Raw genomic sequence first — 62,195 nt, forward strand, 5'->3', positions numbered from 1 at the left:
AGGGGGCTGTAGATGATGGGGGAGTACACTGGGTGTGGGGGGTGTTGGGTGGTTGTAGGCTTTAGGGAGTGCAGGGGGCTGTAGATGATGGGGGAGTACACTGGGTGGGGAGTGTTTGGAAGTTGGTGGATTTACGGAGTGCGGGGGGCTGTAGATGATGGGGGGAGTACACTGGGAGTGGGGGTTGTTGGGTGGTTGGAGGCTTTAGGGAGTGCAGGGAGCTGTAGATGATGGGGGAATACACTGGGTGTGGGGGGGTTGGAATCTATTCTAATAGAATCCACCATCCACCAGCCACAGGCGCCATCTTTCGTTGGCGCCGGTGGGTGCTCGCGCCCGCCAGCCCTCAGTCTCGCCCCCGGGGGAAACAGCTGTTTCATGTTGCAAACGCTGGGAGGGAGGGGGGAGAAATAGAACTCGGTGGCACGCTCAGGGGAGGAGGGAGAGGCAAGCTGGGGCCGGGGGGCGGGACGGGGGCTGCCGGTGGGGGCAGATCACCCACCAATTTTTCCCCGTGGGTGCTTCAACCCCGGAGCATCCACAGAGTCAGCGCCTATATCATGAGCTAAAGAAACATCTTTAATAAAACTTTGCTCCACATGCTCTTGTTGTGTATGTGGTTGTCGTGGTAATAGAATCTTGTTGTTGCTATGGCAACTGAGTTAGGTTATTAGGGGATAGCCCAGCCAGTTTTGGCTGATTTAGTCAGTTCAGTGTGTGGCAATAAATGGCTGCTTTTAAGGTTTACTCCTCTCTGTGTCCCAAGTGATTTCTTCCTAAAACTGCTGCCCCCAAGGATACAATAGTTCTGTCCAGCAAGAAACCACTTATCAGCAGTTGTGCTTGTGAGATCTATAAGTCTATTGTTTTGCCTTTGTGGTCCCCACTTCTCTACTGTTTATCTGTACCCAGGATCTCTGTCTGGTTCTTTGATTGTTTCTGTTTGTTGCATAACCAATTTTGCAAGACCGATAACAAATAGGTGGTTGGGGTCTGATTGGGTAAAGAATTGTTTCGTAATGGGCTAGGATCGGTGAAAAATACCGTTTGTAGGACTTTCATTTTAAATGATTGGGTAAGGTACAGCTAAGCAGGACTCAAGTTTCACTCATTGTATAAACTGGGGTCCAAAGGGAAGTTCTTTGAAACCTCACTCCAGGACACTGTGCCTTTGTAGCGTTGTAGTGTAGCCACTCGCGACAGTGATGGAATGGTTTTTCTGTTGCTGTAGTTAATCCACCTCTCTGAGAGGTGGTAGCTAGATCGATGGAAGAATTCTTCCACCAGCCTAGCTGTAATCTACGCCAGGGGTTAGGCTGGCTTAATATGTGTCTCATGCATGTGAATTTTTCACATCTCTGAGCGATGTGATTTCAGTCGAGCTAAGTTTAAGGTGTAGACCAGGCCTCATTGGCGAACATGACAGCCTTCAAACCAAGCTGGGCATGTGGAGCAAAGAGTCCACGGTTACTAATGGGCATAGAAGACATTTGGCCTCTAGACTGAAGGTTCAAATCCAGCCAGGCTTGGAACTCCAAGCCCACACTATGTAATGGCTGTTGGTGGATCATGGCGGGGGGCGGAGGCACGGAACAGGGAGAGGGGCTCACATATAACCCTAGAGAGGCATCACCCCTCAGAGCACCTCATGTCACCATCACAGCTCTGCCAAGCAGTTGCAGCCAAGCTCTCCTCCATTGAGTACAGCGACACCTAATCCAGTGATAGCAGCCAGAGTGTGTGCAGAGAATTGCCAGTGATTCTAACCAGCTCCAGGGGGCAGAGTTAAGGTTACATGGGCATTTATCTTTGTGCTGTAGCTCCTGATTTTCCAATATTTAAGTTTGGCTGAACTCGCCATTCTGAACAGGCCCAAGCTCCCACCAGGCAGCTGTCACTGGGCATTGATTGTCAGCGAATTCCCTCCGTCTTCAGCCTGGCTTTCCCAGCTGACCTATGGCCCCTCAGAGGCCATGGACCAGTGACTGCGCAATGCCGGCTTGTCCTGAGTAGGCTGGGGTGCGTCACTGCAGAGCCTCCTGGCTTGCAGTGTGCCCTGAAGGGGCAGTAGGCTCTAAACAGTGGCAGCGTTTTCACTCGCTGTCGAGCCACAGGGCAAATTGGGGAGGTGGGAGTGCTGCAGCCTGAAGGCGCTGTCTCAGAGTCAGAGAGCTTCATAAAAAGAAAAGGAGTACTTGTGGCACCTTAGAGACTAACAAATTTATTAGAGCATAAAAAAAGCTTATGCTCTAATAAATTTGTTAGTCTCTAAGGTGCCACAAGTACTCCTTTTCTTTTTGCGAATACAGACTAACACGGCTGCTACTCTGAAACCAGAGAGCTTCATGACTTGCCGTGGGGAAAAGCTACACCTGGAGCATGGAAAGGAACAGGGGTACTGCCAGGAGCCTGGACACAGAACCCCATGGGGAGTTGTAACTGCCATGTGCTGGGTACTGCCCAGGCCCTGTCCGAAATCAGGGTCTCATTGTGCCAGGCACTGCCCAGATACCAACCGAGATCAGGGCCCACATTGTGACAGGTTCTGCATATGCAACAAGCAAGAAACAGCCGCTACCCGAAAGAGACTCTATTGAACCCCAGCTGCAATGGGGAGACAGGTTCCACTGAGTTGCTGTGATGTTTGTGACATTCCCCTCCACACCTGGGCACCCAGTGCATTGGGCTGCTGCTGTGCCGGGGCTGGTTCCTGAGCAGCTCCAGGCCAGGTCACAGGGCCATAGGGCTTAAGACCAGAGGGGCCGATTCGGAACTTCCACTCCAGTCCCTGGCATCACCCAAGGCAAGGACCCACAGTCACTGCTGCCCCCTGCCTAGAACGCCGGGGACACCAGGTCTGGAGTGAGATCCCCAGGGCCAGAGTCCCACATGGCTCACACAATGCCCCTCAATCCCTTCCCATCCCCACTACAGTCCCAGCCCCCCGCACAACTCAGCGCCACACCTCAGAGCCAGCCCATCCCATCCCTCTTGGATGCCACCCTCTACCACCGGTGGCGAACTGTGGACAGCAGGTGATGCCCCTCAATCCCAACCTGCAGCCCCCTGCTAGCCCAGCCCTGGACTCCCCACTCTGCCAGCTCTGTTGGTGCCCTTCAATCCGGAACTGCAACCCTCTGCTAGCCCAGCCTTGAGCTCCCCACACCCCACCAGCTCTGCCAGTCTTCTTCAATCCCGACCCACAGACCCCTGTTAGCCCAGCCCTGAGGTCCCCTGACCATAGCTCTGCCGGTGCCCCTCAATCCTGACACACAGCCTCTACTAGCCTAGCCCTGGGCTCCCCCCACCACCAACTCTGCTGGTGTCCCTCTTTCCTGACCTATAGCCCCCTGCTAGCCCAGCCGTACATCCTGGGCCTCTCTAAAGCGGTCCCCAAGTGGCTGGGAGCCCAGCTCTCTGCTACCATCAGGAGGGGGGTGAACCCAGAACCCCGTATGGTCTATGGGTAGTTGGGGACACTTTGTAGACAGCTCGTTTGTAGACCCACCTCCCGATGGCACCTGGAGGGAGCTTGTGGGTCATAGCCCAGACTATGTGTGGGGGTGTCACAAGCCATGAGTTGTGGGGATGCGGGGGGAGCACAAGCAGCTGGGAGCTGATAGCGGCTTTTTCTCCATCCCCAGCTTCATGCTCTAGCCCAATATAAGCGTGTAGGATGACTGGAGGAGGAAGTCAGAGATGAGAGGTGAGGGGGACGGGCTCTAAGTGCAGGGCATCAGTCTGGGCTCGGTGAGGATGGTGGGGAGCTCCAGGCTGGGGGTCAGTGTGGGCTCCATGGGGGGTGGCTCTAGGCAGTGTGGAGCTGTATGTGGGTGGAGGGTGTCAATCTGTCTCTGTCTCATGGTGTCTCCCCCAGGTCTGCATGAGATGAAGTTGTTTCCTGGCATTCGCTCTGCTGGGGGCCGTCTCTAGTCACCGTCTCTGTAAGTCCTGGTGCCCCCTGGATGGACCCTCCTCCGTCAGCCCTGGGGGGGAGCTTGACCCAAGGCCACTGCCTCCAATGGGGACCCCCTACAGAGGGCTCCTGCATGGGCCCCTTGGGCTTGGGTGAGACCCAGCACGAACAGTACAGGGCTTTGTTATCCCCAGACCTGTGCTCTCACTGACCCCCAGCCCCACTGCATTCTGGACACTGGGGTTCTCCGACCCCCACTCTTGTTTTTGTCCTGGTACCTGGGTTCCCCATCCCCCACTGACCCCCAGCCATGATTTGTCTCAGACCCAGACCCCATGTATGTGCCCCCCAGCCCCTGCCATTGTACCCCCTGGTCCATGCAGCCATGCAGACCCTCTCCCCGGTAGTTTGCGGTCTGGGATGCACAGTGGGGCTGGAAGGGCCCATTGGTCTCTCTCGCCTGCCAGCTAAGGGCACCCTGGAGCAGGAGGAACTAGCTGAGCAGGGCAGGTCTGTTCTGGAGGAGGAGCCCCGGGAGCTGGAGCCACCGTGCCCGGGGGAGGGCAAGAGTTTCACGGGGAGAGATGCAGTGGGCCAGAGGTTTCGTTACAAAGTGATGAAACATAACCAGTCCTTTTCTGGGGCCATGGTGAGTAGAGGGGGAAGAGGGAAGGGAAAGGTGGTGCATGGGGGCAGTGGATGGTCTATGGGGCTGTCAGATGGTGCATGGGAGTGGTGGATAGGATGTGGGGCTGGTGGATGGGATGCATGAGGCAGTGAATGTGCCATGGGATTGGCTCATGGTGCGTGGAGGTGGTGGATGGTGCATGGGGCTGGAGGACGGGGTGTGGGGGGCACCAGATGATACATGGATCTGGCTTATGGTCCGTGTGGATGGAGTGTGTGGCGTGGCTGACGGGAGCAATAGATAATGCATGGGGCTGGAGGATGGGGTGTGTGGGGCAGTGGATGATGCATGGGCTGAAGGACAGGGCATGGGGGGTGCTGGATAGTGCATGAGGCTGGAGGATGGGGGGCAGTGGATGATGCGTGGGACTGGAGAACAGGGGGCACTAGATGGTGCATGTGGCAATGGCTGTGAGCTGAGGAGGCTGGAGAACAGGGCGTGGCGGGTGCTGGATGGTGCGTGGGGCTGGCTCATGGGATGTTGGGGCAGTGGATGGTGCGTGGGGCTGGAGGACGGGGGGCAGTGGATGATGCGTGGGATGGAGGATGGTGTGCGAGGGCAGTGGGATGGTGCGTGGGGCTGGCTCACGGTGCGTGGGAGTAGTGGATGGTGCATGGGGCTGGAGGATAGGGCATGGGGGGTGCTGGATGGTGCATGGGGCTGGAGGATGGGGGGCAGTGGATGATGCGTGGGGCTGGAAGACGGGGGGCACTCGATGGTGCATGTGGCAGTGGCTGGGGCTGGTGTCTGTCTACGCCCCACTCTCTCTCTCCACACAGACCGAGTGCACACGGATGTTCCGCGGCCACCTGGCCTCCATCCACAGCCACTCGGTCAATGAGAAACTGCGCAGGGCAGTGAGCTACACCCACCAGGACCAGGTGTGGGTCGGGGGCATCACCTCCTCCTTGGTAAGAAGATCGTCTGGCCCTGCTGCTCCATCCCCCCTGCCTGGGCCTGGCCCAGGACACCTAAACTCCCTATTATTGGGGGATGACCCATCCCCCACTGCAGCTCTGTGTCTCCGGCCGGGACCCCGCTCCGGGCAGCCCCAGCCCCAGCCCTGCCTGCCCCCTGTGAGGCAGCCCTGGGGGACTCTGGCAGTTTGGGGCTTTGTCCCAGCCCTCTCCGTGGCTGGGAGTCTCCTTGAGGTCCGTTGACCTTGGCTGCCCATGAGGTGCCTGGGGCCGGTGCCAGGGCACAGACTGGTGCTGGGTGTGTCCTGCCCCCCACCCAGTGAGCCCACAGCCCCTGGCTATAGCCCATGGACTCTGCCGGCTCAGAGGTGGCCCCGGCCCCTTGGGGAGGTCCCTGGGGTGCCAGGCAAATGGGGCAACATTGATCCTACCCCAGCTGCTCCCCTTGCAGGGCGGACGCACAATCTCCTACTGGGTAGACCACACCATCTGGAACTACTCCAACTGGGCCAACGGGAACCCCAGGCGCTCTGGGCACACCTGTGTCGCCCTGTGCTCCGCAGGTCAGGGACCACTGGGGCTTGGTGGGGCTTGGGGGTTGGGAATGCAGGGGGAGCCTGGTTAGGTGTGGCACTGGATGCTGGTGTGAGGGGTATGTGTGAAGCAGGGGCTAGGTTGGAGCCCCAGGCTGGGGGAAGCTGGGGCTAGGTGGAGCACCGGGCTGGGAGAGCCAGGGCTAGGTGGGGCCCTGGGGGCTGAGGCTAAGGGACAGCCAGGCCTAGGAGGAGCCCCAGGGGCTGGGCTTGGGCGGGAGCTGGGGTTTGCTTGGTGCCAGCTGCCCGCCAGGAGGGCACTAAACCCTCTCTCTCTGCCAGATGGTCTTTGGAGAAGCTTCGACTGCCCAGACTCCCTGCCCTTTATCTGCAAGTACTGAGGTGGCTGCTCCCCATGGGATCCCACTGCCCTCATCGCTCTGCAGGCCTGGGACCTCTCCCCTTCACCCTGCCGGAGGCGCCCCTGCTCCCTGGACTTGGCTCTACTCCCAGGCTAGCCCCAGCTCCCCAGGAGGGGGCAGCTTCCGTCCCCTGCTCTCTGTCTTTTCTGTGTCTCCCGCAATAAAACAGCGCTTCACTCATCTTCCTGTTGTCCTTCCTGCTTTGAGACACTGAGGCCTTGTATGCTCTGAGGGGCTGAACCAGAGGGAAGGGGAAGGAGGTGGCCAGGCTCGGAAGAGACGGCTGGGTCCTGAAGGCTGCCTGTCAGCATCTGCCCTGCTCTAGCAGCTTCATCCCAAGGTGGGAACATCTGTCTGAGAGATGAGAGCCAGGGGCAATGCAGGGATTGTGTGTGTGTGTGAGGTGTGTACGTGTATTTGGAGGTTGGAGGCTTGAGGTCAGGGGTTCTCAAACTTCATTGCACTGTGACCCGCTTCTGACAACAAAAATTACTTCATGACCCCAGGGGGGGAGCCGAAGCCTGAACCTGCCTAAGCCCTGTCACCCTAGGCTGGGGCCAAAGCCAAAGCCTGAGCCCCACTGCCCCGGGCAGAAGGGCCAAAAACCCAAAGGCTTCAGCCCTAGGTACGGGGCCTGTAATCTGAACCCTGCCACCCTGGGCTGAAGCCCTCTGGCTTCGGCTTCAGCCCACCAAGTCTAACACCAGCCCTGGCGACCCCCTTAACGGGGTCCCCACCCACAGTTGAGAACCTCTGCTTTAGAGAGTTCAGGGGGCTGTAGATGAGGGGGGAGTACACTGGGTGTGTGGGTGTTGGGTGTTGGAGTTGGAGGCTTTAGGGAGTGCAGGGGGCTGTAGATGATGGGGGAATACACTAGGTGGTGGAGAGTTGGATGTGTTGTAAAGGTCTGCGGCCTTTTTCTTAGTAAGCAGCAGCAGCCATGAGCTAAGAAGCAGAAAGTCACATCATCCCCTTTCATCTAATTGTGTAATATCAGGCTGTTAAGAAGGCTCCAGTCCTAATAGCACCCACCATTACCAGCTAGAGAAAGAGACATTCAGATCTTTAAAGAAAACTTTGTTCAACAGCGTTCTGTCCAGCAAAAAACCACTTATCAGCAGTTGTGGTTGTGAGATCTATAAGTCTATTGTTTTGCCTTTGTGGTCCCCACTTCTCTACTGTTTATCTGTAGGGTCTCTGTCTGGTTCTTTGATTGTTTCTGTCTGTTGCATAACTAATTTTGCAAGACCTATATCAACTAAGGTGGTTGGGTCTGATTGGGTAAAGAATTGTTTTGTAATGGGCTAGGATCGGTGAAAAATACCGTTTTGTAGGACTTTCATTTTAAATGATTGGGTAAGGTACAGCTAAGCAGGATTCAAGTTTCACTCATTGTATAACTGGGTCCAAAGGGAAGTTCTTTGAAACCTAACTCCAGGACACAACCCAGGATCAGAGCTGCCAGACCCAACACCCTGCCAATCATAATTGTGCAGAAGCTGGAGTCCCCAGACGAACTACTCTTACTGGCAACCAATGGTGGTGGGTGAGCAGTGTGGGGAGGTCTGTAGTGGGGTGTTTGTGATGTGTTTAGGGAGAATCTCTGGCCACCGGCCACAGGCAGTGAGTCATAGGGTAGGGAGACCGAGTGGATCTTTTTCCCTGGAAGATTCCTGCTGCCTTCTCACAGAGCTTGAATGTCCCAGGGAAACAGGGAGACCCAACAGACAGTGGGAGTGAGGCGCCAATCCACACTCATCTAGTCTCTATAGTTTGTCAGTCGCTTAGCTCAGACCATAGAGACTATGTGCATGTGTGGAGAGAGAGTGTTTCCCCTCCCAGGTCAGTTAGGGACTGGAGGCCTGAGAGCATAGAGATGATGGGGTGTGTTTGGGCCAGTGTGTCTCATGGAGTGCAATGCAGCAAGGGCTGGGCTGGGGGGCTCATAGGGGAGGCTGTGGAGATGTCTGTCTCTGACCTATCCTCCCCACCCACAGGAACCAGGGCCCTCAAGGCTGCTCCTGCCTGGGGCTCACATAGGCTCCGTCCTGTAACACTGCTGAGGGTGCTAACATGGCTGTTTCCCCACCACATGCCCCTTCCCAAAGATCTGGGCTCCTTGCTCTTTTTCAGCAGCTGCTGGAGTGACTGATCTGAGACACACCATCAGACCTTCTTAAATCAGATGCCCTGTGCACTGCAGGTGTTTTCTGGGTCTGTTTCGCTGGGACTTAAAGGCAGACCCAGAGAGAGAAAGTCAGGGCTCCAGAACATCATGGGGCCTCCCCTCCCATTTCACCCCAATGACAGATGTTTTGGGGGGGGCTGCCTGAGCATGGGGCTCTGGTACAATTGTACCCTTTTCCCTTCTCTTGTCAGACAGCAGGGTGGTGGTGGGGGGGGGCCCTGCCTCTCTGTGCTGTTAGCTATTGGTTCATAAAACTGCCGCTAAAGGTGCCTGGGGCAGGGGCATGGGTATGTCCCTGGGATTGTATAATGCTTCTGAGAAGGGTTTTAGTAACAGGCAATGTAGAAACAATGACCTCTGAGCTTAGCTAATCAAGCCCACATCCTTCATTACTCCTGAACGCCTTGAACACTGTCACAGTATTGCCCCTACCCAGGTAACAGAGGAGAGTCTGATTGGGCTGGTACAGTCTGAGACTATGTTTACGCTCCACACGCTGTGCTGTTGTAGCGTTGTAGTGTAGCCACTCGCGACAGTGATGGAATGGTTTTTCTGTTGCTGTAGTTAATCCACCTCTCCGAGAGGTGGTAGCTAGATCGATGGAAGAATTCTTCCACCAGCCTGGCTGTAATCTACGCCAGGGGTTAGGCTGGCTTAATATGTGTCTCATGCATGTGAATTTTTCACACCTCTGAGCGATGTGATTTCAGTCGAGCTAAGTTTAAGGTGTAGACCAGGCCTCATTGGCGAACATGACAGCCTTCAAACCAAGCTGGGCATGTGGAGCAAAGAGTCCGCGGTTACTAATAGGCATAGAAGACTTTTGGCCTCTAGACTGAAGGTTCAAATCCAGCCAGGCTTGGAACTCCAAGCCCACACCATGTAATGGCTGTTGGTGGATCATGGCGGGGGGCGGAGGCACGGAACAGGGAGAGGGGCTCACATATAACCCTAGAGAGGCATCACCCCTCAGAGCACCTCATGTCACCATCACAGCTCTGCCAAGCAGTTGCAGCCAAGCTCTCCTCCATTGAGTACAGTGACACCTAACCCAGTGATAGCAGCCAGAGTGTGTGCAGAGAATTGCCAGTGATTCTAGCCAGCTCCAGGGGGCAGAGTTAAGGTTGCATGGGCATTTATCTTCATGCTGTAGCTCCTGATTTTCTAATATTTAAGTTCCGGACAGGCCCAAGCTCCCACCAGGCAGCCTTCACTGGGCATTGATTGTCAGCAAATTCCCTCCGCCTTCAGCCTGGCTTTCCCAGCTGACCTATGGCCACTCAGCGGCCATGGACCAGTGACTGCGCAATGCCAGCTTGTCCTGAGTAGGCTGGGGTGCATTATTGCAGAGTCCCCCAGCTTGCAACATGCCCTGAAGGGGCAGTAGGCTCTAAACAGTGGCAGCATTTTCACTCACTGTCAAGCCACAGGGCGAAACAGGGAGGTGGGACAGCCTGAAGGTGCTGTCTCAGAGTTGGGTGGCTGCAGGACTTGCCCTGGGGAAAAGCTAGGCCTGGGGAATGGCAAGGAACAGGGGCACTGCCAGAAGCCTTGACACAGGACCCCATGGAGAGTTGTAACTGCCACGTGCTGGGTACTGCTCAGACCCTGACTGAGTCAGGGCCCCCATTGTGCTGGGTGCTGCATATACAACAAGCAAGAAACAGCTGCTACCTGAAAGAGTTCACAGTCTGAAAGGAGAATGCTGGGCAGTGGAAACTGAAACGCAGGGCTGGGATGTAACTGACCCATAGTCACATCACAGGTGGGTGCAAAGCCAGGCGAAGAACCCAGGTGTCCTGACTCCCACTTGCTGTCCTGCCCACTGAGCCAGCTAAACCTATCTTAACCTCCCCACTTGACGATTCTCCCAGGATGTACCAGGCCCAGGCCTGGCCTAACCAGGCTACTCAGTGGGCAGGTGCTGGGAGGTGCAGGGATAAACTCAGTGCTCACAGCCCTGGGGCCAACACACCTGGGTGGGGTGGGGGCTGCAGATGCTCCTTCACTCAGAGTCTTACAGTCCAGACTGGGGTCTCTCTCCAGAGGCTGTGCTCTGGCTGCATCGAGGCAGGAGGCAGGAGCCCCTGGTGTGACACTGGAGCGCAGACAGATGGGCTGCCTGCTCTTGGAGTCTAGGGCCCGGTCTACACTATGAGTTTATGTCGGATTTAGCAGCATTAAATCCGAATTAACCCTGCACCCATCCACACAACAAAGCCATTTTTTCGACATAAAGGGCTCTTAAAACCGATTTCTGTACTCCTCCCCAACGAGGGGATTAGCGCTGAAATCGACATCGCCATTTCGAATTAGGGTTAGTGTGGACACAATTCGAAGGTATTGGCCTCCAAAAGTTATCCCACAGTGCACCATTGTGACCACTCTGGACAGCACTCTGAACTCGGATGTACTGGTCAGGTGTACAGGAAAAGCACCGGGAACTTTTGAATCTCATTTCCTGTTTGGCCAGGCGAGCTCATCAGCACAGGTGACCATGCAGTCCCAGAATCGAAAAAGAGCTCCAGCATGGACCGAACGGGAGGTACTGGATCTGATCGCTGTATGGGGAGAGGAATCCATGCTATCAGAACTAAGTTCCAAAAGACGAAATGCCAAAACATTTCAAAAACTCTCAGAGGCCATGAGGGACAGAGGCTACATCAGGGACGCAACACAGTGCCATGTGAAACTTAAGGAGCTCAGATAATCATACCAGAAAACCAAAGAATCAAACGGACGCTCCGGGACAGAGCCCCAGATATGTCGCTTCTACGCAGAGCTGCATGCAATTCTAGGGGGGGGCTGCCACCACTACCCCACCCATGTCCGTGGACTCCGATGGTGGGGTACTCTCCGCCATGCCTGAGGACTTTGCAGATGGGGAAGATGAGGACAAGGAGGACGAGCTTGGGGAGAGCACACAGCACACTGTTCTCCCCGATAGCCAGGATCTTTTTATCACCCTGACTGAAATACCCTCCGAACCCAACCAAGCCGGAGAAGGGACCTCTGGTGAGTGTACCTTTTTAAATATAATACATGTTATAAAAGCAAGCGATTTTTAATGATTAAGTAGCTCTGAGGACTTGGGATGCATTTGTGACCAGTACTGCTACTGGAAAAGTCTATTAACGTTTCTGAGGATGGAGCGGAAATCCTCCAGGGACATCTCCATAAAGCTCTCCTGGAGGTACACTAAAAGCCTTTGCAGAAGGTTTCTGGGGAGAGCAGCCTTATTCCATCCTCCATGGTAGGACACTTTACCACGCCATGCTAGTAGCAAGTAATCTGGTATCACTGCATGACAAAGCCTGGTAGCGTATGGTCCCAGTGTTTGCTGGCATTCAAGCAACATCTGTTCTTTATCTCTCTGTGTTATCCTCAGGAGAGTGATATCATTCATGGTAACCTAGTTGAAATAGGGGAATTTGATTAAGGGGACATTCAGAGGTGTCCGTTCTTACTGGGCTGTTTGCCTGTGGCTGAAAAGAAATCCTCCCCGCAGTTAGCCACGCGGTGGGAGGGGGGGGCCATTGGCGCTGAGCTGTTCACTTTTGGCTAGCACGGATCTTCCCTGATACCAGCCAGACGGTGGGGGAGGGGAAAAGCGATCATCCCAGAGAATTGTATGTGGGGAGGGGGTTAGTTTGGTTTCTGCTTCTGCACGTTAACAGGAAAACTGTTAAATGGCCAACTCAACGGGCTTTGCTTGGTATGGGAAAGGAGGGCACTGTTGTTATGAAGGTTGCTGAAGCCAAAAGACTATGGCTTACCATGGCCGCCTGCAAGCCGAATTCTGTTGCCCGGCCCTGCGTGTGTGATCTCTAACACCAAAGCCGCAAGCACTCAATATAAGATGCAAAATGCAACCTTGTACCAAAATCACGTGCTATGTAATGTGAATAGCGTTGTTCACCATGAAAGCGTATAGCCATTGTTCTGTAAAATGTATCTTTTTAAATACTTCACTCCCTTTTTTTCCTCCAGAAGCTGCAAATGTTTCAAGCCTCCCTCCTCCATCCCAAAGGCTATCTCAGATAAGGTGGCAAAAAAAACGCACACGCGATGACATGTTCTCTGAGTTCATGCAGTCGTCCGGCACTGACAGAGCTCAGCAGAACGTGTGAAGGGACACAATAGCAGAGTACAGGATGGTGGCTGAAGAATGTGAGGAGAGGTGGCGGCAGGAAGATCAGAGGAGGCATGAGGCAATGCTGGGGCTACTGCGGGATCAAACGGACTTGCTCCGGTGTCTGGTGGAGGTTCATGAACGGCAGCAGGATCACAGACTGCCACTGCAGCCCCTGCTTAACCGCCCTCCGTCCTCCCCAAGTTCCATAACTCCTCACCCAGACACCCAAGAACGCCGGGTGGGAGGCTCCGGGCACCCAACCACTCCACCCCAGTGGACAGCCCAAGTAACAGAAGGCTGTCATTCAACAAGTTTTAAAGTGGCCTTTTCCTTCCCTCCTACCCTCCTCCCACACCCCACCCGGGCTACCTTGTGAGTTATCTCCCTATTTTTATAATCAATTAATAAAGAATACATGTTTTTTTAAATGACAGTGACTTTATTTCCTTTGCAAGCAAGCTGTTATTGAAGGAGGGAGGGCAGGTGGCTTACAGGGAATTTAGAGGCAACCAAGGCGGCAGGTTTTCATCAAGGAGAAACAAACAGAAGTGTCAGACAGTACCCTGGGCAGTCATGAAACTGGTTTTCAAAGCTTCTCTGATGCGCAGCACTTCCTGCTGTGCTCTTCTAACCGCCCTGGTGTCGGGCTGTGTGTATTCAGCAGCCAGGCGATTTTCATCAACCTCCCACCCCGCCATAAATGTCTCCCCCTTACTCTCACAGAGATTGTGGAGCACACAGCAAGCAGCAATAACAATGGGAATACTGGTTTCGCAGAGGTCTGAGTGAGTCAGGAAACTGTGCCAGCGACCCTTTAAACGTCCAAATGCACACACTACCACCATTCTGCACTTGCTCAGCCTATAGTTGAACAGCTCCTTACTACTGTCCAGGATGCCTGTGTACGGCTTCATGAGCCAGGGCATTAAGGGGTAGACTGGGTCCCCAAGGATAACTATTGGCATTTCAACATCCCCAACAGTTATTTTCTGGTCTGGGAAGTAAATCCCTTCCTGCAGCCTTTTAAACAGACCAGAGTTCCTGAAGACGTGAGCGTCATGAACCTTTCCCGGCCATCCCATGTTGATGATCTACCTTGTGATCCACCAGTGCTTTTAGCACTATTGAAAAGTACCCCTTGCTGTTTATGTACTGGCTGCCCTGGTGGTTCGGTCCCAAGATAGGGATATGCGTTCCGTCTATAGCCCCACCAGTTAGGAAATCCCGTTGCAGCAAAGCCATCTAGTATAACCTGCACATTTCCCAGAGTCACTACCTTTGATAGCAGCAGCTCAATGATTGCATTGGCTACTTGCATCACAGCAACCCCCACAGTAGATTTGCCCACTCCAAATTGATTACCGACCGACTGACCGGTAGCTGTCTGGCATTGCAAGCTTCCACAGGGCTATTGCCACTCGCTTGTGAACTGTGAGGGCTGCTCTCATCTTGGTATTCTTGTGCTTCAGGGCAGGGGAAAGCAAGTCACAAAGTGCCCTTAGGCATGCGAAAGTTTTGGAGCCACTGGGAATCATCCCAGACCTGCAACACTATGTGGTCCACCACTCTGTGCTTGTTTCCCAGGCCCAGAATCGGCGTACCACGGCATGAGCCTGCCCCATTAACACCATGATCTCCAAATTGCCAGGGAATGTGGTTTTAGAGAAAAGTATGTTCATGTCCTCATCACCGCGCTGCCGTCGCCTCTTCGCCTGGTTTTTCAGGTGCTGGTTCTGCATACACGGCACGATAATGCGCGAGGTGTTTACAATGGTCATAACTGCTGCAGTGAGCTGAACAGGCTCCATGCTTGCTGTGCTATGGTGTCTGCTCCTGCTCGGGCAATTCAGGGAAAAGTGTGCAAAACGTTTGTATGCCGTTGCTCTGACGGAGGGAGGGGCAACTGACAGCATGTCTTACAGGGAATTAAAATCAACAAAGGGGTGGCTTTGCGAGAAACAGAATGGCCCCCTCAAATTTAAAACTCAAAACCTCAAGGATAGAACTCAAAGCGGGGTTTAGCAGCCTGTTGATTTCACGGAAGGAGGGAAGAGAAAATGAATACAAAACAAATCTGGTCTATTTCTTGTTTTGATCCACTTCATCTCTCTTTATACATCTTGCTGGCAGCAGACTGTGCCGTACAACCGCTAGCCATCGTCATCTCCTGGGTGCTTGGCAGAAGACGGTGCAGTATGACTGCTGGCCATCATCTTCTGCTGGCTGCTGATTAAAAGACAGTGCACTGCCGGTAGGACTGAATTGCTATAAGACGAAACTTAAAAGGGAAATGACCTGGCTGAGTCACTCCCATGTTTGCCCAGGCACCCCAACCTCATCGAGGTTGGTTAAAGGAGCACCCAGGACTACGTCAACAATGGCTACCAGTCATACTGCATTGTCTACTGCCAAAAGGCAATGGGCGGCTGCTGTGTAGCAATGCGGTACCACATCTACCAGCACCCAGGAGACATACGGTGACAGTGAGCTGAGTGGGCTCCATTCTTGCCGTGGTATGGCGTCTGCACAGGTAACTCAAGAAAAAAGGCGTGAAATGATTGTCTGCTGTTGCTTTCATGGAGGGAGGGAGGGAGGGAAGGGGGGGCCTGACGATATGTACCCAGAACCACCCGCAACAATGTTTTAACCCCATCAGGCATTGGGATTGCTACCCAGAATTCAAATGGGCAGCAGAGACTGTGGGAACTGTGGAATAGCAACCTACAGTGCAATGCTCCAGAAGTCGACGGTTGCCTCAGTACTGTGGACGCACTCCACCGACTACATGCACTTAGAGCATTTGTGTGGGGACACACACAATGGATTGTATAAAAACGCTTTCTACAAAACCAACTTCTATAAATTTGACCTAATTTTGTAGTGTAGACAAGGCCTAGGAGGCTCTGCTTGGACTAATAGCAGCTCCACAGCAGAGGCCCCACTCAGCCCCCACTCGGGGCCCCTAGACCCCCACATTCTCCAGGGGCATCAGTGCCAACTGTGTGTGGGTGAGGCACTATGGGAAGTGAGGGGAGCCCATCTGTGCCCCAGGGTTCAGCACTGACCAATCCCCCCAGGCTCAGGGGTCCCTGAGCCTCTGTTCACCACAGGCAAGGAAGGGCCATGTGCCAGGCTCTGGGTGATCACCTCACTCCAGTCCCAGCCCAACTGGGCACAGTCCCATGGCAGTGTGGGGGATCCCTAGCTCTGAGGGGCCACCCCCCAGGGAGTGCTGGTGGGGAAGGGGAGGGAACCCCTATGCTGGCACTCAGGGAGTAGATGGCACCAATCCATTGGCTGCTGCCCTGATCCCGGGCACCCAGCGCTGTGGCCTGCGGTGAAACGGCCCCGGGGTTATCAGGATGGCCCAGACGCGGGGTCCCAGCATGGCCGTTACTCTGTGAAATGCCCTTGTGAAACCTGCCCAGCATGGCGGGGAGATGCTTATCTGCAGGGACGCCCCAAGCCAGTGTGGCCTGAGAGCAGGGCAGCGATGGGGGTGGAATGGAGGCCTGGCAGCAGGGCTCCTCAATCCTGACCCACAGCCCCTGTTTGCGCAGCCCTGGCTCCCCTCCTCCTCAGCTTGGCCGGTCCCCCTCTCTCCTGACCCACAGCCCCTGCTAACCCAGCCTTATATCCTAGGTTTCTCTAAAGTGGATCTCCGAGTGACTGGGAGCCCAGTTCTCCACTACCCTCAGGAGGGGGGTGAACCCAAAACACCCTATGGTCTATAGGGAGGTGGGGGCACTTTGTAGGCAGATGATTTATACACTCTGCCAATGGCCCTTAGGTGGCAACATGGGGTAGCTCGTAGGTCAGAGCCTAGGCTGGGTGTGGGGGTGTTGCACGCCATGTGCTGGGGAGGGAGCACAAGGAGCTGGGAGATGGTGGGGGAGGGGAGGAGACCCCAACCCTGGCACTCAGGGGGGGTCATTGGCAGCTGCCATTGGCGGCTTCCCTGTTCCCTGTCACCCAGCGCTGGGGCCTGAGGTGAAACGTCCCCGGGGTTATCGGGACGGCCCAGACATTGGGTCACAGCGCGGCCATTACTGTGTGAAATGCCCTTGCGAAACCTGCCCAGTGCAGTGTGGGGATGCTTATCTGCAGGGACGCCCCAAGCCAGTGCATGGCTGGTCCTGGGGGCAGGGGAGAGCAGGGGCATGTGACTGACAACAGCGATTCTCAGTCCTGACCCACAGCCCCTACTATCCCAGCCCTGGCCTTCCCCACGCCCCAGCCCTGCCAACATGCCTCCGACACGCAAGACCCTGCGGCATTGGGTGCTGAGGAACTGCCAGAAGTCAATGAGCTGGGTCCTTCCAGCCCACTGCCGGCTATGCCATGCTGCCCAGTACCAGGAAGTGTCCTGCCCCACTGACCAATGTGGCACTCTCCCTGCTGGGGGAGTTTCCTGGGGATAGGGGGAGGTGGGAGAGTGTTGAGGCCCCCAGAGAAGGCAGTCCCCATCCTTCAGGCTGTGGAATTGGCCAAATCACAAACTATGGTAACACCCATTGTTTCATGTTCTCTGTGTATATAAATCTCCCCACTGTATTTTCCACTGAATGCATCCAGTGAAGTGAGCTGTAGCTCACGAAAGTTTATGCTCAAATAAATTTGTTGGTCTCTAAGGTGCCACAAGTCCTCCTTTTCTTTTTACACTGGCACTGTAAGGGACGTCTCAGCCCCAGAATCCCTCACCTGACAAAATGGGGCATCAGCCCAGCTAGGGTCAATGGGCCGGACCCAACCTGGTGTCAATCAGCCATAGCTCCACTGGAGTCAATGGGCCCAATCCCAGATGGTGTAAAGCATATTTGGCTCTATTGACCCCAACTTCCCAATGGGGGCGGGTCCAACTAAGTTGCTGTGTGTGTAACATTCCCCTCCACACCTCAGAACCCAGTGCTGGGGACACCAGGTCTGGAGTGAGATCCCAGGGCCAGGGTCCCACATGGCTCACACAATGCCCCTCAATCCCTTCCCACCCGCACTGCAGTCCCAGCCCACCCACAGCTCAGCGACACACCTCAGAGCCAGCCTTCTTAACAGCCTGATATTACACAATTTAGATGAAAGGGGATGATGTGACTTTCTGCTTCTTAGCTCATGGCTGCTGCTGCTTACTAAAGAAAAAGGCCATAGACCTTACAACATATCCAACACTCCACCACCTAGTGTACTCCCCCCTCATCTACAGCCCCCCGCATTCCCTGAAGCCTCCAACCTTCAAACACCCAACACCCCCCACACCCAATGTACTCCCCCATCATCTACAGCCCTCTGCACTCCCTAAAGACCTCAACCTACAAACACCCAACACCTCCCACACCCAGTGTACTCCCCCATCATCTACAGCCCCCCCATACTCCCTAAAGCCTCCAACCTCCAAACACCCAACATGCCCCCCCCACACCCCTGCATTGCCCCAGGGTACCATCTCTCAGACAGATGTTCCCACCTTGGGGTGAAGCTGCTAGGACCAGGGCAGATGCTGACAGGCAGCCTTAGGGACCCAGCCCTCTCTCCCCAGCCTGGCCACCCCGGCTCCACCCCTCACTTCCCTTGGCTCAGCCCCATGGAGCTGAAGGGCAGCTGGTGTCCTGGTCCTGGGGCAGGAAGGAGCAATACCAGGGGATGATGCAATTTTTTACTGAAGGGAGTCACAGACACCCACCAAGAGTAGGGGACAGGGGCTTCCCCACCATGTGGGGAGCTGGGGCCAGGCCGGGAGCAAAGCCAAGTCCACAGAGCAGAATGGAAGGTCTTTTTCTGTTGCTGGTCAACATGACTCTCTCACTGGCCAACACAACAGTCTTCAAACCAAGCTTGGCATGTGGAGCAAAGAGTCCACAGTTATTAATGGGCATAGAAGTCTTTTGGCCTCTAGATTGCTGGGTCAAATACAGCCTGGCTTTGAACTCCAAGCCCATAACATGACAGCTGTTTGGTGGCTCATGGCATGTGTTATGAGTTTGGTATCTTGCGTCAGGCCACAGCAGTTGAATGTCTACAGCACAAAATAGGTCTTGGCAATTAGTATTAATCCCCTTTCCTGCATACACACACCTTCTCCTTGCTGGTGATCTGTTCTTGCACCTTCCCTTGAAGCATCTGGCACTGGCCAGTGATGGGGTACTGAGAGATAGATCTCGGGTCTGACCCAACTTGGCCCTAAGAGGGTTGAGCTTGGTCCCTGGGAGCTTTGTCAGTGCTGACATTTCTCCAAACATGGGGATGCATCTTTTCATATGTGGGGTTTCTGTTACAGCCCCAGTTCCTGGAGTCAGGTGATTTGTGGGGCTCCCAGCATCCATTTAACAAGGAAGAGAAGTCTCACCCTCGAGGCTGCCCAGAAAGGCTTGCAAACGTGACTGCAAAGACTCCAAATATAGAGGAGAACCAAGAGTCCAACCTTAAAAATCTCATGATCGTTAAACCAATCTTAGCAGTTTTGGGGGAGCTGAGACCATTTTTGAATGCTTGGGGGTGACACTATTTCATAGATTTGAATGCCAGAAGGGACCACTGTGATCATCTAGTCCGACCTCCTTTATAACACAAGCCAGAGACCTGCCCTGAAATCATTCCCAGAGCAGAATTTTAGAAAACCAGCCCATCTTGACTGAAAAATTGCCAGTGATAAAGAAACCACTAGGACCCTTGGTCAGTTGTTCCAATTGCTAACTACCCTCACTGTCAAAAATATACACCTTATTTCCAGTCTGAATTTGTCCAGCGTCTGTTTCCAGCCTTTGGAATAACCTTGGTATTGCTCAGCCCACATATTGTTGTAGAAAAACAGATCGACTGACTGTGCCATATATGACTGTGCATATATTTTTTCCCTTGGGGTGGGTCAGGGCCAAGATATTAAACGAAGAGTGAAATAGCCTCATGGACTGAGGCCTGCTCAATGCGCAGCTTGTACTGAGGTATCTCTGGGATGAACCATGCCAAGCAGGCACCTACGATTCCCATCAACCCCCTCCCCATTGGCCAGGTAGGAGGACAGGGCAAAAAATCCATGAAGAGATCCTGCCACAGGAAATGGGCGTGTTCTGTTGGGAAGTTGGGTGGCCAGTTTTGTTGGCCGTATTCCTGAAGGTTTCCTCACATGACATAATCTTTAATTAAAGATTAATCTTTAATTCCTGGAGACTCCAGGACAATCCTGCAGATCACAACCCTATGAAGCAGTGACTGCCTGGCAGCAGGGAGCTGCAGAGAAGCTGGATGCAGAGAGGCACACCCAGGAACCGTACCCAAGGCCGTGTGCAGAACCAGCTGCGAGTGCCAGACAGTACAGCCGAGTGCAGGTCTGTGCGTGGCAGCAGCAGAAAGGCCCCAGTGGGAGATGCCAACTGAGCCTGGCAGGGAAACCTGCAAGCTCGTTTGCTTGACTGGAGAGGTGAGGGCACTGTAGGCACCAGCCCTGAAGAGCCCTGCCTGTCCCGAAACAAGAACCTTTATTGCTCATTGTGGACTGTCACAGCTTATGCCTCTTGGCACCCATAGGGGCTAGTGCCTACAAACCCTAGCTGCTGATGCATTGAAAGTGCTTGACTCCAAGTCCTGGCATGGTGATAGCACCTCTAAGGGTTGGGATCGCCAGTGCTGAGCAGCCCCAATAATTACCATGGCTACGACTGTGGGTAATTTACTGGCACGCTTATACTGGTACCACCCCTAGGGCAGAAGTTATAAAGGTGCTGTGATGGGGTGGCCTGGCTCTTTAAGGGCCTGACCCCTGCTATCACATGACCCCAATTAGTCTTGCTCTCATAGGCTGGGACATCACTGATTATGGCATAGCCTGGGCTGATTGAACTAGGGCTGGCTAGACCAGGCCTCCTGGCCTTAAAGGGGCAGGCACCCTGGCACAGGTGTCTTACACCAGGGGAGCTCACTCCCCTTCCCAAACAGGAGTCACTGTCTCAGTATAAAGCACCATTACGCTGGTCTGACTTTGACAGGTACAACAATAGCCCGGACAAACCTTACAGAACAAAGTTGAACCTCATTGAATTGTCAGTATTTTGGGAGGCCAGTGTATAGAAAATGCAAATGTTTCTGCCCTATTGGGAGATGGCATAGGGGGAAGGCCACGATTAATGCAATTGTGGGAAGACATTAGGGACGTCAAAGGACTTTTGGGGGCAATACATCTGAAGTGGATTTGCTGGGAAATCCATGGAGGGGAAGGAAAATGCAAACAACCCAAGGGTATGTCAGTCGTCCCCTCCTTTCGCAGCGGCACGACGCAGTGACCCCGTGTCTGGCTGATGGCCTGTTCAGGATCTCTTCACAGGCCCAAACGGGAGCAATGATTGAGTCAGAGTCACAGGTTCTTCTCTTTCTGAGCAAAGTATGACAAATGTGTAATGCCGGGGCAGCTCCTGCCAGCCCCATGCTGGAGGGGTTCAGCTCGGAGGAGCTGAGTAGCAGGCATGTAGGTTCTTTACGGTTTGAATGTTTTCTCTGTAATGCCTTTACCATAAGAATAAAATGCGCTTGCTTAGAAGAGCTGAGTGGTACCTTCTAACTGTGGGCAGTCACACTGTTGTTAGCCGATGGCAAGAAAGCAAGCAGGCCTACATAGGCAGTCTGATCCTGAAAGGATGGGCCAGGACACATGTGAAGGGGAAAGGTGGGGAAAGCGCTCCCTGCTGAGGGACGACTCCCCTCTCTGTGCACTGTGAGGGAATAACACTGTGCTGCCTGGCAAAGAGAAAGACAGACATGGGTCTCTCCTTGTGAAAGGCAGTGGCTGGGGAGCTAGACAGGGTCATCCCTAGCTATTCTGGGGCGCTACGCAGCCCCCCTACCCCCACGAGGGGGGCAGGCCTCCACAGGGTGGGCGGGGCTTGGCTTGCAGGGCAGGGAGGAACCACCCCCCAGCACTCACTGGCAGCACAGCTGGGGCCAGATTGCTGCACTTCCCGCTGCCGGTGAGTGCAGGCCCAGCCCTGCTTCAGTCCCCAGGGGAGTGGGGGCGGGACTGGGGCAGAGTGGGGGCAGGAAGAGGCAGGGCTAGGGCAGAGCAGGCGAGGGGGCCATGGGGAAGAGGCGAGGCAGGGGCTGGACCAGCATGCAGCTGCGCAGGGCACCAGGAAATTTGGTGCCCCAAATTTCCTGCTGCCCTACGCAGCTGCGTACTTTGTGTATGGGTAGGGACCGCCCTGGAGCTAGAAGCCTTCGGGTGGTGGCCTGGCTGGACTAAGGAGGGGAAATACAGGTGCAGTCGCCCCAACTAGTGACACTAACCAGGTCCACATTGGTGGGGGTCGTGCCAGGACTGGTAAAACTTCTGCTGTAGCTGAGGGCTCAGAAGCTGAGGCTACGCCCCAAGGAGAGCCCCAGCCTGAAACGGGCTAAGATGTTTCTGGTAAGCAGCAGTACGACCGCTTCCCCAAGCAGCAGGGTCATGGTGCTGAAATCTCAGCAATCTCCCTAGTTGGGCTTGAACAGATGAGCCCTGGCTCTGGTCAATCCAGCACTGATTGATGGTGCTGGTAACACCGGTCACACAGAGCAGAAAGCTCCCGTTACATGTGCCTGCCACCTCCATGTCCCCCAGCAAGCCCTGGAGAGATCCCCAACCTGCACACCTGCCTCAGCACAGCCCAGAGGGACACTGACAAGAAAGTGAGTTTTATTGATTAAAAAGCCCTGGCGTTGGAGAATGGAGTCAGCACTGGAGGGGGGTAATAGTATGTCCCTGGGTCCGGATGCCCTGTCCCTCCGAAGCCTGATCCTCCTCCTCCCCCCTCCAGAATCTGGGAATCTGCCAGGATGGAAATAGGGGCGAAGGTGGGGAGAGAACCCCCCCACTGGCAAAAGGAGACCCCACACTCCCACCCTTGGGGTGCCCCTCTCAGTGCTGAAGAGAGTGCCTGAACTGGAAGGAGAGCCCCCTGCTGGGACAAGGGAACCGATCCCATCCACCCCTCAGTTGCAAGGGTGCCCTCCTGAGCTCTCAGCACCCAGCCAAACCTGGAGAGAGCATGCCCTGCTGAGGAGCACATGCTCCCCAGGGTGAGGAGTGCTGCCCATTTCTTGTACAGTGCCAGGCATGCTGGTAACTGAGTGATGCCGGTACCAGCAGCCACCACGTTGGCCCCTGCCTGCCATGCCTGCTCCCTGGCACTGCCCAGGTTCGATGGGGAGGGAATGGTACATGCTTCCTGAGGGAGATGGCAATGCTTTCTTGAGGACGTTCCGGAGGAGAGATTTCCACCCCCTTGGCGAAGGGGCCTATGAGGAAGACTCTGGCTGGTGATGAGGAATATGGGAGAAGCAGAGGATCACAGGAGGGGAGTGTACAAAAGATGCCCTTGCCAATAAGCAGGGGCAAGGTGCCCACGGCAACGGAGGGCGGATAGGGAACTGTCTAGTCGCCAGGGGCAGGGGCACTAGAGGCCGATGGAGTAGGCCCCCGAGTCGGTGGATTACTTCTCATTGTTCTGGCCTCCCAGCATCTGGCTGCTCCTGTACACGGCGCTGTGGCACAGAGTCCCATCCGTCACCTGCAGGGGGCACAGAGCCAGGTCAGTGCCCACCACAAGGGCATGGAGTGACCTCCCCTTGCTCGACAGCCAGCGCTCCCAACCCCACTCCCCCCAGGCCCCCTGCTTGGAGAGGCTGGGACTGGAGCAGCCGGAAGTTCCCCCCACAGCCAGCGCTCCCGCCCTGCTCCCTGCAATGCCCCGTGCTGGGAAACGCCAGGACTGGAGTAGCCAGGAGCACCCCCAAGAGCCAGTACTCCACTCTCTGCTGGGTATGCCAGGCTCCGCCTCCCTTGGACTCACCTCTTCGAACTTCTTTGCCTTGTACTGCTCTGCACCCTTCAGGAAGTTGAGGAGGATGATGTCGCACAGCACAGTGCCCTGCAGGGGAGGGGAAACAAGCTGAAGGGGGGCCCAGCCAGGCTCAGCAGAGGGCGGGTGTGAGTTATTGACATAATCTGGGACCATATAGATCATTGTTGCAACCAAGGTCCTGTAGTGGCACCAAATCTTGTATAAAGAGGGTCAAAAGAGGTGTCTAAGACAAGGTTATGGTTTGCTGGTTAGGATTATGCTGTCTATATGTGTGTATCATTTTGTAGTTGAAGTTATGAATATTGGCTCTATACTGTCTGTATTTACAAACTTGTGCTATGCTTCTGGGGAACACTCCAGACAAGTTGGTGTCAGCTCTGTCTAGCCTGCTTGATGGCCCATTAAGGACCATTAGCTATACAAGTGACCCATTGAGAGAAGGCAGACACGCCTTGTGACTCAGCAAGGTATACAGGGACCTGCCTGTGGACAGAACTCTGAGGTTTTTCCAGGCCATGTGATGGACAGCTTGTCTTTGGGACAAAGAGAGACCACATGGCAAGAGAATATAAAAAGCTGCTGTAGCTCCTCCATCTGGTCTTCAGTCCTGCTTCTTACCTCTGAGAAACTTTGCTACACTGAAGCTTTGAACGAAGGACTGAAAGACCCATCCCAGCTGTGGATATACTCCAGAGACATGATTTGAACCTGCAGTTTATTCTATCACTGCTGTAAGCCTGAACCAAGAACTTTGCCATTAATGTATGTAATTGATTCCATTTAACCAATTCTAGCTCTCATCTATATTTTTTTCCTTTTATGAATAAACCTTTAGATTTTGAAGGATTGGCAGCAGCGTGATTTGTGGGTAAGATCTGATTTGTATATTGACCTGGGTCTGGGCTTGGTCCTTTGGGATCAGGAGAACCTTTTTTCTTTTACTGGGGTATTGGTTTTCATAACCATTTGTCCCCATAACGAGTGGCACTAGTAGTGATACTGGGAAAGTGGAGTGTCTAAGGGAATTGCTTGTGTGATTTGTGGTTAGCCAGTGGGGTAAAACCAAAGTCTTCTCTGTTTGGCTGGTTTGGTTTGCCTTGGTGTGCATAGAAACCCCAGCCTTGGGCTGAAACTGCTCTGCTTTAAGAAATTTGTCCTAAATTGGCACTCTCAGTTGGGTCCCGTCAGAACCAGCCTTGTTACAGTGGGGCCTTCCTTTCTGGGTGTGGGGCCGTCCCCAGTCACCTGGGGATGACAGGGGCCCAAAGGCAGCAGGGCAGGACCCACAGGCCCGGGGGACTCTGGGAGCAGGACGCTGGACATGGATCCTTAGCCAAGAGAGGCTGATGAGCTGGCCTAGCCCTTCCCCTTCAAAGCTCGGCTGAGTGCAGGTGCCCGGACTCGTGTGTTCAGAGCCCACACTGCTGGAGCATCAGTAACCTCTCTCTGGGGTCCAGCCACCATTAGCTGGGACAGAGCCCTACACTGCGTGGGGTGGGTGACAAACTGCTGAGTGGAGGCTAGAGCACCTCCCGTGGCATCGCCATGGTGCCATTTTGGATTTCCCTGGGCCATTGCCATGGTGCCACCTTGGATTCCCCCTGCATCATTACCACAGCACTGTCTTGGATTCGTCCCACCCTGTTACTATGGCACCATCTTGGATGCCCCCGTGCCATCTCCACAGCACCAACTTGGATTCCCCTGTGCCAACACCACAGCACCAGAGCACCTCCCGTGGCATCACCATGGTCCCATCTTGGATTCTCTCTGTGATTCTGCTGTCCCTGGCAAGCCTGGATTTGACCTTTGACTCAGGGCTTCACTAAGCAGCAAGGAGGCCTGCCCAGATGGGCAGCTCTTTGCCCGGCCCAGGGCCTCCCTTTTCCCTGCAGCCCGGAGCTTGCTCACCCCAGCTCCTGTGGAGCAGGCGGAGGGGAAGGAGAAGGAGGCGGAGAGACTGTTGCACTCACCACCCCGACAGAGGTGAAGGCTGCCACGGTGTTTATCAGGGTTGGGATGATGTTGAATTTCCCAGCCTGAGAGGACAGAGAGTGGAGTTAGTGGTTAGCAGAGGGAAGGTTTGCCCCTGGGACGCCACATGAGGGGGGCCCCCCTCCTTCTCCTGTACAGGGTAGTGTAACCCCCTCTCCACACCCAGCCTCAGGATCTGTGTCCCCTCCCCTCCTGCCTTGTGGCTTCTGTTCGGCATGTGAGTTTTAGGGCTCTTGTCCTCCTTCATTAAACATGGCCACCAGGTGGCACTGCATCTCCAGATGCATGACCACACCCAGCCAACTCCTCCTACGCCCATGGTGCTTCGCTTGGGCAGGGGCTTGAGTCCATGTGGGGGAGTCCTCCATTCTCATAGCATGGGGAGGAGGGATAGTGAGGGGCCAAGCTGGAACCCTCCTCACCAACAGGAGGTGGGGTGGCATGGAGAGTCAGGCACATGGGGGCAGTCCCAAGCCTGGACCACACGGAGGGGAAGAGGATCTCCAATGTTCTGATTGGCCGAGAGCTACACATGCCCACAGGGTGGTCTCTACAAGCCTTGTATGGACCCCTCAGACACATTGGTGATTCCCCATCAGCTCCCTTCCTCTGTCCTAAGGCTTCAGTGCTGGCTCCTCTCAGTGACCCTGCTGGCTGCCTGGCCATACATACGTTTCCATAGACCAGCACATCGAAACGGATGCCGAAAGCCTTCATAAGGGTCCGGTACTCGGTGCCATTCTCTCGCCTGTAGTACTTGGCATACCTGGAGGATAGGGAGAGGGGCTGTGACTTGCCACCCCCTGGTCCCTGCTGCACCAAGGTGTGCACACCGACGGGCAGCTGTGTATGAGGGGGCTGTGACACACAGTGTGTGGAAAAAAGGGTCTGGTATGAAGGTAGTGGTTGCGTGTGTGTAGCAGAGAGGGCGTATGTAACTGGGTGAGTCAGTATGTAGGTGTGGGAGTGTAACTAGGAGAGTGTGTATAATAGTGAGTCGGGCGTATCTAGTGTGTATGTGGAGGGCAGTGTGTGTTGTGTGTGTAGTTGGGTGTAACTGGTGTGTTAGTGTGTATATGGAAAGTGGTGTGTGTACTCGGGTGTATCTGGTGTGCCAGTGTGTATGTAGAGGGCAGCGTACATAGTCTGGGGTATGTGCTGTGTCTGTGTGTAGCTGGAAAGTACGGTATGCCCGTGTGAGAGGAGGTACATGTGCCCAGAGCGTGTCAAAGCAAGTGAGTTAACCCCAGGTCTCACATAGCTTTTTCCTTGTGTTTGCGTGTGTGCGTGTACACTCGCTGTGCTTGCCTGAAGTTGTAGCCGGGAGAGACGTTGTTCTTCTCGGAGACACTATCAAGGCGGGTGAAGGTGTAGCTGGGCACACAGTGCTCCCACGAGCGATCCAGGTCACACACCCACCCGATCTTGATCCCCAGAATTCCTCCCTGTGCACAGAGATGGGGTGTTAGGCCAAACTACCCCAGGCAGCACCATAGAGGGGCCACTACGCCAGGTCACTGGATGGACCCCTTCCCCCGTGCTAAGGGACTGACCAAGGCCCCAGAGTCCCCTGCAGCTCCCCTTCTGCTGTGTGTTGAAGGACACTCCCTGAAGATGGTCCTAGCTCACATGCGCCATCACACATGTGCTCTCTCCTGGCATGAGGCTGTCAGGCTACAGCCCCATGTGGGGAGTCGCGAATCTCACCGTGGAGGCCAGCTTGGCAAAATCCTGGCCGGCAAAGCGGACGATGTCGCCCAGGCGCAAGATGGGGCAGAAGGGCTGGGTAACTGGGTGGAAGCGGCATGTCCGGATGTCCTGGGCCGTGAGGTTGGGCAGCAGGTTACCCCTTGGAGGGAGGGAGACACAGAGAGGGGACTGTGAGAACAGGGTCCCATGGGGAAAGCCCATCCCTAACCCCACCCCATCCATAAACTCAAAGCCTACTCCCAATCCTAACCCCCTTCCATAGTCTCTAACCCTAACCCTAACCCTAACCCCAACCCCCTGGCAGGCTCGGCCACAGGCTCCCCTGCTGTTATTCCCAGCTGGAGGGAAATCTTGACCATCACCAGGAGGAGGGTGGCTCCAGGAGCTGGGAAGTCCTCTTTATCTGCAATGCAGCCGATCAGACACACACAGCCTGGGGGCATGGCTTTCTGTGATGCAGAAGGTCCGATCCTCAGCTAGCCAGATCCTGTGCTTGGGACAGGCTCAGATGTGGAGATAAAGGGGCTTCAGACCTGCTTTGCACTCGCCATACTCTGGGCGCCTGCCTGGTCCTCAGTATCAATTAGAGAAGCCTCAGGGCTGCATGGACTTAGACCTTACTTTCCATGGCCCATGGGGGGCAGATAACAGCCACAGCGCCATCACCCCCAGTCACGACCCTGCTCCATCCCCTATGGACTCGAGGGAGATGGGGGGGCAGAGAATAGCCCCAGCGCAGAGACACCTGGCCATGCCCCTGTTCCACCCACTATGGGCCCTGGGGGGCAGAGAATAGCCACAATGCAGTTCCATCTGGCCAAGCCCCCAATCCACCCCCATGGCCCTGGGGAGCACAGAATAACCACAATGCAGTGCCACCTGGGGCATATTTCTGATCTAGTGTCTGGGAGCAGGGTGCATGCAGGGACCTTGCCCCAGTCCCATGCCAGCTGGGGAGACTCCTCCACCATGGTCCTCAGAGGGTCATTTCCACCCACCTCAAGGCCCCTCTACACTGCCTCTACAAAGCAAGTTCCATGTCCCTGAGAGTCAAGCCCTGACCCCAAGGCGAGCTGAGGTGGATGGCTCCTGTACACACCCCACGCAACCACCCCGAGTACTCACTTCTCGAAGTCAAAGAGCGGGAAGCGGATGCTGTTCTTAATGAAGATGGTGAAATTCTCTGCCTCCAGCATGATAGGCCTGCAGGGGAGCGCCCCGAGAAATCACCCACATGGAACATGGGCAGGGGGCTGTTGCCTGGGGCCTGCCTGGGTGGCAATATCCCATTCCCATCTGCCCCCCTGCTCCTGCTATTTATCCATCGCAGCTTAGGGCTCTTTGTGTCTGTGGAGTCTGTGCAGCTCCTTGCACAATCAGGGAAAGCTGTACATGACCTGGGCTGAGGGGCGCTGATATGATTGAGAATAATCCTGTCGGGCTGGATGGGCTCTGAGCCCAGGTACAGTGTGGATAGCAGTAGCTTGAGCTCAAGGTGACTAAACAGTAAAGACCCCTCTGGGCCCTGAGGGGCAGAGCATAGTCACAGCACAGTGCCACCAGGCCACAGCTCCAATCCATCCCCTATAGGCCCTGTGGGGCAGAGCATAGACACAGCACAGTGCCACCCGGCCATGGCCCCAATCCACCCTCTATGGACGCTGTGGGGCAGAGCATAGTCACAGCGAAGTGCCACCCGGCCACGGCCCCAATCCATCCCCTATGGACCCTGGGGGTACAGCATAGTCATAGCACAGTGCCACCAGGCCACGGCCCCTATAGGCCCTGGGGGGCAGAGCATAGACACAGCACAGTGCACCTTGGCCATGACCCCAATCTGTCCTCTCTTGGCCCTGGACAGAAGAGAATAACCACAGTGCAGTATATATATATATACCACCTGATATACCACATCCCTGCTCCACCCCCTATGGGGCAGAGAATAGCCACAGCACAGCGCGCAGTAGGGTCCCCCCTTCATGTCAAGAGCTGAGGATGTGGGAGGCTCTCTGCACCTGGCCATGCAGAACAGGTGACACAGCCAAGCACAACTGCCACCAGAAGGTGGCCCTGGTATGGCGCCCCAGACTCCTCTAGGTGCCAGTGACTTCCAGGAGGGCTCTCAGAAGGGGGACCGCCACGCTGACAGAACAGGGTGCTGAAGCAGGGAAAGAGGGTCTGCCCCGAAGGGCCCAGCTTACGCCTGGACGGTGTCCACCTCAGCCGGACACCAGCCCTGAATCTCACAGGTCCACAGGCTCCTGTTGTAGTTCACACACCGGCCAGTCAGGATCCCTGTGGAACCGCCCTCTATTTATTAGCACCACAAGCCCCACTCCCAGCCCCTCCACCCTGCCTCCTGTGCCCACATCAGTCCCTGCTGCCAGCCCCACAGAGCTCAGATCCTGCAGAGAGGTTTGAGTTGGCTACCACCTCCCAGCTGGCCAGCCTGGCCTTTTGACCATGGCAACTCTTGATTTTACATCCAGATGCAGCAGGTTCAGACACTGCTACACATCAATCCATCCATCCACCCCTTCTTCTTCCACTCATCTATTCTTCACTCTCTCCTCCCTCACCGATCCCTCTCCCTCACCCCACAGGCTCATGCTGCTCCCTCCTGGCCATCGCCCCATGCCAGGGCATCCACCCACCATTCCCACATGCTAGGTTCCAGCCTCCTGTTGGAGCTGCTGTGTGGTTCTGGGTTCTTACCGCCTCCCGTAGTAGGGACAGGCCTCTGGCAGTCGCTGTCAGACACACAGATGTACTTCACTTCACTCTGGAAAAGGAGAGCAAGGGGGAGGCAGGCAGAGGGAATGAGCCCCAGAGACAGACAGGCAGGCACACAGATTGCCCCCCTCTCCTGCCACCGCTCTGATGGTGGTAGGGACCCTAAATGCCCCAACAGCGGGTACCTCAAGGCAACCTCTCCAGAGAATAGCTTCACTTTCAGCTGGGGAAGATCAACCCTCCTTCCCCTTCCCAAGCCCTCCCACCATTCTCTCTCATTCCTCACCTGCTTACCTCAGGGCAGAAGCCTTGCACCTGGTTCTCCGTGACAATCTGCTTAGTGATGATCACGAAGACGGACGTCCCCTGCGGAGATGGGATGGGGTCAGAGAAACAGGATAGGGAAGGGTGCAGAGAAGAGACAGAGCAAGTGAAACAGCCAGGAGTTAGGGCGTGTTGAAAACTGTATTAAAATCTTGAGTGATCACTTTAAATTCTCTGGGATTTTTCCAGGCTTGCATGCGATCAGCATCAGTCTGCAGACAGACAGCCTAGAGTAAGTTGGGGGGAGTTGTGCCAGAGAGCAGCCTACTTTGTCTCACTCTGCTTTTGGTTTTAGTATGTTAAAGTTCTGAGTTCTAAGAAATAAAACCCTGTTATGTGGCAGCCTTCCAGCAAGAGCATTTGATATTTTTATTAGGGCTGTCAAGTGATTAAAAAAATTAATCATGATTATTCACATTGTTAAACAATAATAGAATACCATTTAAATATTTTTGGATGTTTTCTACATTTTCAAATATCTTAATTTCAATTACAACATAGAATACAAAGTGTACAGTGCTCTCATTATATTTATTTTTGATTACAAGTATTTGCACTGTAAAAAAACAAAAGAAATAGTATTTTTTAATTCACTTAATACAAATACTGTAGTGCAATCTCTTTATCATGAAAGTTGAACTTACAAATGTAGAATTATGTACAAAAAACCTGCATTCAAAAATAAAACAATGTAAAATTTTAGAGCCTGCAAGTCCACTCAGTCCTACTTCTTGTTCTGCCAATCACTCAGCCCTGGTCTACACTATGAGTTTAGGTCTAATTTAGCAGCATTAGATCGATTTAACCCTGCACCCATTCACATGACAAAGCCATTTTTGTCAACTTAAAGGGCTCTTAAAATCGATTTCTGTATTCCTCCCCGATGAGGGGATTAGCGCTGAACTCGACATTGCTGGGTCAAATTTGGGGTAGTGTGGACGCAATTCGATGGTATTGGCCTCCAGGAGCTCCATTGTGATCACTCTGGGCTGCACTTTCAACTCAGATGCACTAGCCAGGTACACAGGAAAAGCACTGGGAACTTTTGAATTTCATTTCCTGTTTGGCCAGCGTGGCGAGCTCATCAGCAGAGGTGATCATGCAGTCCCAGAATTGCAAAAGAGCTCTAGCATGGACCGAACGGGAGGTACTGGATCTGATCGCTGTATGGGGAGAGGAACCTGTGCTATCAGAACTCTGTTCCAAAAGACGAATTGCCAAAATATTTGAAAAAATCTCCACGGGCATGATGGACAGAGGCTATAATTGGGACCTACAGCAGTGCCACGTGAAAATTAAGGCACTCAGGCAAGCCTACCAAAAAACCAAAGAGGCAAACAGCCACTCCGGGTCAGAGCCCCAGACATGCCACTTCTATGATGAGCTGCATGCAATTCTAAGGGGTGCCCCTACCACTACCCCACCCCTGTCCGTGGACACCTGCAAGGGGGGAGTCTCAAGCAACAGGGATGAGGATTTTGGGGAGGAGGAGGAGGATAGCGCCCAAGAAGCAAGCAGAGAAACTGTTCTCCCCAACAGCCAGTAACTGTTTATCACTCTGGAGCCAATACCCTCTCAACCCTCCCAAGGCGGGCTCCCGGACCATGAAGCCGGAGAAGGCACCTCTGGTGAGTGTACCTTTTTAAATATAATACATGGCTTAAAAGCAAGCGTGTTTAATGACCAATTTGCCCTGAAGACTTGGGATGCATTCGCAGCCAGTACAGCTAGTGGAAAAGTCTTTTAACGTGTCTGGGGATGGAGCGGAAATCCTCCAGGGACATTATTAAGGGGACATTCAGAGGTGGCCGTTCCTGCTGGGCTGTTTGCCTGTGGCTGAAAAGAAATCATCCCCGCTTTTAGCCATATGGTGGTGGGGGTAGGGGGGGTTAATGCTGAGCTGTCTGCGTTTGGCTGGGAGGGATCTTCCCTGATACTAGTCACTAGTCACAAAGTTCCATGAAAGTGTCCTTACGCACGTGAAAGTTTCGCAGCCACTGGGAATCATCCCAGACCTGCAACACTATGCGGTCCCACCACTCTGTGCTTGTTTCCTGGGCCCAGAATCGGCATTCCACTGCATGAGCCTGCCCCATTACAACCAGGATGTCCAAATTGCCGGGGCCCGTACTTTGAGAGAAGTCTGTGTCCATGTCCTCATCACTCTCGTCACTGCACTGCCGTTGCCTCCTCGCCTGCTTTTGCAGGTTCTGGTTCTGCACATACTGCAGGATAATGCACGAGGTGTTTACAATGCTCTTAACTGCCTCGGTGATCTGAGCGGGATCCATGCTTGCCATGGTATGGCGTCTGCAGGACAGTAGAGTTGCAGTGGAAGCAGTGGATGACGACGGTTAGCACCGCGCACATTTCCCGAGGAAGAACACGCATACCTGGGAGCCCATGACAGACAACATGGAGAAATTCACTATTGAGACAATAGCAGCAGAGTAGAGTTGCAGCGGAAGCGGTGGATGACAACGGTTAGCAGTCCTACTGCACTGTCTGCTGAAAGCAGTATGGCGTCCGCATGGAAAAAAGATGTGAAACGATTGTCTGCCGTTGCTTTCACGGACTGAGGGGTGACTGACGACATGTACTCAAAACCACCCACGACAATGTTTTTGCCCCATCAGACATTGGGAGCTTAACCCAGAATTCCAATGGGCGGCGAAGACTGCGGGAACTGTGGGATAGCTACCCAGAGCGTACTGCTCTGTAAGCTGATGCTAGCCATGGTAGTGAGGACGCACTCCACCAACTTAATGATTTTAGTGTGGACATACGCAATCGACGGTATAAAATCAATTTCTAAAAATTGACTTCTATAATATTGACCTAATTTCATAGTGTAGACATACCATCTGACAAACAGGTTTGTTTACATTCGCAGAAGATAATGCTGCCCGCTTCTTGTTTACAATGTCACCTGAAAGTGAGAACAGGCGTTCGCATGGCACTGTTAGAATCGTAGAATCATAGAATATCAGGGTTGGAAGAGACCTCAGGAGGTCATCTAGTCCAACCCCCTGCTCAAAGCAGGACCTAATCCCCAACTAAATCACCCCAGCCAGGGCTTTGTCAAGCCTTCCTTAAAAACCTCTAAGGAAGGAGATTCCACCACCTCCCTAGGTAACCCATTCCAGTGCTTTACCACTCTCCTAGTGAAAAAGTTTTTCCTAATATCCAACCTAAACGTCCCCCACTGCAACTTGAGAGCATGGAATATAGCTGGCATCAAAAGATATTTATGTGCCAGATGCGCTAAAGATTCATATGTCCCGTCATGCTTCAACCACCATTCCAGAGGAGATGCTGATGGGTTCTGTTTGATAACAATCCAAAGCAGTGCAGACTGATGCATGTTCATTTTCATTATCTGAGTCAGATGCCACCAGTAGCTTTTTTTGTTTTGTTTTGTTTTTGGGGTGGTTCAGGTTCTGTAGTTTCTGCATTGGAGTGTTGTTCTTTTAAGGCTTCTGAAAGCATGCTCCACACTTTGTCCCTCTTCAGATTTTGGAAGGCACTTCAGATTCTTAAATCTTAGGTCGAGTGCTGTAGCTATCTTTAGAAATCTCACATTAGTACTGTGACGTTGCACTCCATATTTTTATAAAAATATGTTTATAAGTGTGGATATGATGTAACTGGAATATGCTTTATGAAAGAGGTCTCTCGTAAGGTATCATTACAAAGCTTATAATCTACTGAGTGTGGTCACCCTTTTTGTATGAATGTATCATTCTTGTATCTGAAACTAGGAATATTAAATATAACTCTGAGGTCCTACTGTAATTATGCAAAGTGTGGGCCATTAATGGTAGTTTGGAATCTTGATGGCTCCCATTAACCAGGACAATTGGTTGTAAATGGCTCTGTTTACTTGTAAGACTTCCTGTATACATGTGTGCCAGTCAGTGGGTAATGAAGCCTCACAGGGCATGTGATTGTCACCTGAACTGGAATACATCTTTAACCTAGTGCTTTTCCATTTAGAAGGAGAGGTGGGGACCCAGAGAGAGACAAAGATTCCCGCCTTGTGCTAAAGCTATTAAAGGGGGTGGAACAGAACAAAGTGGGCTGCAGTCATGAGAAATCTCCTAGTTACCACCTGAGCTGGAACTAACAAGAACTGTACCGGGGGAAAGGATTGGGCCCAGACTAAGAAGGAGTCTAGTCTGTGAAAGAAGCTTATTGGAAAATCTCTGAGGGTGAGATTTACCTGTATGCAGATTCTCAATGTATTAGGCTTAAACTTGCATGTTTTTGCTTTATTTTACTTGGTGACTTACTTTGTTCTGTCTGTTATTACTTGGAACCACTTAAATCATACTTTTTATACTTAATAAAATCACTTTTGTTTATTATTAAACCCAGAGTAAGTAATACCTGGGGGATCACACAGCTGTGCATATCTCTCTATCAGTGTTACAGAGACCAGACAATTTATGAATTTACCCTGTATAAGCTTTATACAGAGTAAAATGGATTTATTTGGGGTTTGGAGCCCGTTGGGAGCTGGGTGTCTGGGTACTGAAGACAGGAACACTTTCTGAGCTGTTTTCTGTTAAGTCTGCGGCTCTGGGGGCATGGTTCAGACCCTGGGTCTGTGTTGCACCAGGCTTGCCTGTCTGGCTCAACAAGACAGGGTTCTGGAGTCCCAAGCCATCAAAGAAAGTGGGCTCAGAGGTAGTTTCAGCACATCAGATGACAGTCCCAAGGGGGTTTCTATGACCGAACCCGTCACAGGTACCTTCTTTGAGCTTTGTGAAATCTGCAGTGAAAGTGTTCTTAAAATGAACCACATGTGCTGGGTCATCATCCGAGACTGCTATAACATCAAATATATGGCAGAATATGGGTAAAACAGAGCAGGGGACATACAATTCTCCCCCAAAGAGTTCATTCACAAATTGAATTAACGCGTTATTTTTTTAACAAGAGTTCTCAGCATGGAAGCACGTCCTCTGGAATGGTGGCTGAAGCATGAAGGGTCATACAAATATTTGACATATCTGGCACGTAAATACCTTGCAATGCCAGCTACAAAAGTGCCATGCAAATGCCTGTTCTCACTTTCTGGTGACATTGTAAATAAGAAGAGGACAGCATTATCTCCTGTAAATGTAAACAAACTTGTTTGTCTTAGCAATGGCTGAACAAGAAGTAGGACTGAGCGGACTTACATGGTTTTGTTTTTGAGTACAGTTATGTAACAAAAAAATCTACATTTGTAAGTTGCACTTTCACGACAAAGAGATTGCACTACAGTATTTGCATGAGGTGAACTGAAAAATACTATTTCTTTATCATTTTTACAGAGCAAATATTTGTAATAAAAATAATACACACTTTGATTTCAATTACAACAGAATAAAATATCTGTGAATATGTACAAAAACATCCAAAATATTTAATAAATTTCAATTGGTATTCTATTGTATTAAGTGCGATTAAAACTGCGATTAATTATGGGTTTTTTGAGTTAATCATGAGATAACTGCGATTAATTGACAGCCCTAATTTTTATCCAACTGCTCAGCCTGTATGCCATAAACACAACAGGATTGATGTAATTAATGGCAGGTTAGACATGAGTGGGGATTGAACGAGGGATCTCAAGAGCGCATTCCCTTTCATTCTGACTTATAGATTCATACATACTAAGGTCAGAAAGGACCATTCTGATCTGTGTCCCCCCTCTGCTGAGCAGTGGCAGACATCCAGGGCCTTGCAGATCAGTTTCCCAGATGAGGGTAAATCAGCAATACAGCGTCTGGTTCTTTCCTAAAGGTCTGCTCTCACTGCAGAGATAACTTGAGCAATACTGGAGTTAGCTCCTCTTCAGTCAGCTCAGCTCCAGTGAGAGCTCCACACTGCAAAATGACACTGGCCTGCAAACGTGAGCTCACTTGAGCAGTCGTCTCTCCCACCAGCACTGGAACCAGGGGTGAAGGTATAAGGGGCCATTCCCCTCCCCACTTTTTAACAAAAGAAACATATGCTTTATGGGAAAAACAATTGTACTGCTAAAGGCCAAGCCATACTGTGTATTCCTGGGGGAATTCTGCGCCACTGCACAAGTGCAGAATTCATGTCCCCTGCAGATTTCTTTTTTCCACGTAGAAGAATAGATTCTGCCAGGGAGGCACTGCAATTACACCTTTTGCCCACCAGGGGCTGCTGTGGCACCAGAAGAGAAGGCAGCTGGCTCACCACCAGAGCAGACAGCTGCAGACGGGGAAGTAGCACTTTGGCCTTGGCCCCCCACTTCTACAAAGATTCCGGTGTCCTTGGCCTCTCCCCTTCTCGGTCTGGTTAACTCGGCTTAGAAGCACCACCGCGACCAAGGGAAGGATCTGTGTGCGTAGACAGGGCTCCAGTTGAGGCAACATTGGAGCTAACTCTGCACTGAAGATCAGCACTGGGGAAAAAATCACCCAAAACTTTTTTTGGGTGAAAAATGCAGATGCCGTGCCTCCAAAACGTTTTGTAAATTCAGGGTGGTTTTGCCGAGTTGTTCATATCAGCGGGTGTATTTTTACGAAGTCAGAACATTTTGTTTAGACGTTTGCTCAATAAAACCTTTCCATCTTTTTAGTGCAGAGCAGATTTTCCTTTCAAAACTTCCATCAATTTTATTTTCTAAAAATTATTTAAAATCCACTTGCCATCAAAACAAACTGTTTTATTCTACCCAAAATGATTTTTTCCCCCAATTCACTGAAAATTTCAAAACACTTCATTTTTGGGTGAACCTGAAACAATTTCTCCCCTAGCCCTTACTTTTCCTATTTGCCAATGAACCCAAAATGTTGTTGGTTCCCGAAGGTAACTTGCGTGGGAGGGTGTGTTCCTCCCTGGAGACAGGCCTTACAGCTTGCTCCTGACCATGCACACGTTGCATCTGAATAGCCCTGATCATGTCTTGCATAGCTGGAATCCCCCTACCTAAAGCCTCACCCCCCACCCCAGGAACTCTGGGATCTGTATGAGGCACTGTGTGTGGGTGGTGGGCTTAAATCCTAAACCTTGTAGATTCTGAGCAGGGCTTTGCATTTGATCCAGCAAGCTGGTGGAGCTCATGCTCTGGGTTTGTTGCGGTCTCTATTTACCAGGCCAGTGGGCAGTTGGGTGCTGTATGAGCTGGAGTTTCCATGTAGGTTTTCCTACCAACCCCAGCTGGCTAAACATTCACTGTGGTCTCTATAGCACAACCTGTGGACAGGGATCCTGTCCGAGCCAGAGGGCACATTAGCAATAACAACTGCTGTTCTACAGCATTCTCAACCACAGAGCCCAACGCACATTACAAGGGGGTCCCTGCCAGGGGAGCTGTAAGCCCTCATATATTTTGATTGTGCAAAGATGATCCAAAATGGAACCCCAGTTTGTTCCCCAGGCTGCTGGGTCAATAGCACAAGGATTACTCTCAGCACGCTGAAAATTGACGCTAGATGCAAACAGCTTTCACAAACCCAAGGATTTAGTCTTCTCCAAATTGAAGCTAGGGCTTATCCATCCTGTAACATCAGAGAAGCAAAGCAATCCCAGACAACGTAAGTGAAAACTGTGTCAGTGGTTGTACCAGAGCGTGTATGTATGTGTGAGAACGTCTCTCTGATATATAAGCCAGGATGTGAAATTTTTAGTAGCAGTATGAGATTAGTAACTGAGATCGGGGCCCTGTTGTGCCAGGCGCTGCACAGACACACAGTGAGAGACAGGCCCTGCCCCAGCTGAGATCAGGGCCCCGTGGGGTGGGGCAGGGCGCTGCACAGACACACAGCAAGAGACAGGCCCTGTCCCAGCTCAGATCAGAGCCCTGTTGTGTCCCTGCCTTAAAGTGCTGCAATGTGAAAGACAAAGGGTGGGAGGGGAAACTGAGGCACAGAGTGGGGCAGTGACATCCGGAGGACAGTTAGCCTTCAGAATAAGCCCAGCAGCCAGCCATCCCAAGCCTGTCTCACTATACATTGAGCAGGGGTCGCCTATCACGTTCAGATGTGAAGTCCAGAAAACCAAGCGCGTCTAACATGTCCACTGAGCACTCCCTTGGCCTGCTCTCCATAGGGAGCTGCAGCAGCGACCTCAGGACAGTAGGCGAGGCTGAGACACAGGGGCCATTGAGGAGGGTTTGGCCAGCCCACCTGCCCCTGCATGAGCATGATGAGCAGCATGAGGCAAGCAGCCCCATGACTAGCACTCCCTGGGGCTCGCATGAGCGAAGATGACTGAATGGCACTGACCTCCTCTGTGACAGGCCACCTCACTAGCCTGTCAGGACACACCCCCAAGTCCTTTTGGGAAGGGTTAATGGTCCTGGTCCCTTTAATGACCAGAGCAGATCACGGAGCTGATGGGAAATGAGCGAATTGCTTATTGCAGCTGAGCAGCCAAGCCTCAGGATAAGGTCAGCCTCAGCATAGCTGCAGCTACAGCTTTTCAGTGTGCATGTGTATTGGACACGGGGCCAGATACCCAGCTCATGTCGATGGGCCCTGGCTCCACGGAAGTCAATGGGCCCAGCACTAGTGGCTCCTTCCCTCAGAAACAGTGGGTCTGAAAATGCCTTTTATTTCCACAGGAAATTTTGAATTGTTGGCAAAAACAACCAGAAATCAAAATATTTCTATTTGGAAACATCACTGTGGTGCCTCAAGGGAGCTGTAGTTCTGGTACCTCATGCACCGCCCCCCCCCCCGCCCCTTCTCCTCTTTAGGCCAGTTTCTTGGCCAGACTACATCTCCCATGATGTACTGCAGTCTCCTCTCATGGTGAAGGAAAGTGGGTGTGTCATGAAAGTCCCTGACCATTCATGGGAAATGTAGTCTGGCCCAGGAGCCCAACCTACACAGAACAGGAACAGGGGGCAAATGAACTACAACTCCCATGAGGAATGAACTCAGCAATTCCTGATTGAAATTTTTTTTGAGTTTGGTGTGTTTGGTCTTTTTAATGAAAAAAATCCAAATTTTCTGAGGAAAGCGGGCACCTCTCTCAAAAAATGTGTTTAGCTGAAAACCCCATTTCCACTAAAAAACAGTTTTAATGGAAATTTTTCAACCAGCAAGTCTCTTAGGTCAAAGCACCTTGATTTGATCCCTGTGCATGGCCCTGTTCATAGAGCTGGGAGAATTATTTATTTGTATTGACAAACAGATCTTTCATTGAAAAATGCATTTTTCAGCATTCCCCCCTTAAAAGTCAAAACATTTCATTTCAAGATGTTTTGTGTCATTTTTCACTTTGCTTTTTTGAATTCAAATTTGCCCCATTTTTTTCAAAACATGCAAAAAAGGAGAAATCCACCCAAAAAACAGGTGATTAGAAATGAACAATGTAAACAGAATTTAATTTGACTCACCCAGAATCTGTAGACTAAAAAGCATGAGCCCCTCCTATCTCAGCTAGCAGACCTGAATAGAAGCTCTGTGCGGCTTGAAAGCTTGGCTCTTCCACCAGCAGAAGCTGGTCCATTATAAGATACTATCTCATTCACCTGTTAGCTCACAGCCAGCAGCAGGCTTTACATGATGCAGCCACTAGAGGGAGAAAGCACCCCATACTGAGTTCTTGTGGTTTCTCCAGGAAGAGCATGACCTAGGGGTTAGAGCAATTTTTGCTTCCTTCTCCCTCCCAGTTCAACTACAATTTTTGCTCAGTTCTAGTTCTGTATCCTCCATCTTCCTAATTTACTCTGCACCTGCTCTGGGAATTTCCAAGCAGGAGAGCACTGTGTTTGTACGTCCCTGTTTGAGCTAGGGGAAGGAACAGTAGCTACAATGCAATGTCAAGGCCCGTCTGTTTATCCTGAACACTGTGCTTGTCCACACAGCTTGTAAAGGGGACACAGGAAAGCTGCTGATGGCTCAGGAAAATGCTATATTTAACCTATGTTCTACGCTGTTCTTAGGAGGGATCAGATATTTTGCTTTATGATTCTGATGAGGCCAAAATAAAGGAACAAAATTCCTCTAGCTCATGCGTCCCTTCACAGATCTCCCACGGGTGTGTGTATGGGTGTCTCCCGCTCCATCTTCATAAAGTTGCTGCCTTCTCCTCTTTCAACCCCCTCCTTTGCCATGATGCCCACAGATCTCTCCCTGTTCTGATCTAGGGTCCTCATCCTCTCACAGAAGGGATCGCTGGGGTGCCACGGTTCTGTGAGGGGGCACACAGGGGGCATTTCCTGAACTCAAGAGTACACAGACCGACAGCTAGTTGTTTAATTGAATAAGGCATGTATCAGGGATATAGTTCTTTGAATTCAAGCTTAGAGGCTGAAGCAGCAGACAGTAGGGACCAGTATTCATTGTATCACTGTAGCATCAGCCAAAATCGGGGTCCACACTGTGCCAGGTGCTGTACATATTAGTAAGAGAGAGTCCCTGCCCCAAAGAGGTAGCTAGATAAGATTAGACAAAGTATTATTAACCTCCTCATTTTCTCAGTCAGGGCAGGGCCTTGTCTCTCGCTGTTTGTCTGTGCAGCGCCCAGCCCCACAGGGCCTGGATCTCAGCTGAGGCAGGGCCTGTTTCTGCATGTGTCCGGGCTGAGCAGAGCCCAGCATGACCAGACCCTGATCTCAGCTGGAGCCTCTGGACGCTACCATAACATGAATAATAGCAGTAATAATCAAGTCCCTCCAGACCTTTTGGGCATCCTTAGCTCCCATCATACAATACCCCAGTCCTGACTATTTTTAACCACTCCTCTGGTACTGGCCCTCCAGCATGAGGATTACCTGTGGGGGTGTAATGTAGTCTGCCGTGTCCATGACCCTGTTGGTGTATTTGCCGAAGCCCTTGACCTTAGTCACCACAGAGGACTCAATGGAGGTGTCCCACACCTGGTACGCCTTCTCATGGAGAAACACCCAGCTGGGGGGAGAGAGGGACAGAGACCCACATTAGCCTCTCACCGGAGGGGCAGGCTGGGGAAACTCCCCCACAATTCGCCAACCTGGGACAGGCTCAGTAGAGAGCTGTGAAGATCCCTTTACATTGTCCCCAACTCTTGGGATTTTATTGGGAGTCTTTGCTGGCCTTGCTAAAGCCCCACCTCCTGGAGTCATGGGATTTAGTGACAACCTTAGGTCTTGTCTAAATGGAAATGGTTTTGTTTTTGGGTTAATTTTAGTTTTCTTCAGCCTAAACTGCATTGGGTCCACACACGTGTCCTGTTTTCAAACGATCCAGCGTCTTGTGCCGCATTCATCAATCCATTTTGGAAGCGGGTGAGCTCTTTCAGACTGAGTTCCTGGAATTCCCCTTTCAAAAGGATCATTTTGCTCCTGACCACCCTCCTGCTGCCATCGCATACTACATTGCTGCCCACCTGGAGCAGCTCGTCCATTTACCTGCGTTCCTTGCTGTGGGATCACCTCCCCCTTTAAACGCTGTCACACAGCCAGCAGCGCCCCTTGGCGAGCTGAGGTCACACACTTTGCTTTCATCAACAGAAACCAAATGCAAGCGTCTGGCCCTGCTGATTACCAAGAAGAACATAACAGGACCCCCATATCGCCTACCAGCTCAGGAACCAGAAGGCAAAGGAATTTTATAAGATTGTTGCCTGATTTTGGGGGTGGGTTGATTCAGTAACCCCAGTTATTGAAATGACACTTCCTTCTAAAAAGTGGCAGCAAATGTTAAAATGTCCCTTTAAAATAACAAGTGAGCGGAGCGGGCTCAGAGCCAGCCTGGCTGTAAAAGACACACAGAGCTCTTCTTCCTACACATCTCGTGCCACCTAGTGGCCCCCCTGCAGATTCTTCTCTGCAGTTGTATCCCCATCACCTTCACTGCTTTTTCTTGTTGCTCCGTGGTAGATTTTCCACAAGTGCCCAGGTAATGGAGGATCTAACATCCCAGGACTTAGGAGCCCGAAAAAGAGATTTTCAAAAGAGCACAAAGTCAGATTTTTTTTTTGCAGTCACCTGGCACACTATGGGGGCCAAATTCACCAAGCACACGATGGCTCCTGGTGCAGCCTGATTGTTTACAAGAACTCAGGGCCAACCGCTAAGATATTTTGGAAATCTGGGCTTCTGTTTTGGGGCATGAAAGGGAGTAAAAGGTTTTTGAAAATCTGGCTCTGAACCTCATTGGAAATCACAGGGATTCAGGATGAAATAATCCAAAGCATTTAAGTGATTTAGGAGCACAAGTCCCATTTTCAAAAGTACCAAGGGGGTCACCGGGGCAGGGGGTGAAGGAGAGGGGGCTGTGTGAATGTCACTGGGCTGGGGGAACATGCAAGGGTCACTGGGCTGCAGGGGAAGGGATGCATGAGAGCCAAGAGGGTTGTGGTGGGGGCTAGAGGGGGCTCAGCAGCCCCACGCTGTCAGTGGTACAGCATCCCTTTTGGGGAAGGACTGGAGGTTAATTCCCTTGGCTTTCATTGATGGTGAAGGAAGTGCCCCACCCTCCCTACCCCCCAATGCATCCCGCCCATCAACCCTCTGCTCTGTCCTCCCAGCCCCTCCTCCCCGCTCACACAACCTCTGCTGCACCCCTTCCTCCCAGCCCCACCCCCAGCTCACACTGCCCCCCAGTTCACTCTCAGCTTGCACAACCTCCCCCACCCTCACTCCTCAGATCCACACACAGCTCTACCTCTCCTGTTCACGCAGAGTCACACACACTCACACCAGCCCTGCCCGGACACCCAACCCAACGATTGTCTTTACACTCTCCCGCGGGGAGGCTGATGGGCGGGGATGGGCACTGTCAGGTGGGACAGTGTGTACAACCATGCACCAAGGGCTTCTCCAAAACCAGCCTCCCACCCTTTGATTCAGCACATTGGTGGCAAAAAGGGGATAGCTGCCTCTCTAGGTGATGCTGTCTGGCCCCAGTGGTTAGGGCCAGCAGGGCTCAGACCTCTTGTGTCCCCCAGCACAGCCCCACCTGACAATGCCCATCAGCAGCAAGGAGGAGAGACACCCTTGCTGTTGGACGAGTTGATTACATTCCTCCCAGAGAGCATCTCCTCCCCACCCCGACCCCTCTGCAATCCACATGCAGGGCCAGGTCGGTGGGCAAGTGGGACTCGTTAGCCTGGGGAGTGATTCTGTGCCAAGGTGAGGTTGACTCATCCCCCAGCCTCCTTCCTCCGGGAGTGAGGCTCTTTGGAGATCAGTGTATGATGGTACCCACCCTGGAGAATAATTCTCCTGGTCCTCTGGGATGAGGCCCAGGGTTGAAAGGGGTTTGGCCATGAAGCCTGAGTGCCAGGGAGACTCCCCTGGCCTGGGGGGCACTCACCCGATGAAGTACGAGATGATGAGCAGCTGCACAACCCGGTTGATCACGCCAACAGTCCAGCTCTTCACCACCACCGACTTGGTGGTCTCATAGGTGAAGAACTCAGCTATGCAGTTCATGCTGGAGGAGAGCATGGGCATCAGGAGCAGGGCGTGGCCCACCAGCCCAGGGCAGACGGGATGCCTGGACCAGAGACTAGGAGGCAAGGGTACCCCAGAGGGTGACGGATGCCCAGGGCTAATTGGGAGGGCTGTCCCTTTAAGACAGGGAACAGGAGTGGAGTCTTCCTGAGCCCTGCGGCTACTCTGGGCTGCCTGGAGCCAAAGGACCTCTTTAATATACTCCCCCCCACCCCCCATGGTGATGCCATCAGGGAAAGGTGGGGCTTCCTAGCCCATCCATTACCAGTTGGAGTCTCTGGGGTGTGGGGGGGTGGGAAGGTCTTTAATGCATTCCATGAGTCCAGAAAGGAATCTGCTCTCTGTACATTTCATCTCAGCTCTCATCCTTCCCGCAACAGCTCTGCTGGTGCCCCTCACTTCCAACCCAAACCCCTGTCCCAGCCATGGGCTCCCCCCAGCCCACTGCACCCCAGCTCTGCTGGTGCCCCTCAGTCTCAACCTGCAGCCCCTGGCTATCCCATCCCTGGCCCAACACACAGGCAGCTGTGGAAGAAGAGCCAGAAAGGAGAGCCAGCTAAACAAATACCACACTGATTTTTCTCTGGAGACAAATTAGCAGCTGGTGGAAGATGCTGGGCAGTGGCAGTCCCTGAGCCTGAGGTTCTGTACTTATCCTCAGAGCATGCACAGTATGGGCTGACGCAGGGCTCTTGCTTGGCCCTGGGGGTCCCTCTCCAGGGGTGAGACAGATCCCCATCCCCCAAGGCCCAAGCTATCCTTGGCCCTGACCCCTCTGCTTAGGCTGCCAAGAAGGGAGTCACCTGAGTAACTTGCGCCAGTGGGACTGGTGGCTTCTGCAGTGTTTGACACCCCCATTCTGCTAGAGAAAAGAAATGACCCCCCCCCCTCCCAGTCAAGGAGGACTTGCGGCACCTTAGAGACTAACACATTTATTAGAGCATAAGCTTTCGTGAGCTACAGCTCACTTCATCGGATGCATTTAGCTTTCGTGAGCTACAGCTCACTTCATCGGATGCATAAATGCATCCGATGAAGTGAGCTGTAGCTCACGAAAGCTTATGCTCTAATAAATGTGTTAGTCTCTAAGGTGCCGCAAGTCCTCCTTTTCTTTTTGCGCATAGAGACTAACACGGCTGCTACTCTGAACCCTCCCCCCCAGTCGTTTCCCAACAGCCCTAGGGGTGGATTTTCCAGGTCAGCTGGGGAAGGGCGTTGCGGAGACACGCAAATCCCACCAGGCCCCCTCCCAGCCGCAGCTCGCCCAGACCCCAAGCCTCCCCATGGACCCTCCAGTCAGCTTTGCTCCTCCAGGGGCACAGGGTGCTGGGCGAGCAGGAGCTGCAACGTAAGCCTTGGCTAGGCTGCACAAGCGCACGGCCATGGGGCCAGGTGTCTGGTGTCATCGTCTCCCCTCGCCAGCCCGTTCCCCTTGGAAAGAGCCCCGGCATCAGAGCGAGCCAGGCGGCTGCGGGGGGGGGGGCGGCAGTGCCCCAGCGAAGCCGTTCGCAGCTGACGGGGGCTGCTGAGCATCCGGCGAGGCCGAAGCCCCCCCGGGCTAAGGGGACGCTGAGAGTGGGGAGGGTCAAGCTGGGGCTGGGGGGGGGGGGGCTTCCATGCGCGCGCGGCCGGGCAAGCGAGGGCGGAGCTGGAACCGCCCCGGAGGGCCCCGTCTAGCCGAAGCCACGCTTGGACTCTATGGGGAGGGGGCAGTGCGCACGCGCGAGGCGCCCTTCATGGCCGGCGTCTCTATGGTAGCGCGGGCCGGAAGGTGGAGGGAGGGAGGTTTCCGGTGGGGGAGGGAGGCTCCGCGTGAGGTTCGTGCTGCGCAGGCGGGAAAGCCCCGCGGGGGGGGGGGAGCGGGGGCGTTGGTACCTGGGGCAGAGGTGGGTCAGTGCCCGGGGCAGGGGGGTTCTGGGGCAAGGAGGGGAGGTGGGGAGGGTCGGTGTGTGGGGAGGGGGTTGGCGCAGGCGCAGGCGCAGGCGCAGGCTGGGGGGTGTGTGTGTTGGTGCCGGGGTCGGGGGTGCTGGGGCAGGGAGGGGGCTGGTCTCTAGGAGGGGCTGGTGGCGGGGCGAGGACAGGGATGGGGAGGGTTCGGTGTGATCCTTTGCTGGGGCTCAGCCTCCAGCTCCTGGATCGCCCTGTAATGCTCTCCAGCTGCCCAGGCCCGGCTGGGTGAGGCTCACTGGTTGGAGGGGAGCCAGCCCCTGTATCTACCCCATGGGTTCAGTCTCTGCGGGTTCCTGAGCTGGGGCTCTGCTGGGCCTCATCCTGCTGGTGGAGTCATCTCTTTCCTTTCTCCCCAGGTGCTTCGCGACTCTGACACTCGCCCCAGCCGCAGCTTCCTCCCCTCTGTGCTACATGTGGGGTTTGGGAGGGGACTGAAGAACTTCATCATCTCTGGAGAGCTTCCTGACTGAACCTAGTCTCCAAAGCTCTCCCAAACCGGTTGCTGGGAGACAGACCCCACCAGAGTGGGCGAGGTGGGGAGGGGCCATTATGGCGGACACGCTGGAGTTCAATGAAATATACCAGGAGGTGAAGGGGTCCATGGTGAGAGACGCAGGAAGCCTGGAAAGCCATGCCTTCCTGGGGGTGGGAAGCAGAGAGTCTGGGAAGGTGTCGTTATTGTGGCTGGTCGAGTGGTGTGTCTAGGGCTGAGAGAAGGTGCTGAACCGTAGTTCCGATTTCATTACAGCTCTCAAGCTAAGTGGGGTCACAGCTGGAGTGCCACCCCAAAGTAAAACCTAGAAGCTGTAAGTGACTTGGGGGACGGGTGTGTGCTTTCCCCCTGAGTCATTACTGAGCTCACAGATCAAGCAGCATGCTAGGGGAGCTGGGCTGCATCATTCTGATGAGACAAAACATGGCCAGACCCTGTAGGTATTAAAGATCCAGTGACACGTTCCTGGGTGTTGGGGAGTTAGTGCCAGTGTCCTGGCTGCATTCCCACTCTGGTAGGTAACACTCAGCTGACCGAAGTTCACAGCCCGTTGGATTTCAGGGAGCAGACTCCTTGCATTTCATTCTAAACTCTTGCACGATGTCACCAAGTGCTGTGGGAACTGATGTGTGGCCTAGCCTGAATGGCTAAAACTTGGGAGCCTTTCAGAAAATGCAATGCAAGATCCTGTTTATTCCCAGACATGAGTGTTTAAGTGATCTCTCTCCTGCCATCCATCTCCACCCTCTGACAAACAGAGGCTAAGGACACCATTCCTGGCTAATAGCCATTAATGGACCTAACCTCCATGAATTTATCCAGTTCTCTTTTAAACCCTGTTATAGTCCTAGCCTTCACAACCTCCTCAGGCAAGGAGTTCCACAGGTTGGCTGTGGATTGTGTGAAGAACTTTCTTTTATTTGTTTTAAACCTGCTACCCATTAATTTCATTTGGTGGCCCCTAGTTCTTATATTATGGGAACAAGTAAATAACTTTTCCTTATTCACTTTCTCCACACCACTCATGATTTTATATAGCTCTATCATATCCCCCCTTAGTCTCTTCTTTTTCAAGCTGAAAAATCCTAGCCTCTTTAATCTCTCCTCATATGGGACCCGTTCCAAACCCCTAATCATTGCCAATTTACAGCGAAGGTGCATGGTGCCCTGAGCTTCATAAATGAGTCTGTTTCCATGCCAAGAAATCCAAATCTTTGGCTGTTGGTAGTGATGGTTACACTGGGGAATGTTGTCCCTACATTTGAGAAATGCCCTTGATTGGGCTATTGTTCCTAAGTGGCCAGTGAGTCCTCAAGCCAAAGCGAATACAGGCTTTATGGTGCCACTCTGGCTGACTTAAACTGCAGGGCTGGTGCTATGGCCCTGTGATGCATGTGGGTGTAGTTGGAGGGGGGGAATCTTGGAGTGAAGCTTGCATGCGGGTGAGGGAGTGTGTTTGGGATGGTGTTAGTTGGATATGGGGTGCGTGCACCCCATATGGGAGAGGAGAGATGGTGGGGTTTCTGTTTTAAATGCATGGGGGTGGGTGTAAAGTAGCCTTTTCCCTGGAAGAGGAAGGGTGTGACTGGCTGATGTGGGGTTCCGGATGTATTCTTTGACACCATTCCAGAGTGTCACCACTGATGTTGTCCCTGTGCCCCCTACCAACCCGTCTCTCTCTGGCAGAATGATGGGCGGCTGCGGCTGAGCCGCCAGGGTGTCATCTTCAAGAACAGCAAGACAGGCAAGGTGGACAACATCCAGGCCTCAGAGCTAGCAGAGGGCATCTGGCGCCGTGTGGCACTAGGCCACGGCCTCAAGCTGCTCACCAAGAATGGACACGTCTACAAGTATGACGGCTTCAGGGAATCGGTGAGACCTTTGGCCTGGTCGGCTCCCCCTCCTAGAAGCTCCCACCCCACCGCGTGCCAGGACTCCCAGGGGGAAGTTATGTGGGTGGGCATCCCCAACCAGCTACAAGGTGACAATTGCTTGGCAACCTCCCGGATTTGCCCATGGCATTAGTGCCTCAGTGCAGCCCACACGCTCATGAGCCCTGGATCCCATGTGGCTCTGTGTAAACACCTCTCTCGCCCTGCTGTAAGGATCCTGTTCTTGGCCCAAACCGTTTGTCATGAGTTTTAGCTTCCAGGCTCTCTCCTAGGAGTCTTTTGCAATTAATTGTGTTTATTATGGTAGTGCCTAAAGGTCAGCTGAGAATGGGTCCCATTGCCATAGGCTCTGTACAGAGTAGTAGATAGTCCCTGCCCTGAAGAATTTACAGTCTAAATAGATCAGACAGACCCTGGGGTGGGAGTGGAATCCACAAGCCCAGTGAACTGTGTGATGGCAGCAAGTGTCTTGTTAGTGCCCTGGTGTTCTTTCCTGGTGGGTGTAGTTAGGAGGGGATCAGCCGAAGGCAGTGGGGGAGAGAATGGAACAGGTATTGATGGAAATTTAGGTGAAGAGACTGTGAGCGAGGGGCAGTGTTCCCTCTAATTTTTCCCACCTATGTGTGGAATGAATTTTGTTATGTGCACCAATATGGAGGTGATGTGTGACACATCATCTTCGTATTGGTGAATGTAACAAAATTCATGTGGTGGGGGTGGGGCCAAGGAGTTTGGAGTATGGGAGGGGGCTCAGGGCTGGAGCAAAGGGTTAGGGTGCAGGCTCTGGGGTGGGGCCAGGGATGAGGGGCTCAGGGCTGGGGCAGAGAGTTATGGGGGGAGGTGAGGTTTCCAGCTGTGGGTATGGTCTCTGGCAGGGCCATCCCTAGTGGGGTGTGGGGCCTGGGACAAATCAGCCTGTATGGACCCCTCCTTAACATTTTTTTATAAGGTGAAATCTGGTGTGGGGAGGGACACCAGTGCTGCGGGGCGAGGGATGATGGAGAGTCACAGGGTGGCACCTGTGCTAGGGGCCGGTGGGCCCCCTGTGCTGGGGGATCCTGCAAAAGGGAGAGGTCTGGGGTGGAAGGACAATGGATGGGGTCAGCCTGGCCCTGGCTTGTTCCGGCAGCACTAGGATGATAGCCGCAGGCGAGCAAGAAAAAGAAATACAATGCACGCTTCCTGCTGGTGAGTGCGGGCCCAACCCCCGCTGCTGGAGCCAGGCCCCCCCGCTCGCCTCCTGGGCTGGCCTGGGCCTCCTAACCCCACCCCTCCTGAGCCAGCCTATCGCCCCCCACATGACCCACACACACTGAAGTGTGACGCCTGGAGCAGTTGTCCCGATTCACCATACTAAAGGGACAGCTCTGGGGTGGGGCTGGGGATGAGGGGTTTGGAGTGCAGGCTGTCCTGGGGCTATGGCGGGGGAGAAAGGACTGCCCCCAGCTCTCTCTCCCCACAGCAGCACCTGGGCGGGGGGGTGGGGGTGCCTCTCATGGCTGTGGCAGGTCCAGGTCGGGGGAGGGGCACTTCTTCCCTGACCGTGGCAGGTCCGTAGCTGGGCTGGGTTGGGTCCGGGGCTGTGGGAGAAGAATCTCTCCCCACCACAGCCCTGAGTGCCCGCGCAGCGCTTAATAGGCTGCTGCCCGGCCACGCAGCTTAAAGGGAACTTAGGCGAGTGGGAGGGCTGGAACAAACAGCCCATCGGCACCCGGTAGAGAAAGTCCAGAGAAACTGCAGGGAGTTCTTTGAACATGTAAGTGTCCCTGCTTTGGCTGCAGCTGCTCCAATCGGCTGGAGACTCTGACTGGCTCCTCTGCAGGTACCAGTCATGTAGTGGGTGTATCTCTCCGAGAGGTTTCAGCTCCACATGAGCATCCTGCAAAGATGCAGGGCTGGTAACTCCTGCTTCCTCTTCCTTAGCTCTGTGGTCGTAGTTCTCCTAGTGACTGATTCTTTCCCCAGCTCACTTGCTTCCTGGCACATGCTGTGTGTTGTAGCAAGCCATCCTAGATGGGAGAGCACTGGAGCTCCCCGCTGCTGCTGTTTGTTACCAAGGGGGAGCTGTGGGGTACTAGCAGTGGCCGGGCCTCTCTGGGAGGGAAGGAGCCCTGGAATCACATCTTAGGCTGCTGGGTTATGGTGGCTTCTGATGGCTGTTCTCTACTTCCCACTCAGGAGTTTGACAAGCTGTCAGAATTCTTCAAGTCCCATTATCATTTGGAGCTGGCGGAGAAGGATCTGTGTGTGAAGGGCTGGAACTGGGGGACTGTGAAGTTTGGAGGTGACTCTGGGGCTATGTCTTTGCTGCTTGTGAAGCTTGGGACACGTTTACCTGTGGTAGCCTAACCCATGACAGTGCATTTACTCTGCTTTCACACCCCACACCTGTGCTGGCACTGTATCTGGTCCTGGCAAGCAATAGAGCTAGCTCCAGGTTCATAGCACCACAACTCCTTGTGTCACTCTGCTCGTATTCACGGGGCATTGGGGACGACTTGTCTGCCCGCCCTCGATGCTCATCCCTGGGCAGGTTAGCCGGCCTCCTCCTCTACCAGATGGAGACTAGTGGAGAGGCTGTAAACGGAGAGCTGAGCAGAGGCAGACAGACAGTCCATTTCTGGTCAGGGGGCTGATGGGAAGGGATTGGAGGATCTCCAATCACACAGTGGGTGTGAGCCCCTGTGGCTTTGTTTCCTGACCGCATCTACCTTGGGGTAGCAGTACATGTTGACAGCCGCCTGCGGCATGTGGCTGTGTGAACACAGAGCACTTTGGGGAAGAACCTGTGACTGAGCTGGAGTTAAGCCTTCGGTGAAGACCAGCTCTGGGAGAAGAGGGATGTATAGCAGGGAGAGGGGCACAGCTTCTGCAGTGACTCGGATTTGGGGGCTAGTGTTGGGAATGGATGGCTAAGTGTGCTGCAGAGAGGGAGTAGCTTGTAGCTCCACCTTCTCCTGCAGGGGGCGCTGTGTGGTGGGGAGCTATGAGTTGCTCCTGTCTGTCCCGTACCAGCTATAAGCAGCTATAAGGTGCTCAGCCCTGTCCTTGCCATCTGGGCTGCTGACTGCGGAGGTTGTCTGACGGGAGGAGTGGCTGGCTGTGCGGGGTGCTCCATTGCCTCCTGCTGACTCACTGGGTTCCCCCTCTCTGCAGGCCAGCTCCTGTCATTTGACATCGGGGAGCAGCCCGTGTTCGAGATCCCGCTCAGCAATGTGTCCCAGTGCACCACGGGCAAGAATGAGGTGACGCTGGAGTTCCACCAGAATGACGACGCTGAGGTGTCGCTCATGGAGGTCCGCTTCTACGTGCCGCCCACTCAGGAGGATGGCTTGGATCCTGTGGAGGTGCGTGTGGGCCGGGGTGAGGGTGGCGTGGCCTACGTGGAGGTGGGAGTTCATGGGGGACGGTGTTGTGGCCTGTGTGAAGGTGCCTGGGGGGGACTATGGGGGGCTGCATACAGCTGTCCGGAATAAAGCCCCCCATCCTCCCCCACCCTTAGGCCTTTGCCCAGAATGTGCTGTCTAAGGCGGACGTGATCCAGGCAACTGGGGATGCCATCTGCATCTTCCGGGAGCTGCAGTGCCTGACACCACGCGGCCGCTATGATATCCGCATCTACCCTACCTTCCTGCACCTGCACGGCAAGACCTTTGACTACAAGATCCCCTACACCACTGTGCTGCGCCTCTTCCTGCTGCCCCATAAGGACCAGCGCCAGATGTTCTTTGTGGTGAGGAAGAGGGCAGGGGGCTGGCAGATCCCCCACTGCATTTGAGGGGAATGGGGGGGCTGGTAGATCCCACTCCAGTGTGCCTGGGGGGTGGGGTAGCCAGCAGATCAGAAGGCCCAGACCAGCTACTTGTGTTGGGGGCTGAGAACTCGGGGGGGGATGTTGCATGGAGGTGGGAGCAGGCTGGAATGGAGGAGAGCCCTTGGGGGTTCTGGGATCCCTCACCTGTCCGTATCCTTGGCTTCCTTTCCAGATCAGCCTGGACCCTCCGATCAAGCAGGGCCAGACACGCTACCACTTCCTGATCCTGCTCTTCTCCAAAGACGAGGACATCTCCCTGACCCTTAACATGAATGAGTGAGTGGCCTTTCTTCCCTTCTCCGCCAGTCTGGCCCTGCCCCCTGTCCCCAGCCCCGTACGCTCGCAGGATCCCTTTGCTCCTACCAACCTGGCTGTGCCCTGGCCTGACCCCCTCTCTTCTGCCCATTCCTGCTATCCTGGCGCTGCTCCCTGGCAAGACTCCCCAGCCATACCTATCTTCTACTAGCCTTGCTATGCTCCTGGCAGGATCCTTCCAATCCCATGTGTACTCCCAACCATTGCCTGGCATGAGTGTCTGGCTATCCCTATCCGGGCTGACTCACTTCCAAGCCTTGGGAGGAGGTTCTCTTCTCCTGGGAGTAGATGCTGTTGCCCGCTCATTTCTGGGTGCTGAGGGCTTCCCATGCTATCTCTCTCAGTTGGCGTGGGAGCTCCTGGGTCATCCCGTGTTCTTCCTGCTGGTGTTGGGCTCTCTCCTGCCCTCTGTCCTCATGCTGCCGTTCTCCCCATGCTGTAGGGATGAGGTGGAGAAGCGCTTTGAGGGCCGACTCACCAAGAACATGTCCGGCTCACTCTATGAGATGGTCAGTCGGGTCATGAAAGCGCTGGTGAACCGCAAGATCACTGTGCCCGGCAACTTCCAGGGGTGAGCACATGGCGCGCAGGGGAGTGGGACATGGGGTCTTCCCCTCTAGGGGGCTCCTGTCCCAGGGCATGGGTAATGTCTAACTCAGGGGGTGGTGAATGGGACATGGGGCCTTTTCTTTCTAACAGGCTCTGGCTCCAATCCGGTCCCAGGTGGGAGATTGTCTTGGGGTGGGGAATCGAATATGGGCCCTTTCATCTCTAGGGGGCACCAGCTGCGATTCTGGTCTGGCTGTCTCAGGTGGCAGGGAATGGGATACAGAGCCTGTTGCTAATTAAATGTTTAGAAATGACTTTGATCTGTGAGGTCCTGTCCCTCCACACCTGGCTCTGGTGGACTTTTTCCCCACCCTGTGGCTGGGAGTTCCCAGTCGTGGGTGGGAGAAGAGTTGTGCCTCAGAGGTACATGTGACAGATTCTCATCCCTTTATTCCGCCCCCCATTGGCTGCTGTCCCCTGGGGGAGCGTCTGTGCAAGGAAGCCTTGCTGGTGTAACCCCCTCTTTGTCTCCCCCCGCCCCCCAAGGCACTCGGGAGCCCAATGCATCACCTGCTCCTACAAGGCCAGCTCAGGGCTGCTCTACCCACTGGAGCGTGGCTTCATCTATGTGCACAAGCCCCCGGTGCACATTCGCTTTGATGAGATCTCCTTCGTCAACTTCGCTCGCGGCACCACCACCACCCGCTCCTTCGACTTCGAGATCGAGACCAAGCAGGGCACGCAGTACACCTTCAGCAGCATAGAAAGGTGAGGTGAATCCCCCCCACCCCCAAGCAGCTGCTGTCTGCTCTCTCCCTTCTGTACCCACATCTGTACTGCCTATTGCCCCGTCTGTTCTCCTGGGCCGCCGCCACCCTCTCACGGCCTGCACTGGTATCCTGCTCCTCACTCAGCCTGGGGAAGCCTTTGGCACCACAGCCTGGCGGTGCAGGGGGCTGCCATTCTCCACGCCATCACTGTGCACTGCCCTCTCGCTCGCTCATAGTTGGGGGAGCGTTAGACTTTGCCTCTCCGTGACCCCGTCTCCCTACTGTTACCCACCTGCAGGGAGGAGTACGGGAAGCTGTTTGACTTTGTCAATGCCAAGAAGCTGAACATCAAGAACCGAGGCCACAAGGAGGTACCTGCGGTGGGGTGGGGTGGGTCAGGGCACTTGCTGGGTCCCCTGTTTCATCCCAACCAGGAGCCCCATAGCCTCTGGGGGGGCTGGGAGAGGGTAGGGGTTCTTTCTCTCTCTCTCTCTCTCCCTGCAGATTCTGCCTCCTCACTTTCTCTTCTCTCCTTGCCCTTGTAGAAGAAAAAGGTCCGTGCGATTTCCCCTCCTCCTGGTGCAGGTCTCCTCTGCATGGCGGTGGTGCTCTCTACTAATCACAGTAACCCCGCATGAGCCGTGCGAGGGTAGGGAGGGGGCCATGCCAAGTTGGCCCCACCTAACCTGGTTAACATCACTCCTCTGGTCCCTGCATGCAGCCTGTGCTGGAAGTGCTGGGGATCCTTTCCTGGAGTGGGGGGTGCACCCAGGAGCATGTTGGGAGTTGTAGTTCTCAGTTTTCTGCACACTTGGGGTGGGGGCTGGCATCTGCCCTTCCCCTCTGCTGAGGTGGGAGGGGTGGAGAGTGGCACTCACGTGACCTCCCCCTGCAGTCAATGCCACAGAGCTATGATGAATACGCTGACTCTGACGAGGACCAGCATGATGCCTACCTGGAGAGGATGAAGGAGGAGGGGAAGATCCGGGAGGAGAATGCTGATGACAGCAGTGATGAGTCTGGGGAGGAGACTGGTGAGACCTGCCCCAGTGTCTGGGGCTCCTCCCCCTAGCTGTGAGATCTGACCTGTCTGTCCAGTGTTTGGGGCTCCTCCCCCGGCTGTGAGATCCGCCCCAGGCTGTCCAGCGACTGGGGCTCCTCCCCATGACTGAGAGATCTGCCCCCAGTTGGGGTCAGAGAAACATTCCCATGCTCTTTACTCAGTCCTTTCCCTATGGCTGTTGCCATCCCCATCCCCCTCTTCTGCCCCGCCCCACACCCAGAGGGGGAGAATGACAAGTGCATTCCTTTTCCTTCCAGATGAGTCATTTAACCCAGGGGAGGAGGACGAGGATGTAGCAGAAGAGTGAGTAGGGGACAGGGGCTGCCTGGCATGGGGTTCTTGGGCTGTGACCTTGCCCTTTGATCGGCCCATTCTCAGATGGGAACTCTCCTCACGGGAGTCACAGGGGCAGGACATTGTACATGTAGTGCCATCAGTGCTGGCCTCCCTCTGGTGCTATGGGGTGCCATGCGCAGCGAGTGGCTCAGTACGGGGCACTCTGCCTTTGTGGGGCCTCCAGAGCAGATGGCTCAGCAGGAGGTACTGTCACCTCTGCCAGTGCTCCAGTGTGCTAGGTGGCCTGGTGGTGCTGTCTGAGGCTTTTGTCTCCCTGGCCCTTTTCACAAGTTTAAGGCCGTTAGGCTCAGTGGCCAGCCATCAACCCTTCTGTTGGCCTAAATTGCCCTGTAGCCCCAGTTGAACGTGGGGTTCTTCTCTTCCTGTCCTGAGCTGTTAAACAGCTTCTGCCTTTCTCCTCTGAGGTGGCTGCATCTCAGTGTTGGGTTGTGCAAGTGTCTGAAATCAATGGGCTGCTTAGATTGTCTGGGGCAGGACTGTCTTTCTTGCTATGTGCCTGTACAGCGTCTTGCACAGTGGTGCCCTGATCTCTGACTGGTGCTACCACAATACAAATAATAGGCTCCCTGAATGAGGCAGGGTGGTTTCAGAGCAGAGGATATACACTAGGTTTTTGCCTCTGCTGTTTGCAGAGATCTGTGCTCTGGAATGAGCTGGAGCAGCGCAGCTGGCATGCCTGCCAGAGGGAACACTGCTGGTAGTCACAGAAACGATCGGGGCTGAGGGGACTGCCTAATGGGGAAGATGCTTCTGTAGCATGGAACAGCAATAACTGTGGGTAGACATTGTACAGCTCTGTGAATCCTTGACCTTGGACCAGGAATCTGGGGGTGCTGCTTGGCATGATGGGAGCAAAGGGCAACAGGGAGAACTCTGGCGAAGATTTCCCACCACCGAGATCCACTGGGCTGTGGGATGGTGTCACAGATACAGTGTCCAGTCCATGCCCAACCTATAACCAGTTCCTTGGGAGTGACCCCTTCAGTGTGCTAGGCCCCAAGGACCCACACAGGGGCAGGCCCATGGCCTCCAGGACTCCCAAACTGGGCCTTGGGGCCCCAGCGATCCCTGTCTCTCTCCATGGCTCCCTGCAGCAAATCCAGCCGAGCCAGACCCCTGCGGGAGGTTTGTACCTTCCCCCTTCGGGGTGCCGTGCTGTCAATGATATCTGCAGTGACATCAGCAGCCTTCCCAGGCACGGGGGAACAGCGTATTAGCCGCCTGGCCCATGGGATCAGAAAGGCCTTGGGTTAGCACAGAGAGTCAAAGGTTGAGCCATAGTCCAGCCTGGCCAGCGCTGGTGCAATTAGCCAGCCAAGCTGTTATGGCGTCTATCTCCATCTGGTTCCTTGTCAGCCCCGAGGCCAGGCCACCAGCCTCCTTTCCCCTTTGTTCTTCCGCTGGGCCTTTGCGCTGCTTCCCAGCTGAGGGCCAGGGGAATATCTCCCTCCTCCAGGCTGGTGGCTGCTAGGGGTGAACAGCCCTGTCATTGGGGTTCCTGCTGTCTTGCTAGATTCTCCATTGATGTGGGTTGGTTTTCACCAACCCTTCACACCACCCCAACCAGCCACACGGGACACATACTTTGTGGCTCTTGCTCTTAGAGCAGATTTAACCCTTTTTGCACCCCTGCATAGCAGTGCAAAGTATAGAGGGAAACTGAGGCATGAAATGAGGTTCATAACAATGTTACAGAACATTCCCTCTTGGTCCCAGGTCGGGTCCCGTGTCAGGAACAGGGAACCCATCTCCTGGGAAGTGGCCTGGAGGGAGCAGGCCTGTGCTGTGCCCCATGCTCTGCTCAAAGGGGCCCATGTCTCTCCAGTGGGGATGTCGGTTCTTGGCATTGCCGTTCGGGTTCTGCTGCCAGCAGGTCTGGGATGACTCCCAGGGATGGGAACAGTTGGTGTGGGGAAGAGCTGGCTATGCCCCTTGTACGCTGCCCAGAGTGCTTGGCAGAGCCCCTTGCCACCCTGTTTCCAGGGATAGGTGAGGTGGCTGTTCCTGTTGCCATGCCCAAGCCATACTGGGGATGCCCTATCTCCTCCAATCGGCACCCCTGGAGCAATCTGCCCATGCTAGGCCTGATCTCTACTGACCTAACTGAGCTGGGGGCTGCCGGCCCTGGGACCAGGGGCGTTTGGTGGGGGTGGGGCTGATGCCAGGCTACCATTCCCTCCTGCAGGTTCGACAGCGAAGTCTCTGCCAGTAGTGATGGTGGCAGCGACCGCGAGGAAAAGAGGAAGCCAGCCAAGAAAGCCAAGATTGTGAAGGAGCGCAAGCCCCGCAAGAAGCCATCAGAGGTGAGAGCTCCGCCCTGGCGGAGGGGGCTGCGTGGGTCCCGACCGCTGGCTCTGAGGAGTGGGATCCTCTACCTCCAGCACACAGGCCAATCCTGTGGGGAGATTGAGCCTTCGGGAGCTCTGCTTAGGAGGCTGATGTGGCCACGAGTGAGTGTCCTCAGTGATGGGGAGCTGTCCTGAAGTCCCGCTACTCCCCAGTTTAGGACACTGAACAGCCTCCAGCTGCAGGTGAGTGACTCCCTCCTCTCCATGCCACGGAGCTTTTCAGCCCTGTGCCGCTCCCCCAACCTCACCTGACAGCCTGCCCCAGCTGGGCCCGCTGGCTCCATCGGGCTCCTTGGTCTTAGCTGCCTTGTCTTAGTCTTGTACTGTCTGGGCCCCATGAGTGTGTCTGGCTGCTGGGGAGAAAGGCTGGGATGTCGAACGCCCTGCCTCAGTGTTAATGGGGGCCACAAGGGGCCCTTGCCATGGGAGCCAGAGCTTCTGGTGCAAGGAACTGTGGAGCCACTTCTTGATGGATCCCCTTCTTGTTCTATCTCTGTACCTCCATCTCCTCTTGCCAGAGTAAGAAAGGGAAAGACCCCAATGCCCCGAAGAGGCCCATGTCTGCCTACATGCTGTGGTTGAATGCCAGCCGTGAGAAGATCAAATCAGACCACCCTGGTATCAGCATCACTGACCTGTCCAAGAAAGCTGGGGAGCTCTGGAAGGGCATGTCCAAGGAGAAGAAAGAGGTGGCCTTGGTTGGGGGAGGGGGGCATGTTCTAACTCTCTTTTGGTGGTGTGGTGGTTTGGGGGAGGGGGAAGGGGCTTTGTGGGGGTGGTCTGGCAGGGCTGTGTCTGGGGATGGTACGGGAAGTATTGGGTGTAGGCCTGGCTTGGGAATTCTTGGGGAACCAAAAGGAAGAGGTCTTGGAGGCCACCCCAACATGGGGCAGAGGCTGTGTCTTGTTTAGGGAGCGGATGGGCATCTGATTTTGGGGGGCTGGCAAAGCAGGCTTGGGGTAGCTTTGTATCTGATGAGGATCAGAAGTTAAAACTGTGGGCAGGTGAGCAAGGAGGGCCATTACCAACTCTGTGCTCTGGTAGCAGGAGTGGGATCGCAAGGCGGAAGATGCCAAGAGGGACTATGAAAAGGCCATGAAGGAGTACAGCGAGGGGGGCAAATCTGAGAACTCCAAGAAGTGAGTTGGCTGAACTGCTGGAAACACTGGGGTGGGTGACAAAGGGCCTTGGCCCCATCTCACTGGAGGGTAGGTGCGAGATGATGGGGAAAGGTGTGGTCCATGTGGAGCGCAAGGAGTGGAGGACTGTCTATTTCCTCCCAGCCCCGTGGCACCTCCACCAGTGCCGTAGGGGCTCGGGGTGACTGCTGATTGCTCGCTGTCTCCCATCCTGCACAGAGAGAAATCCAAGAAGAAGAAGCAGCAGGGGAAGGGGAAAGCAGAGAGGAAGGCAGCACCATCCAAGGCCCCGGCCAAGTCCCCCGCCAAGCAGCTGGGTGAGAGCTTCAAGAGCAAGGAGTTTGTTTCCAGTGAGGAGAGCTCTGGTGACAACAAGAAGGAGGTAGGTGTGGGTGGGGCAGGAGGGGCTTCCACCCCAATTGGCAGCTGTGGCTGTATATGGTCTCCTGTTAACACACTTCCCCTCCCCCCACAGGACTCAGAGGAGGAAGAAATCGCTAGCACGCCCCCCAGCATGGAGGACTCAGCATCTGGCTCGGATTAGAGCAACCCCTTCCTTTAGCCCTGCCCCTTTCCTGACTGCACAGGTCACTGAGTTGAGGCCTAGACATCCCCTCTCTCCCCAGTGCTCCCACATCCCTTTTGCCTGGGCATGGGCTGGAGGGGTGACGTGGCTGCTCCACTGGCTAGAACCAGCCCTACTTCTGGACTTTCCCTGACCCTCCTCCCCCATGGAACTGCAGGACCTTTGCTAAACTCTGGATAAAAGCAGAGGGTGCTAGAGAGCAGGGGAGAGCGCGCATCCCTCCTTTCTCTCCATGCTGTAGGAGCCCTCCCTGTGTCCTACCAGGAGACCCTCCCAGCAAACTGGGGGGGGGCATGGCCCACAGGCCATGCAGGGGGGAGCTGGCTGGCTGGGAGGGGTCCATCCCCTGGCCTGTAGTCGGGCTCCATCTGTGTTTTTTATGTTCTGTTTATTTTTGTATTTCTGGTTTGCTCACACGGCAATTGGACGGAATAAAAACCAAGCGGCTTTGGACAGAGCTCCTGTCTGTTGGAGCGTGGCCAGGGGACAGATGGACGGATCTCCCGGTACCGACAGAGCTTCCCCTCTAGAGCAGGCAAAGCTCCCTCTTGCCAGAGGGGGAAGGAGGCCACTCTGCAGCTGTGGTCTCCCCTCCCGATGGCTGCATTTCCCGTACATCGCAGCAGGAGCGGCTCTGCCTGCAGCATGGGGCTGAATTTGGGCCAGAGCCTTATCTCACTGCTTTCCAGTAAGCTGTGGCCCTGATTGTATTAAAGGCCATCAGGCGCCTTGGGGAGCCACCTAATGAAGGAGGCAGTCGATAGTAATGAGGTTTAGCCAAGTGTTAGGGGCTCCCTTCCCTCCCCTCTCTGGCTGCTGGGGCCATCACCAGCCTCAGCAAAGCTGGGAGGGTTCCCAAGATGGCCTAAGATAGTGAACTCTAGGCCAGCAGGGGCTGCTGTGACCGAGGCTGGGGGAGCCCTTCCCTCCTTGACATACCCAGTACCTCCCAGCTGCGTGTTGCTGAGGGATGCAGTGTCTTGGAGCTGTGGGCACTTGGTTCCCCTCCACCTGGTTCTGCTAGCGGTTGCCCTTAGGGCTGCGAGCCTCATTGCTATCTCTTCTGGGCCTGGAGCTCTGACCAGCTCCGAGAGTGGGTGAAGGGGAGTGTGAGGTGCTGACCAGCATGTGGATGCAGCATCCGTCTCCATTACAGCCATCACAGGCCTTTCTTCAATGTGCCTTGCTGCCAGGACAACTAATCTGAGCTGGAGGAAGGATGCCTGATCTGATTAGAGCCTATTATTGGACCTCAGTGCCCCACTAAAGTGTCTTTGGCTCCACTTCCAATCACCTGTATGTCAGAGGGCACTCTGCCTCACTCTAATTGAATCAGCACTTCTTCCAGGCTGCAGCTCTCAGAGAGGGAAGAGAGCTGTGTGTGCTGTGGGAGGGAGAGGAATGTGCCCCAGAGGCAGTGGCTTTTATATAACCAAGGCTGCAGCAGGTTAATTGTACAGATGGAAGCTGGCTTCCTTGGGAAATTCTCCAGGGTCTCATTTCCTTTGGCCTAATTTCTGTGGGTTATTTACCAGAACTCCACAGCTGCCAGGAGTAAACGGGAACGAAGGGCTGCAGGCAGTCATGGCAACTCCTCTCTTCAAGCACCACGTACGATGCTAGAACAGGGGTCCAGCAATGGTGTGGTGTTTAAAACCTGCAGGGACATCTGCCCACCTGGATGTTACAGCCACCCAACACCTGCAACTAAACCCAACAACCAAAATCAGACCAAAGCCTTACAGTCCCCAGGACTGGGGGGCCTCTCTCTGTTCCACGGAGGCTTCCCCTTTTCACCTCTCCCATCACACAAGGCTATAGCATGGTGTGGGTACAACAGCCTCTGCCCTTCCTGTGTTCATCCTGCAATCCTACCACAGCTGTAATTAGGGGGCTGTTTTTCCCTGGGTGCTGGGCAATGTAAGCAGCTGCCATGATGAGACTGTTTGGTCTTATGAGGGGTGGCTGTCTGGCAGGGGCAATATGCAGAGATTCCAAGGGTTGGCTGTCCTTAAGGATGAGATTTACAGGCCCAAAGAGATTGTCCAGGTGATGTGTGAGGTCATTGCTTAAGATGGGGCTCTTATCTTTCGTCCTTAGTGCCACCCAACAGTCCAGGATTTTAATGTAACCAGCACTTAATAGTTTGCTTTAAAGTGTACACTGATTAATATTGCATATGAAAAACTTAAATGTCCTAATTCATACTAAAGTCTAGGGCACTTCAGAAGTCTCTATGCAATGCAAAGCAGTGGATTTTAATAATTATTAGCTGGTTGAAATAAAACCCTAGATAGTTGGAGAGCCTGGAGGACATGAATTTGGCCAGTGTGGTTTAAATTTTGAACTGTTATTTTGCAGAACCTGTAAACTTTCAATCAAGTCCTGCATGTTTTTGGGGCAAACCCATATTTTTTTGACCATCAGGTATACCGACCCCTGCCCCCCCCAGCCTCCTCTCCTACAAATCGAGCCTGTAGTCTCCATGGTCACCACAGTACACAAGCTTGGAAAGCGGCTTTCCAAGCCCTAAGCCCCAGATGTATTGTCTCTTGCTGGGCCCAAGTAAAAATATTTTAAATCTTTGTCTATTTACTCAAAATGAGTGAGAGAAGCTTAGGAATGTGAGAGTGAGACAGCATGCTAAAGAATGAGTCTCACACCCAGTGAGTGACACTTGATGTGTTTGAATGGGGGTGAAACAAATTGAGGGTTTTAAGTCTAGCACAATGTGGACAAATGTCCTCTCCCTGAGCTATCGCCCCGACCTGTCCTCCTTCCTGATAGTTTCCCAAGAGACGATAATTAACAAACAGACTTTCACAAACTGAGCAAGGTGGGCATGAGGGGTGTCTGGAGAGGGGACTCCAGACTCTGGCCTTGCCCCTCCAGCATTAAAATTCATGTCACTCTTACACCAAGGAGCCTTTATTTGTGGGGAGGGGGGAGGACAGAGGAGCAGGCTTTAGAGGAGCTAGGGGACAAAGATGGGTGAATAGTTAAGATGTCTCTGGAGCTGGGCATCAAGGACTGCAATGATTCTATTAGCAAAAAAAAAAAAAAAAAGGAGGACTTGTGGCACCTTAGAGACTAACAAATTTATTTGAGCATAAGCTTTCGTGAG

General features: G+C 53.8%; 3 protein-coding genes across 11 annotated transcripts; 2 read left to right on the forward strand and 1 right to left on the reverse strand.

Annotated features, from left to right (window-relative positions):
• Positions 1–3,629: 3,629 nt before the first annotated feature.
• On the forward strand, positions 3,630–6,661 carry LOC119857766 (bone marrow proteoglycan-like). 3 transcript variants are annotated; one of them, XM_038407127.2, is made up of 6 exons: positions 3,630–3,706; positions 3,878–3,944; positions 4,384–4,565; positions 5,384–5,515; positions 5,973–6,084; positions 6,397–6,661. In XM_038407127.2, the coding sequence occupies exons 3-6, from the start codon at positions 4,533–4,535 to the stop codon at positions 6,453–6,455; spliced, it is 336 nt and encodes a 111-aa protein (XP_038263055.1). In that variant the 5' UTR covers positions 3,630–3,706; positions 3,878–3,944; positions 4,384–4,532; the 3' UTR covers positions 6,456–6,661. The 3 variants fall into 3 exon arrangements, with proteins under 3 accessions (XP_038263055.1, XP_038263056.1, XP_043372595.1); XM_038407128.2 differs by lacking the exon at positions 3,630–3,706 and adding an exon at positions 3,717–3,750 and having other exon boundaries at positions 6,397–6,657; XM_043516660.1 differs by lacking the exon at positions 3,630–3,706 and adding an exon at positions 3,762–3,780 and having other exon boundaries at positions 6,397–6,657.
• Positions 6,662–22,283: 15,622 nt separating this feature from the next.
• P2RX3 (purinergic receptor P2X 3) lies at positions 22,284–44,675 on the reverse strand. Of its 2 annotated transcripts, none has more exons than XM_038405839.2 (12): positions 43,656–44,675; positions 41,132–41,267; positions 30,355–30,426; positions 30,043–30,109; positions 29,529–29,622; positions 28,453–28,530; positions 27,325–27,466; positions 26,926–27,062; positions 26,290–26,383; positions 25,534–25,661; positions 23,611–23,688; positions 22,284–23,328 (listed from the first exon to the last, which is right to left on the reverse strand). In XM_038405839.2, the coding sequence occupies exons 1-11, from the start codon at positions 44,012–44,014 to the stop codon at positions 23,649–23,651; spliced, it is 1,347 nt and encodes a 448-aa protein (XP_038261767.1). In that variant the 5' UTR covers positions 44,015–44,675; the 3' UTR covers positions 22,284–23,328; positions 23,611–23,648. The 2 variants fall into 2 exon arrangements, with proteins under 2 accessions (XP_038261767.1, XP_038261766.1); XM_038405838.2 differs by having other exon boundaries at positions 22,342–23,328; positions 25,596–25,661.
• Positions 44,676–45,085: 410 nt separating this feature from the next.
• Positions 45,086–59,522, forward strand: SSRP1 (structure specific recognition protein 1). Of its 6 annotated transcripts, XM_043516436.1 has the most exons (18): positions 45,597–45,612; positions 46,102–46,348; positions 47,925–48,110; positions 50,309–50,414; positions 51,287–51,477; positions 51,633–51,863; positions 52,117–52,220; positions 52,702–52,830; positions 53,355–53,576; positions 53,877–53,949; positions 54,124–54,132; positions 54,474–54,612; positions 54,899–54,944; positions 57,184–57,301; positions 57,865–58,035; positions 58,394–58,485; positions 58,705–58,867; positions 58,961–59,522. In XM_043516436.1, exons 2-18 carry the CDS (start codon positions 46,295–46,297, stop codon positions 59,027–59,029), a joined length of 2,103 nt encoding a protein of 700 aa, XP_043372371.1. In that variant the 5' UTR covers positions 45,597–45,612; positions 46,102–46,294; the 3' UTR covers positions 59,030–59,522. The 6 variants fall into 6 exon arrangements, with proteins under 6 accessions (XP_038261765.1, XP_038261762.1, XP_043372372.1 ...); XM_038405837.2 differs by lacking the exons at positions 45,597–45,612; positions 54,124–54,132 and adding an exon at positions 45,086–45,143; XM_038405834.2 differs by lacking the exon at positions 54,124–54,132 and having other exon boundaries at positions 45,557–45,612.
• Positions 59,523–62,195: the final 2,673 nt, after the last annotated feature.

Source organism: Dermochelys coriacea, chromosome 6 (genome assembly GCF_009764565.3).
Source record: "Dermochelys coriacea isolate rDerCor1 chromosome 6, rDerCor1.pri.v4, whole genome shotgun sequence".
Lineage (NCBI taxonomy): Eukaryota > Metazoa > Chordata > Testudines > Dermochelyidae > Dermochelys > Dermochelys coriacea.

What these genes read in the sequence shown, in the direction of transcription:
- LOC119857766 (XM_038407127.2), top strand. Translation starts at nt 4,533, where the DNA reads ATGAAACATAACCAGTCCTTTTCTGGGGCCATG. An exon ending in GGGGCATCACCTCCTCCTTG is followed by an intron (nt 5,516 to 5,972) that starts GTAAGAAGATCG and finishes CTCCCCTTGCAG; the next exon opens with GGCGGACGCACAATCTCCTA. An exon ending in TGTCGCCCTGTGCTCCGCAG is followed by an intron (nt 6,085 to 6,396) that starts GTCAGGGACCAC and finishes TCTCTCTGCCAG; the next exon opens with ATGGTCTTTGGAGAAGCTTC.
- P2RX3 (XM_038405838.2), bottom strand. Translation starts at nt 44,014, where the DNA reads ATGGGGGGTGGGGGGGAGTATATTAAAGAGGTCCTTTGGCTCCAGGCA. An exon ending in ATCATCTCGTACTTCATCGG is followed by an intron (nt 41,268 to 43,655) that starts GTGAGTGCCCCC and finishes CTCTCCCCCCAG; the next exon opens with CTGGGTGTTTCTCCATGAGA. An exon ending in AGGCAAAGAAGTTCGAAGAG is followed by an intron (nt 23,329 to 23,610) that starts GTGAGTCCAAGG and finishes TGCCCCCTGCAG; the next exon opens with GTGACGGATGGGACTCTGTG.
- SSRP1 (XM_043516436.1), top strand. Translation starts at nt 46,295, where the DNA reads ATGGCGGACACGCTGGAGTTCAATGAAATATACCAGGAGGTGAAGGGG. An exon ending in ATGGCTTGGATCCTGTGGAG is followed by an intron (nt 51,478 to 51,632) that starts GTGCGTGTGGGC and finishes CCCCACCCTTAG; the next exon opens with GCCTTTGCCCAGAATGTGCT. An exon ending in GTGCCCGGCAACTTCCAGGG is followed by an intron (nt 52,831 to 53,354) that starts GTGAGCACATGG and finishes CCGCCCCCCAAG; the next exon opens with GCACTCGGGAGCCCAATGCA.